Source organism: Durio zibethinus, chromosome 18 (assembly GCF_047325235.1).
Source record: "Durio zibethinus cultivar Kanyao isolate XHJ-2024 chromosome 18, ASM4732523v1, whole genome shotgun sequence".
Classification (NCBI taxonomy): Eukaryota; Viridiplantae; Streptophyta; class Magnoliopsida; order Malvales; family Malvaceae; genus Durio; species Durio zibethinus.
The window spans coordinates 12,513,171-12,584,176 of NC_143179.1; the positions used below are offsets into that span (position 1 = coordinate 12,513,171).

Genomic DNA, 71,006 nt, shown 5'->3' on the forward strand with positions numbered 1-71,006 from the left:
ACTGATGGAATGACAGCAGTGATGGCTTTATCGGCATTGCCTTGGCTAGAGTAAACTTGCTAGAAATTTTTGGGACACAAGATATTAAAAGCTTGCATAGAGAAGGTTCATTGATGCAAGTCAAGCAACAGGAATGTTATAATGGCAGACAATGAAAGATCAACAATGTCTTTGAAAACAACTTCTGGATTCAAGCAACATAGTTGAAGAAAGAATATTAACAGACATAAATATATACTATCATTCAGAAAACTTTTGTTATCTCTAAATGGTGCTGTACAATCTCTCCTTCCTTCATCTCACTCTGTCTCCCTCCAAAGAGCACCCTGGATGGATCAAAAAAATGTAAAACTAGAGTCCTTTTTAAAGAAGATACAGTTTTGACTAATGGATTGAATCGGTAACCTTCTTTTCTACAAGGTCTGAAGGATTTTTATATCAATGTTTAATCTAAAGATCTAGTAGAAAAACTGTAGTCAAACAAAAATCTTTTACTTGTGAATTACTAATCTAATAGCTATTAGGTTAGCTTATCATCCGCAGCATTTAGCGACACTTTCTTCTTGCAACTTCTGCCATAGGCAAAGCAACTCTCTGGGGCTTTGGTAGTGTGCAACAACATATCCATCCTTGCATCCTTCATTGTAGACTCGCTTTTCATTTATGTAATACACCTTCAAACCTTCCCTTTTCATATCTGCTATCCAGATCCCCATTGCTACATCCTCCAGCTTAAACATCTGTAGTGACAAGAATGACCAATTTTATATCGACAAAAATTTTGTAAATAGTAATATAAGAATGGCAGAACACAAAGGTGACCGTAGAGAGAAAAGCGAAGTGGAATACGAGTACAATATAAAAAGCTAGCATGTGGTAAGGGAAGGGTGAAAATAAAGCAGAAGGTTTAATTGATCCAATGAAACCATTGCGATAGTAATGAGTGAATATTGGTAGGAGATTTACCCGTAAATGGCCTTCCTTGTGCTTTGTATTTACTGCTTTAGCTATGTCATTGGACACCACATAACCAGGGCCATGTGCCCAAGGAGGGTAAGTTCTTCCAGGATATTCCTTCAGATAGCAGACAGAAAAGCAGTTAGAGACAACAAATAAAGTCAATTAGCCAAGCAATAAACATTTTCATGCATACCCGGAAACTATGATCCCCATGCCACTGCTATTGTAATTAGTGCTTATCTAATTGAGCTTGTTAATCCCTTCAAACCCGTTTGAACAAAATGAATAGATCTGCAGACAAAATTACCTCAGGTCTGATATACCATTTACTGTCAGCATTCCGATGAGGCTGAGCATCATAGTTTATAAGACCATATAACAACCCATGGCTCACATTTTCTTTACTTATAGAAGCTAACACTTCATCGACACGAACAAAGGCATCATCATCTGTCTTCATAACATACTTGGCTGAAACAGCATCTGTCTGTTAAAAACGCAAAATAAGCCAAGAAGGTAAAACTATCAGAAAAAAAAATGTGAGACTGTAAGAACTTACCCCAAAAATGCAGATTGCTACAGTCTTCCAAGTAATAAGACCATAATAGTCAACAAAAGGCATCAGTTGAATGTCTCCATATGTCTTTATCTCACTCCAGAGTTCCTCATTCACTACCTGGTTCTTATGCTGCAGTATATAGTGCAAACATTTAGTATATCTTTCCAGTTTTCCGCACTTTCATGTACATTAAGGGCCAGATCAACATCAAAATTATTCCATGAAGGACAATATTTTCACCAAATGATAATGAAATGAAAGTATGGTACTCACTAGACCAACGAAAAAGCGCACTGCAACAGCTCCTGACTTCACTGCTGGGTACTGCATCCATGTTCTGCGTACAGCCATCCTACGCTTGAAGTTGTTTGCTGTAGAAAATACACCAATAAAGAGGTCTAATGACTGGTCTAGTTGGAGAGGAACCACTCTCAGGGCATCCAAATCATTAATGTGCTCTATGTCCTCAGATGTAGGTAAACCACTGGCCAGGACAGATGTTAACTTTATATCTCCAGATATCCTTACTTCAGTCACAAGCCATGGCTCTAGACCCTATAACATCCTCATAAAAGTTCAATTAATTCATGGGAAAATGCAAAAAAAAAAAAAAATTTAAACATCACAATATAAAACGAAAATTGAGTTAGAACTAAGAAAGAAAAGAGAAATTACTTCACGGTAAGCAAATGATGTTATATGCTTTCCATCAACAGTCATCTGAAATCCTTCTTCACCCACCCGAAGTGTCATAACAGACAAATAGCCTAGTTTAAATGGAAAGTATTGTCTGCTTCTAGTTTTGTTTTCTGTCATGGATGACCATAGAGAAATGACTGAGGATTCATTGGTTGCAAATCTCCGGCTATCAACTTTACCCACCTTATCACTGCATTGCTTCAAATCATCCACTGCATATCATGCAAAAGAATACTGTAAATAGATATAGCCAGCCAATGTCTCCTTATAAAGATTCAAAAGTTGCATAAGCATATAACTATTGAAATTTGCATTTAGCCTTTGTTACACTTGAATAGAGGGCAGAAGGGATCAAATTTGTATGTTTTTACATAACAACATTATTGCTCTAAATGGCTTAAAGCTTTGCCTAGCCAGACTATTGGGCAGAGTCTATAAAACGAGTAGGCAAATTACCTCTCTTATTTCCTACAACTGCAGAGGGGCAGCGCTCTTCTTCACCCCAATCATTAGCAGCAGTCCATGTGTTTTGGACAATTACAGGATCCTCAGTATCCTTATCACCTTGGAGGCGAACATTGTAATGTAAAACGATTGGAGGATCTGGCTCCCCTGGAACTGGTTCCCCGGTTAAATCAATTCTGAAGCTTCCCAAAAGACCATCTGGAATGCCAATTATAGTAATTGCAGAACCTTGAATAAGTCCACATGGAATTCTCAGTTTATAGCTTTTATCTCCGAAATCTGCAGCATTCATTTTGTTTAAGAAATAGGGACATTGTTTCTCCTTTACATTCTGATCAACTGTACTTTCATTAGCGTCACTTTGTTGCTTCTTCACCACAGTATCCAAAAGATTTTCCCATGCAACCCTAGCATCTCTAACCGCCTCTAACGCATTAGGCAAGCCTTTAGTATAGTTCACTAGATGCTTCATCTGATTCCATGTCAATAAAGAACTTTGAACTTCATGAGAGAAATTCCTCTCAAGAAAGAGTCCTGAGACCAACCTGTCTGCGAAAACTACATGATTAACAGCTTCTGGATTTTGAACCGCTTCAGAAACAATAGGTTGAATCCATTTAAGAGGCGGCTCAGTCGCGTTATCGGTTATACTAAGTTGAAGGGAATTCTTCCCAAAAGGGTTTTTGATCATCACAGTATATCTCAATATCAGCATCACAAGGAAAGACCCCAGTAATAAACTTCCCAACCATTTCTTCATTTTTTTCTGAACCACTTTGTCATGTAACTGAACTTTCTGTCATTTAATGCAATCACATAAAAATGCTGATATGGAAACAGAATTAAGGAAATTCAATTGAAACTCTTTCCTTTCCTAATAAGAATGACCTTAGTTGTAACTCTTAAGAACAGAATCATTCAATTTAACAAGATAAAAGTAATTTAAGCCACAATTTCCAAAGATTCTTATAAAATCTAAGCCAAACCAACCACAGAAAGCAAACCAAGCAAAAAAAAAAGAAGAAGTCATTCAAGACAAAGGAGATAAGTCAAAGAAGCAGGCAAAAGAAATTGACTAATGCATTAGCCAACACTAAAAATAATACATAAACAAAACTAACATGAACCTATCCGCAAAAATCAAACTTCAGAACAGATGATCATACTGCAAACAGAACAGGAAAGAAAGAAAGAAATTAAGATCACATGCAAGTAAGAAAAATCATTGAAACATAAGCTACCAAGATTGATATATATATATATATATATATATATATATATATATATATACTTAGTTGCAAACCTGGATTCTTGATGGGTTTTTTGTCTTACTTATGGAACCTTGGTCAGTTTGGTAGGTTTTGACAGAAGAAAGAAAGAAAATGAGAAAAAGTTGGCTAGTGCAATGAAGAATAAAGGAAAGAAGACGAAGTCTAAGGGGAAAGATTCGTGGAAAACAAAGAGGAATTGAAAATATGAATATGAAACAAAGAGAAAAAGAAAAAAGAAAAAGAAAAAAAAAAAGAAAAGGACGGTTCTGTAATGTTGGTGGAGCTTTGAATTTTTGAACTTGAATTATACGCCAAAATATGAGGCAGTTAGATACATGGAAACTATTGCTGTTGGCTAGTCTTTGTTTTGTTTAGTGTTTAGACTCCAAGCAACTATGGTCCAATAAAACAACTGCAGCCAACAATCTAATCTATGTTCTCCTAAATTACTGTTTTCTCCTCTCTATTTTCCTACAATTATTATTATTTATCGGCAAACCCAAGTTCTATCATGGCCCAAATGGGTCAGGTAGATTCCTCAACGTGTTGTTCCTTTTTAAGCATACCCCAATACCTTAACTGCTAAGATTTATCAATTATGGAGCTTTTTTTTATTATTATTATCTTGGTGTGAAATTTTTTCCCTATCTAGTTTATATTGGGTTTTTGGTACAATGTATCACGTATACTAATATATAATTTTTTTAAAAAATATATGTATTATGAACATGTACTAATATAAGCATATTTTTGAAAAAAAATCAATATAGTAACTCATTTTAATTATGATTAGATTGATTATTTTTAGTTAAGTTTTAAAATTTGTTTGAATACTGCACTTAAGCATTTGACTTAATGTAAGTGTATACATCTCACTCTTTTTCAAATAAAAATTTTTTTTTTTTATAATTTTTATAGTTGGATGATAAAAAAAAAATAACTACAAGGTTGTACAGATTATAGAGCACTCTGATCGTTCATATAAAGCTTAGGTCTATAGTTTGAATTTTGATTCTTGAAGAGAGATCATTGCTGGTGTGCCGAAGACCCGAAGATTTGGGTGGTCTTGTAATGAGCAGCATCCATGGAAATCAGCAGAATATACATGGTTTGTCAGCATACTTGAATGGAGTCTATTATTGGGATCATCTTGATGTTATTGTTTCGTTCGATATGGAAAAGGAGGTGTTTCAAATGATACCATTGCCACCAGATATTGGCAGATGACATAATCCAACAATCTGTTGTTGCATTCGGTGATTCTCTAGCATTCATTACAGTTCATATCAATTCTGTCTTTGAGCAAAACATGGAGCAAAAAGTTGACAAGTTAACCCAGACTTTATTTTGAACATGTGATTGGATTCTGGAAAGATCATTTTGTTCTGGAATGGGATGGACAGTTGATGTTATTCAACCCTACAAAAAAAAAAGGATTAAAATGATTTTTGTTGATGGAGTTGCAGATGTCAGACTTTCAATTTGTTAAGTTTACAGAAAGCATAGTTTCAATTAAGGGAGAGGTGACTGAAATTATAGTTAATCCCAACATCGCTCGAACATAATTTTGATTTTATTTGTAGATTCCTATTACAGTTAGTGAAAGTTGATTTTCATTTCAGATTCACAGTGTAATTTTTTTTATATTCATGTTTATTTGTTTTTCTTTCTTAATATATATGGTTTTTTTATAAAACTATCATTAATCTGTTCAAAATTCGATTTTGATAAAATAATTGATCGAAATGATATAATTTAATTAATCGATAAAATACTGAATTAATTTTGAGTTAAAAAAATTTTAATTTTTAATTAATTTGGTTCGGATTAACCAAATTCGTATCAATTGTAAAGATCAAAGATCCATTAATCTTCATAATTTCGATTTTGTTTTTTAATCTCCATAGTAATTGGATTGGTCATGATCCAAATCCCGCGAGCAAACCATCATCCTTACTTGCACTAGTGGTAACATTACCAGTCTTTAATCAATTGTTTGCTAGTTAATTAGGTTAGGTCGAAAACCAATTGACATATTTAATGGTTATCCAATGGTGAGGTAAGAGCTGATGATTGAAGTCAAGTCAAAGTCCATGACATATTAACTAACAGCTTTAGGCCATTGCCTGGAAATGGCATATTTGTTCCTATACCTTCATAAGTTGATATTTCACTGTCTTTTTCATCATTATGGAAAAAGAAATTATTATATGTAATATCTAATAATTTGAACTGCTAACAAAAGACTAGATCTGCTAATTTTAACAATTCATCAGCAGCCTTCTCTCAGTTAGTTGATTCATTTGTAGCCAAATGGCAGCTTCCCCTTGGATCACTTTTGTCAATAGTTAAGACAGCGTAGGACAACGAGAGATTTTAAGCAAAAATTTGATGATATTGTGATGCCGAGAATTGATGATTGGGATGTTGAAGAATAATTGTAAATAAAAAATACTCATAAAGAAAACAATTTATAATAATTTAAATAATAATAGAATATGGTTATTATTAAAAGAATAGAAGTTCACCAACAAGACTAGATATTAGGAGATATAGCAACACCATTCTAAGAATTCTAATGAGGGATACATAACTATAGAAGCTTATCACTCTAGAAAATTCACCTAAGAGATATAAAACTTGAGAACAATCTAAATGTTGCTTAAGGATAAAACAAACTCTATTATGTTTTTTACAAAGAATAACAGAAAATAAATAGGTGTGGAATATCTATCCAAGCATGTGAGTTTCAAAGATTGCCCTTTTTTTAATTGCTAAATTGATGGGATTGCCTTCAATATTGTCTTACTAAAATGGTACCTAAAATCATTGGGATTTGCATGTGAATATAATAATTTATAGTGTAAACATAATAATTTGTAGTGTATACATAATTATCTGCCCATTTACTCTTGTAAACTACAGTCTTGCATATTGATGAAGTGCTTAATATTTGGTGTCTAGGTTCATCTATGAATCTGACCATAATCCTATCTTTCTTCGTGCTCTTCTTTTTCAACTAGTGTGAACACAACCTTTATATTTCAATCCATCTTATTTTTATATTTGTTTAGTGGATTTGGAATAAAGATAGACCCATCTTATTTTTGGATAAGTCTTTTTTTAGTCTTAGCTCAAATTATAAGATGTGTTAGCACTCAGGTGTCAATCTCCTCTGGTTGAGAAAGACTTATCCTTAAATCTGAATTAGTCTTTTTGTCATGGTAGGATGACAAATCAATAATACTGAAGGTGAAAGATACTTCATAAGTGTCGAAAAGCTCTATCTTATAGGTATTTTCTCTAATGCATAAGAGAATTCTAAATGGACCCTCTGCCTTAGGTTGTAATTTATCAAACTTCTCTGGAAGGAGTTCGCTTTTCATAAGTTAATCCACACGAAATCATCTTCTTTGAACTTTATATGTCTTCAATGCTTGTTTGTTGCCCTTTTATATTTCTTATTTTGCTGTAAAATTCTAGCTCTGACTTGTTCATGCAATCGTTTGATACTTTTAGCCATTTCTTTTGCATTTTCACTAAATTGTTGATTAGTAGGGAAATGAACTAAATCTAAAAGGTTGATTGGATTCTTACCATACACCACCTTAAAGGGGCTCCAACTAATGGTTTGGTTTAGTGAGTGATTTTAGGTAAACTCTACTTGAAGTAAAACAAGATTCCAATGCTTGATATTCTTTACCATATAACTTCTTAAAAAGTTGCCCAAATTGTGATTGGTTACTTTTGTTTGACTATCTGCTTAAGGATTATGAGAAGAACTATACTTGAGATTGGTATCAAGCTTCCTCCAAAGGGTGCGCCAAAAATGACTAAGAAACTTAGAATCCTGATCAGACACCATGGATCTAAGAACTCTATGTAGTATCACAATTTTTTTGAAATACAGATAAAAAACATAAGAAGTATCTATAGGTTTGGTATAAAAAATGAAATGGGTTATCTTGAAAAACTGATCCGTAACCATCATGATGGAATTTTTGTTCCTTTGAGTTCTAGGTAGTCCTACTACAAAGTCCAAATTGACATCCTCCTAATGAGCATTAGGCATGAGTAGTGGAGTATATAATCTAGTATTTTGACTATGACTCTTGGCAATATGGCACACTCTACATCATTCAAGGTGTTTCATCACATCCCTCTCCATTCTCGACCAATAAAACCTGTCTTGCAAAAGAGTAAGTATCTTGTCATTTTTAAAGTATCCATCTAGTGCATCATTATGAGCCTTGTTGATTAAGTGCTGTCTCAAGGAACACAAGGGAATGCAAAGGCTATTAGCATTAAAGATATATCAATCATGCAACAAACACGAGTTGTGTGATCCTTACTTACACTATTTTTAAATTTGACCAAAGTAAGGGTCTACTTCATAGAGCTTTTGATCACATCAAATCCAATAACTTTAACAACCATAGTCCCCAATAAGAAGTGCTTTCAACTCAAAGCATATGTTACCACATTTTGAGTTCTCGATTTATGCTTGATAGTAAAATTGTAGGCTTAAAGGAACTTCACCCAAGCTACATGCCTTTGGTTAAGTTTGTGCTGGCTATTGATAAACTTTAAGACCTCATGGTTTGAATATAGGATAAATTGCTTGGCAAAGAAATATTGACTCCAATGGAATAAAGCTTTGTATATGACGTAGAACTCATTGTCATAGGTTGAATACTTTTTCTTGGCTTCATTAAACTTCTCATTGAAAAATGCTATAAGTTTTTCTTCTTGGCTTAAAATAGCACATATTCTAGAATTGGATGCATCACATTTCACTTTAAACACTTGATTGAAATTTGGTAGGCATAGGATGAGAGCTTCGGTGATCCTATTTTTAATGAGCTTAAAGCTATGTTGGGCTTCTTTGGTCCATTTAAAAGCTTCATCCTTCAAACATTAGTGATAAAAGCCACAATAAAGCTAAAACCCCAAATGAAGCCCCTATAAAAAGATGCAAGGCCATGGAAACTTCGGATATCATGTAAAGGTGCTAGTGTTGGCCAATTAGAAATTACCTCAACCTTGTTAGAACCCATCTTTATTCCTTCATTTGACACCACAAATCTTAGAAACACAAGGCTAGAAGTAAAAAAATTATACTTTTCAAGGTTAGCATAAATTTTTTATTCTATTAATATGTAAAATAGTTAGTGTAAATGATTCAAGCATTGGTCTTCATCTTTGCTATACATCGAAATATCATTAAAACATACCGCTACATATCTGCCAATGCAAGGTTTAAGGATATGATTCATAAATCTCATGAAAGTAGTACTAAGGATATTGGATAAACCAAAAGGCATTACCATCAATTTATAAAGACCATCTCTTATCTTGAAGGCTTTTTTTCACTCATATTCAAGTTTTATTTTGATTTGATGATAGCCACTGTGAGGTCTATCTTAGAAAAAATAATTGTTCCATGTAATTGGTCTAGCAAGTCATCTAAGCGTGAAATAGTAAAGCGATCATCAATCGTGATTTTGTTGATTGCTCTATTATCCACACATATATGCCATGTTCCATCATTCCTGGGCACCAAAAGGGTTGGGACTGCATAAGAGCTCATATTTTTTTGCATTATTTCTTTTCTCACCAATTCATCAACTTGGCATTGCAACTCTTTATACTCTTTAGGACTCATTCTATAGGCTACTTTATTAGGTAAAACAACTTTTGGGATAAAATCTATGTAGACTTGAATGTCTTTCATTAATGGTAAATCAACTGGTAACTCTTATTGAATAACATCTTAAAATTCTACCAATAATGATTATATTATTGTAAAGGGCTCCTCATTATCTTCATTTTTCTTAATCAGCACTAGTGCATACATAGTACCATCTATCTTAATTTTTTTTTTTTTGTAATTGGCCTCGGTAAACAAGTTGTTTCCTTCCCTTTTGGTTGGTTTTGACATTATTATGGGCTTGGTAGGGCCTAAGATGATTTTGCATCCATCTTTCATAAATGTGTAAGTTTTACGATAACCATAATAAATAACCCTCATATCATAATGCCAAGGTCTTTTGAATAGTAAATGGCAAGCATCTATAGGAGCTACATCACATCACACTTTGTCCTTGTATTATTTTTCTATGAAAAAAAGAACGAAATACCTCTTGCTAACTTTGATTTCATTATATTTTTGCAGTCAAGATAGCTTATACAGTTAAGGGTGATCCACTGTTTTAAAGCCTAATTTTTATATCATAAACGTAGAAATAACATTTTTAAAACTTTCACTATTGATTATAACATCACATACCTATCTATGGGCAGTACACCAAGTGTGGAACACGTTTTTATGAAACCAATCTTCTTCCTTAATAGATGTAGTACTCAAACTGCATTGTATAACTAAAGATGCTCTATAATTGCCATAGGTTAACTTTTCATCATCTTTGAGGTTATGATTCTCTTTAACCAATTTCTCTTCATTTTCTTTCAAGTTTTCCTGTACTAGAGTCACAATCTTCTTGTTTGAACATTCTAAGGTAATGTGTCCAAGCCCTTAATACTTAAAATACCTTTTAGTTTATGTACTAGACTAAGGCTTGCTTGTTGAGGTTTCATCTTTTTTTTAGGGTTGCTTTGGAATGGGCCTAGAAGAAACAACAATTTTGGATGAGCCACTTTTATTGATATAGCATTCTTAAAACCCAAATCTCAAGTTGCTACCATAGGCCTTCTTTTGTTGGTTCTCAATTTTAAGGGCAAGTTTGCATATATTGTTGAAAGTTCAATAGGGTTGTAGTTATACCATATTAGCTATTTCAATCTTCAACCCTCAAAGATATCATGCAATAATCTACTCTTCTTATTCTACTAATTTATATTTCAACATGAGCTTGTCAAACTCAGTCGTATACTCCTTCATTGAGAGATCTCTTTATGTCAAGTTATACAGCCTAAGAAAAATGTTTTGCCAGAAGTTATCTGAGAGATACTTTCTTTTCAACTCTTTTTTTATTTCCTCTCAAGTTGTAATTTTTCTTCTGCTTTCTTTTTCCCTTTGCTTCTTCAAATTTTCTCACCAAAAGGATGCATGCTTTCCAAGTTTAATAGCCATTAGCTTTACTTTACGATGTTCAAGGGCATCATGGTATTTAAAAATATGCTCCATTGTATGTAGCCAATCTAAAAACTCTTTAGACTATATTTTTTCCTCAAACTTAGGAATCTCTATCTTTGGATTGAATATGCTATGTTGAAGTTGGTTTTTATGTAGGTAGTCTTTGACTTGCCATGGGTGAGGTGGGGAGCTATTGTCAGAATCGCTATTATTTCATTGTATGGATTGGCCTCTCCTTTATCTTCTTTGTTCCTCATTCCTTGCTATTTTATCTCATCTCCCTCTTTTCACATACATAACTGTTGTTGTAGTTGAAGGATTTATTACCGCATCTCTTCTACAAAGGTATCCCTTAGGTCATCATTTGTAACTACTGCAATATTGGTGTTGGCTTCAACATCTTCTGCTGGTGCTTGACAATGATGACCTACCATAGCTCTAATACCAATTTGATGTCAGGAATTGATGGTTGAGATATTGAAGAGTAATTGCAAACAGACAAAGAAGATAACTCATATGAAATTGAATAATGACAGAATATGATTATTGGATTAAAGGGATAAATGTTCACCATCAAGACTAGACATTAAGGAATACAAAAACATCACCCTAAGAATTCTAATCAAGGATACAGAATTATAGAAACTCACCACTCTAAGAAATCTACCCAAGAGATACATAATTTGAGAGTAATGTAAAGATTGCTTAAAGATAAAACAAACTTTATTCTACCTTCTACAAAGAATAACAGAAGATAACTAGGCTTGAAACATCCCTCTAAGCATGGGAGCTTCAAAGACTGCCCTTTTTTTAATTGCTAAATTGATGACATTGCCTTCAATCTTATCTTGCAAAAATGGTACCTAAAATCATGAGATTTGCATGTGAACACAATTATCTGCCCATTTATTCTTACAAATTACAGTCTTGCACATTGATAGTGTGCTTAATATTTGGTGTCTAGGTTCATCCATAAATCTGATCATAATCTCATCCATCTTCATGTTCTTCTTTTCTAGCTAGTATGAACACAACCTCTATATTCTAGCTCACCTTTTTTTTGCATTTGTTTAGTGGATTTGGATCATAGAAAAGGCTCTCCTATTTTTGGATCAAAGATAAGCATTTGTTTAGTGTTGGCATTCCGGTGTCATATTGTCAGATTCCTTAGATAATTGTCCCAATGGATAAGATCCAAGTAAGCAAAACGAGTTGAATATTTTGATGCATTTAACTAGAAAGTTAGTCAAGAGATCACAAAGTATATTATAAGCCAAGCTTGTCTCTCTCAAAAGAAAGTGAAACTTCCTGACCCATGAACTAGTCTTATTTTATAGTGATTGGAGGAAAAATTTTCCAATCTGGCTCTTTCCATGTTGTTTCATTCATTTTGTCTATGAGACAATGACCCCCACCATCTACTATATCCAAGAAAATTTCTGTATCTGTGTCGTGATTGTATCATTTAAACTCAAACAATTTTTGCTAAAATTTTAAATCTATCACTTTTATGTCTTTTTTCATGATTAAAATGTTAGATCTACCCTCCACCAATTTTATTTGCTGTTGAGGGAATTAAGTTTAACTGCTAAAATCCCCCCCCCCCCCCCCCCCCAACAAACCAGTAGGAAACAACTATTCCTCAAGGGAGTGGTTGGAACTAACAGGCCTTGAAACTGACACTCAAAATGGCTTTCCTTGCTTCCTGTTGGCTTATCATCGAATCTATTGTCATCCCATACGGATATTTTCTGAAGTGGTTTTATTTGAGCTTCTATATTCATCCTGTTTTTCTTTTTGCCTGCCAGATTTTTCTATGGCTCAAATTTCTGAAAAGTTGTGTTGTATCTGTATTCATTTATCCTTTTAGAATCATTTGCTTTTTGGGTTCATATGTTTATAAATTTTTTAGATATTGTATGATCTATATCTTCTCTTTTATTAAAGTAACCAACTTGCAAGTAGTTGAAAAGGTTGGTTCCAACTTAGAATTGGAAGCTGTAGATAATATTAGTCGAAATCATCTTGTTACCTTTAGCATTTGTTCAAGCATACCACCAATTCCATGCAAGACTGAATTGGTTGAACTTCAGAGGGATGAATTTGAAGATGCTAATGGCTGTGAAGATAATGAAATTCTTCCTGAAAGAGAGAATCCAGATATGGAAGACTGGAGCTTTTATCTTCACAAAGACTTGAGTGCGGATGATTGTTCATCTTCCTTTCGCATCTCTTCTCCATCATTGGATGAAGCATATTTGAATGAATATTCATCCCTGTATAGTTCCTTGAGCTCACCATTCATGAAAGAATATTCATTCCCAGATGGCGGCTCTGGTTCTCCAGTTTTGGAGAGGGAAGTAATAACCACAGCAAGAGATGATGATGAATCAGAAGAATTTTACAAGAAATATTCTGAAACAATGGGATGGTTTGATGTGCTAAACTACGAGAGGACCAGGGGAATAAGTGAGTATTTTTTTTTTTTTACTATCTTTTTCAATCATGCCATCTGCAGAACTTGCACAGCTTAGGCCATGTCATATTTATGCAAAAATGGCAACCGAAATATTTACATGTTGAGGGTGGAAAAAACCCTTGGATCTTGAATCATCCTACTAAAAATTCTTACATGACATTAGTTTTTATAGTAAGAGTGGAAATAGAATGCATCTTAATCGCCAACAGTTGCATGACCTGTTGATAAAGTGCTGGATTCTTAGTTCCAGTAACCAAGATTCAAATTCTGATAGCCTCAAGTATCAAAAAGAATGCAGCTTAGCCAGATGCACTTCCTATAGTCATGGTTGGTTATTTCAGGTGCAATCTTGAACAAGGAAGTGGGAATTCCAAGTTCCTTGGAGAATATCAAGGCCAAGGATTTCTCAATCCCCTACATATCGTTGAGCAAAATGGATAAAAAGAAGCTCTTAAAAAGTTTACAGAGTGATTTTGAGCTTGTTTATGTGGCTCAATCATGCTTGACCTGGGGGGCCCTGCATCATCAATACAGAAAGGTAAAGTTTCTGACCTTCTCCAACTCCTTGTTTTCTGATAATGTGGCTGGGGATTTCCAAAACTTCCAAGTCTTGCTTGAAAGATTTTTGGAAGAAGAAAGGTATATTTATCAGGGAAACAGAGCTTGGAATTATGTTCAAGCAAGATTTGCTTACAAGAGCCTTCTTCAAGTTCCTAAAGTGACAGGTAATTCCTTTGATTCTTCACTTCCTCTCTTAATTTTAACTACTTTTAATGTGATTTTTTTTATACTTATTATATTAATATGAGATTATATAAAAATTTTATAAGAAAATAAAATAATACTATTTCAAATTTTAATAAAAATAAAATAATATCTGTAAATTATTAAAACTATTTATTTTTAATCAATTAAAATTCATCTTTATTACATAGAATGACTTTACCACAAAAGGTTCATTTCACTTTTTTGAATTTGTAAAAAAATCCACATCCTTTGTCTAATCAACTTTGTCAATTTGTCAGCCTCGGGGAATGTGCATTGAATCCCAACTTGAAGACATTTCCACTTGCCAAAAAAAAAAAGAAGAATCTACTTCCTAATATGATCTTAGAGAAATGTATTAAAAATCCTAATCAATGGTACTTGACAATAATAGCTTCACTGGATAGTTTTTCTGTTTATTAATTTAAAATTTTACCCTCGAATTTGATTTCTTAAAGGGTTTTTGGAGGAAGAAAAGCAAGGGATTAAAGGAGAAACAGTGGACGCAAAAGATGTGTTGAAGGCCATAGAGAAATGCATAGAGGCATTTGGAAAATTTGTAACAACTGACAAGAAAAAGCATTTGTGGAAATTAAAAAGTTCATTATGGTCTTTGCCCCCAGTGGAGGATCCAAGAGACTTGGAGCTACTAGCTGACCTGACCAAAAGACTCCAACAGGTAAAAAAATTCCAAGGACTGACCAATTCTCACGGTACCTACCAAGCTAAAGTACAATTAGCATACACTGTGGATGAAAATTTTAAAGTTTTAAACAGTATCAAATAATTAATATTACTCCACTGACGTGATGAAATAATAATACTTTTTTTTTTTGGCTGCAGAAGCAACTATGGTTGAAAGATTTACAAGGGAAACAAAGGTGCTGGTTTAAAAAGGCTGTGAACCCAGTGGAAGAGTCCCAGAAAGAGGCAGTGTTGTTTACAATGATAGAAATGAAGCTGTTATCAAGGGTATTGCAGATGTCAATTTTATCCTCTTCTCAACTCAAATGGTGCCAGCAAATGCTAAACAACATTGAATTCAAAAGAGGGAGGCTTTTCAGGACTGTCAGTGGTCCTCTTTTCCCATCTTCTTGATTTTCAGCTTCATGATAAAAAAAAAATTTCCAATTTTAGGGGTTCTCATTTAATCTAAAATCTGCTCCACATATAAAAGACAAGGCTGAGCTTTTGTGCATATGTTAAATATATAAATTAATCTAAGTACATGTATAAACAACAAAAGCCAAGAAGGCATCATGTAATAATGTCAGTTTTTTTTTTTTTTTTTTTTTTTAAATCAGTGCTTGTTTTCACACCACATTTGTAGGGTGGCTTTGAATGTAATCTAGCTGCAATTTGCTTCAGAATTTTTGCAAATTACATTCCTCTAACATAGTTTTTTAACTAATATAAAAAAAAATTAGTAAGTAGTTTGATAAAATGTTGAATTATTAATTTCAGAATCTGAACTATAAAAAAAAAATTCTAGATTTACTGAATCTTAGTTTTAATAATATGTAACTGTAGTTCTGCAGTGTAACATTTCACATAAACAATGTGTTGGACTCCCAAATCATAAAGAAATTTCTCTTAAGCAGCATTTCTCCTCATACCTCTAATTGTTTGTGAAGCCAACGGATGATTTTCACCATATGCTTTTCAAGCTTTTGTTGGTATGCAATCAAGATTTTCATTTTTGAAAAAATTCTTCTTTCACTTCTTTCTGATAACAAAGCTACTTTAATTACTGGCTTAATGATCATAAACTAATATAAAAACAAAGTTTGCCAAAGTACTCATATTTGAAATCCATTATAATTTTCTCTTTTTAATGTATATTTCCAAACAAAATTTTCTATCTCATTCCAAAAACAAGAAAAAAAAAAAAAAAACTTGTAAACCAATCAGGACGTGAACCCAATGATAAGGACGAGTTCCGATTCGATTCGAAATTGAGAAAGAAAAAATGGGTCCAAAGATCTCTCTTTTCCATGTCCCGATAAAACTTACCTATAAAAAAAATTATCACATAATCTCAAACTTTAAAGCACTGAGTTTAATTAAAACGATTATTATAAGGCAAATTGTACAAAACTTGTACTGAAAAGAAGTTTAAACTACTAAAAGCTAGAAACCCGTCAATATGGATTTAAGTAAATCAAAGAATCATTTACAGCCACATTTTACTTTTATATTCCCCTTTGTCTCCCACGTTTTAAATTCTTGGAAATTGACCCATCATCTTTGTGATTTTGTCCAAAGCATTGATTTTTTTGCCAGGAAAACCAAAACGGAAAGTCTCACACCCACAAATAAAAACTCTTAAAAAGCCCAAAGCCCAACCTTTTTTGTTCCCAAAATTCTCAGCCAATTTGAACCTCAAAAAACAACAAACATTTTTGCTCCAGGATTTCCCATATTTTGGGACCCACGTTAAATGCAACTCTCCTCGCAGTCTTTCCATGGTTTTCCCTTCATTTTCTAACGTAAAAAACTAATCTTTCCACTCTATAAGTTGCCAATAATCCTGTTGCATTCTTATTCATGTTCTTTCAGTAAAACTCTTATCTGTTTGTTGCTAAAGCCAGAAATTTTTTTCTTGGTTTCTGGGTCATTCCCTTTTCCCAAATTATCTTCTAATTGCTAAAGGGAAAACCTTTTCTTGGTCTTTTTGGTTTATCTTGAGACGTAGTTTCTAGCACAAATGGCTTCCATTGTTGGTTCTTCACCTTTTGTCTTTGAAAGAAAAGGAGAAAGTAGACCCCTTTTAGCTTTCACCACTTTTAGGCCAAGAAAGATTCAAATTTTGGCTGTTTTGAATGGTTCAATATGTGGAGTTTCTTTGTTCTACGATAAAGGGCAGCTTTGGAGGTTAAGCCTTTGAGAGTAGCTGGTTCTTTGGATGGTGTAGGTGGCGCTGGTCGTGGCTCAGGGGATGCACTTCAGGCTACAATTGAGAAGAGCAAGAAGGTTCTTGCCATGCAAAGAGACCTACTTCAACAGGTTTTTTTTTTTTTTTTTTTTGTCTTAGTTCTTGTTTTTCATCGGAAATCTTGGTTTTGGACTGTAAAGGTTATGCTTTTCATTGAAAATGTGTCTTTTGGAACATAAATTTTCTGTTTTTAATGTAAGTGATAGTTGTTTTATTTTCTGGATTGTGATTGTTTTTCTTTATTACTTTCTTGATGTGGACTTTGTGAGTGTTGTTGTTTGCAGAATGAAAAGATAAAGAAAAATGGGACAAGGGAATTGTGGCAATGAATCTTTCTGGTAGTAGAAACCTTTTAATTCTAGACCTACCTAACTTGCAACGAAACTCCATTGAATCAATAATCTAGCAACAAATGCTTAATACTCGGTACTAGCCGCTAATCTTTGTAGCTTTCATGGAGCATATGATAAGATTCTCGGATACTGGTATGTCATTGAAATCACATTGCTGATTAAGTTCCACCGTGGACTAGTTTCTTGTCAAATGAAATCTGATTTTCACTCTATCCCCTTTAGGTTTGCAAAGTTACATTCATAAAGTGAAATGCACTCATATGTAGTCTATGAACATCTATTTACTCAAAGCAGTTATATTTATGCAGAATAAATATATGTTTTCTTCCAGCATCGAACTTCTTAGATTTCTAGTACGGAAGTGTTAGGATACTTGGATATTTGTAAGTCTTTTTGCTCAAACCTAAACCAGCTTTAGGAACGAGGAAATTTTTTGTCTATTATTGTTCACTAAGATATTATGAGTCAAATCTTATCTTTCAAGGGATGTAATCGCTTTAGCTTGTTGTTTTGACTTGTGAGAATTTATCTTAATGGTGTTGATGGTTTTCTCTATCCACTGCAGATTGCAGAAAGGAGGAAATTAGTTTCATCCATAAAAAGTAGCGTTACTGACCAAGACCAAGATGAAGATTTTCATGAACAGAGGGATAATGTTTTTCCTAATGCAGATCTTGCTTCAAGCAGCTCTGACAGAATGGATGAAGGCAAAAATGGCAGAATACTTTCAAGCAGTCATGTTAATTCAACTATGAGGCACATATCAGAGATCCTACCTTCAGATGAAGTTGGAGAAGAACCCGAACTACACTTGCCTCGAGAAGAGGCTTCCTCCAATATAGGTCCTAACAAACAGTTAAAAACCACTGATTCTAAAGCATTTAAGTCTGATGTGCTTCCTTCTTATCTCTCAAGTTCCTCAGATGCTGCCCAACTTACAGTTGAAGAGAATGAAAATCTGACCGAAGGAGGTTTGGAAGAGGTTAATGATGAGGTAGATGATCCTCCAATTGAAGATGAAAATCCCCCAGCACCAGCCAGTGTAAATGTCATGAATGTTATATTAGTAGCTGCAGAATGTGCTCCATGGTCTAAAACAGGTAGTATACCATTGACAGATAATCTGGGATGACAGTCTCTCTTTTCTTTTCTTGATGGACAGGGGACATATACCTTGTCCTTTTGTATATAACTTGGAGACTGATGGAGATTTATCATAGGTGGCCTTGGAGATGTTGCCGGTTCTTTACCTAAGGCTTTGGCTAGACGTGGACACAGGGTTATGGTAAATACTTTTTTCTGCTTTTTATGTTAAACTAATGTCTTAGGATTGCAATATATAAAGTTAATCTATTTACTTCCAAGAGGCCTCATCAAATGAAGCGAATCACTTTTAATTTGTAGGTTTAGTTGGTATCTATTTTTTGTCTAGTTGCTTCAGTAACCATTCTTTTTACTCCATCAGTTTATGATCCTCTATACAGTTTGAATTTAGCATCCGACTATTTGCTTTACATTTGGTCCCAACAATGAACCTACAGATGCCTATGGCACTTTAGATGGTTTCACTACTAAATTCCTTTCTTTTTGCTTAGGTTGTGGCACCTCGGTATGCTGATTGTGCTGAACCTCATGATACAGGAGTTCGAAAGAAGTATAAAGTGGATGGTCATGTATGACGGTGCTGTTCATATCATTGTAAATTACTTAGCATTTGATTGTTAAACAACAAAGGCTAATTCCATAGCATAATCTTGATGATATTTTATTTCCAGGATATGGAAGTATCATACTTCCAAGCCTATATTGATGGTGTGGATTTTGTTTTCGTGGATAGTCCTGTTTTTCACCATATGCAGAATAACATATATGGAGGAAACCGACTGGTAGGATATCTTTTCTTTTGGTTTTGTTATGATTGGTTAATAATTCGGATAATCATTATTGTAATGAGGTCTTAATTTAGTGTGATTACAGAATACATGTGTTATGTTAATGACTTGCCAAATCTGGTACAAACCTGAGAGAAAAGGAAAAGATAGAGATCAACCATAAATGGCTTAATTTTAATGTTAATCTAAGGGTGTTTATAACTTATAAGTTTTCTAAAAACTCGTTTAACTTCTTTAACATCTTATATTAGTGTGATTGGGTTTTATGGTGCTATAAACATGTATTACTTGCTGCACATTAGTTTGAAACAGTATGTTTGCAATCTATATTTTGTATCAAAGCAGACTAATGTTACCAATTTGGAGATGCAATAAACTCAATAGCTTTTCTTGGATTATCCTAGTTAGCATTTTGAAGCTTGCATAACTTTAGTCTTGTGGTGCAGGATATTTTGAAGCGCATGGTATTGTTTTGCAAGGCAGCTGTTGAGGTACAATTTCTAAATTGCCTTAAAATTATGTAGAAATTGGCTTATCCATGGTTCAGTTTGGTAATTTCTGTAATTCCTATTTCATTTAATAACACATATATCTGCCCAGTCATTTCCTATTACCTGTAGTAGGATAGACATATGATTGAGAAAACAGATGGACCAAAGTTGATGGTAGAATGGAAAAGTAATTTAGTGTTACTCACTGCATCAGACATTCAATGTGGGAGTACAAATAAAACAATTAATTAAAAGATGGGCATTGTTGATCACATGAGGTTTTAAGTAGCCTCTAAATTCTTCTCATTAAGATAAACAACGGTGAATGTAGTGTGGAGTTTATCTATTGACCTTTCCATCAGAATGTTTCCAAAAAAGCTGCTAGAAACAGTTGCAGGAATATATAGATAGATCTGCTTTACAGCAGAATTATTCGTTCGCGATCATCTCTTATCGTTTGATCTCATATGTAGAGAGTTGTTTGTAAGGCTCTAGTCAAAGAAACATATTTTAGATGGGTGTGCCGTGGGAGAGGAAAGTCATGCTTCTTACTTCCCATGCTAGAATGGTCTTACATAGATTACTCTTGGTAAACTTTAAGGTTTCTTGTGGCCATTTTCTTCTTTTCCGGCATAGCCTCATGTTGGGTTGAATATAATTTGTTTGTATCATATTAGTGTTATAAAGTGAAGAAGTTGGTTTTTTCAGGTTCCTTGGCATGTTCCATGTGGGGGTGTCTGTTATGGAGATGGAAATCTGGTTTTCATTGCTAATGATTGGCATACTGCCTTGTTGCCAGTGTACTTAAAGGCATATTATCGGGACAAGGGTTTGATGCCCTTCGCTAGATCCGTTCTCATTATACATAATATTGCTCACCAGGTTTGTCCTCTCTGCCATGAGAATTCATTTGATGTGATCTTTTATAGTGAAAAAGGAATCAGGTCATCCATATTTTTGCTTGCTTCATTGAATAAAGAACTGGTCCAAGTGTATTCGCATTGTTATCTCAATTCTTTGCTTTGGTTTTTGCACACAGATAGAAATTTATTAAAAGCAATTTGTATTTTTGCATTGCCTACTTAAACAAAAGAGAATCTGCATAGAACTTTTCCCAAATCATGAATGATGGTTTACACGCCTTATCCACAATTTTCTCTTGAAGTTTAGTTTACATAAAGGACAAGCATGGACAACTATAATTTATTTTCTGCTTTATTGCATCTAAGTGCATGAATTAATATTCCAAAAGAGCTCCCCCTTTTGGAATAATTGGAGAGTGAGAATCCAAAAGCATTTGCTGAGGTTAAAAGATAATTTAGTAGTTTTCTGTTTCTTAAAATGTCCAAGTCAAGAATGTGTTTCTGCTTTAAAATTTTGGATATCATTTGGACAAGAAACTTTGAATGCTATTACCGATATGCTTTCATAGATTAATTATTTGAATTTATTGTAGCTTATTCTAACCAATAAACTGTATGCAGGGTCGGGGGCCTGTAGATGATTTCTACCATGTGGATCTACCAGAACACTACATGGACCTTTTCAAGTTATATGACCCCATTGGAGGTGATCACTTCAATATCTTTGCAGCAGGTCTAAAGACAGCTGACAGAGTGGTCACTGTTAGTCATGGATATGCTTGGGAGCTTAAAACTTCTGAAGGTGGTTGGGGCTTGCATGGGATCATAAATGAAAGTGACTGGAAATTGAGGGGAATAGTTAATGGAATTGATGCCACAGACTGGAATCCACAGTATGATGTTCACCTCAAATCAGATGGTTATACTAATTACTCCCTAGAAACACTGCAAACCGGCAAGGCTCAGTGCAAGGCAGCCTTACAAAAGGAGCTTGGGCTGCCTGTTCGTAAAGATATCCCAGTGATTGGTTTTATTGGGAGATTGGATCACCAAAAAGGTGTTGACTTAATTGCTGAGGCAATTCCGTGGATGATGGGCCAGGATGTGCAATTAATCATGTTAGGCACTGGCAGACCTGACTTGGAACAGATGCTTAGGCAGTTTGAAAACCAACATCGTGACAAAGTCAGGGGATGGGTTGGGTTTTCCGTGAAGACAGCTCATCGTATAACGGCAGGGGCTGATATTTTACTCATGCCATCAAGATTTGAACCCTGTGGACTGAATCAACTTTATGCCATGAGCTATGGGACAATTCCAGTTGTTCACGCTGTTGGTGGATTGAGGGACACTGTGCAGCCTTTCAATCCATATGAAGAGTCAGGGCTTGGTTGGACATTTGATAGTGCTGATGCAAATAAGTTGATACATGCATTAGGAAACTGCTTATTGACTTGTCGCCAGTATAACAAGAGTTGGGAAGGGCTCCAAAGACGGGGTATGATGCAAGACCTCAGCTGGGACAATGTTGCGCAGAAGTATGAGGAGGTCCTTCTTGCTGCCAAATACCAATGGTGAGCTGTTTGTTCTCAATGAGCCGTCTGTAATTTTGACCATTTATTGCTAGCTGAGTAAGTTGACATGGTGGAAATCCAGTTTCGAAGACGCTAAAATTGTTGATAAATAGCATTTAACATTTTACCCTTTTTCTTCTTTTCAATTTTATGTGTTCAAAGGTTAGTGGAAAGCTGAATATTCCAATTGCTAAAAGTGTTCTAATGATCCTTGTTGCTTTGATTCAAAACCTATTTAACATGAGGAATGTGTTGTTTTCCTCTTTCGTATATTAACTTGCAAAGGTGCAAGATCTTGAGTTGATGCATTCCCACAACTTATTCAGAGGCATTTGCAAAGGTAAACGGATTCCATTAACCCACCGTAGGCTGATGTATACAATTTTGGGGTTTTGAATGATGTTTGGCAGAACACCGTAGGCGTCAATATACACAACTTTGTTCTTGAGCAAGGCAGAGTTGAGATGATAATTTCCGGCAAAGACGGTTGTTCGCACACAGTGAATCACAAAGACAATAAACAATTATGAGTGGGACAAACAGAAAGTAGCTCTGGACGTATGACCAGCATCTTCTTTCCGCTGGTTTCTCTTTGGTAACCAAGAAATAATAATGACATTATTTATGGAAATTCGGATGCCAAGACTGAAAGTTGTGTTTTAGCTATACATGTAGGCACAATTATTTGTCATTGATCAAATGATGTGTTTAGTATACAAGATTATTACGATAAAATACGATGAAATAATATTATAAATTAAATTAAATTAAATATTATTATTTTTTTATATTTGATATATACAAAAATTAAGATAAGATAATTTATTTATTGATCAAAATTATTTTTCTCAAAGTTTATATAATTTAAATTATTAATATAATTTTTAAAAGTATAATAAGATATGTAAATTTAATCTTATGAATCAAAAATAATTTTCTCAAGAGAATTAAATCATCCTATACTAAGAGGATGATAACTCTTTTTGAAATTATATTTCTTTTAATTAAACACAAATCAAATATAATATAAAATAATTATTGTATTATCCTATTCATTATCTTATATACCAATATGACCAAAATATAAATTATTAAATCCACTCAAAAGGATTAGTGAAGTTGATAACAAGCATACCTAACAATTTTAAACACGACACAATGATATGACATGAAAATAATATAAAAAAAATTATGTATAGGTTTTGTATAATTATGTTTCGTGTCTTAATCATGTTGATATGATTAAAACTAGGGACGACAATCAAGCTCGTCCTCGACGGGTTTCGGTTCGACCCGACCCTATAGGATCGGGTTTTTTTTTTTTAATTTCGGGTCGAATTTGGGTATGCCTAAAACTTGATCCTATCCGACCCGATATTATTAAAAAATTATTTTTTAATTAATTAATTAATTATTTATTTATATATATATTTATATAATGATATTTTTAAATATTTATATTTAAAAAATAATATTTTATATTTTAAAAAATAATATTTTATTAATTTCGAGTCGGATTGTGTACGATTTACATAGCGTCGGGTCGGGTCGGGTTCGGTATTAAAAAATTCGGGTCGGTTTCGGGTTTAATAAGCATAAAATCGGGTCGGGTTCGGAGCGAGCAAAACCCACCCCGAACCCGACCCGATGCCATCCTTAATTAAAACATGATATTATTCGTGTTGTGTTCGTGTCAAATAATAATGAGACACCTAGGACATAGTATTGTTTATAACATTAAACAATTTTTAAATTTTATTTTAATTTATTTAAAAAATAAATTAATAATTTTATTAATCATATCATTTTAGTATTTAAATAGATTATAAATATTCAAATTTTAAGTAGTTTTTTTATTTAAATGTTAATTTAAATGATTTTTTTGTTTAAATGAATGAGTTAATTGTGTTTAATCGTATTATTCGTATATAATTATGTTAATTGTGTCGGATTATGTCGTATTATTTGGATAATTAATCATGTCTAATAGTATTATTTATATATAATCATGTTAATCATATTATGTGATATCATGTTATTTGAATATAAATTAATTTTAAAAATATTAATCGTGCTGTATAATATCACATGTAACACATATAATAAATATATCATATTCGTTTTTAAATTATTTATATCATATCCTTATCAAGATTATTCATGTCACATCTAAAATCTTGGTCAACAAAGATTACGATAACACGAATTATCCAGCCGAAGAATTTTTCTCATCCAGTAGGGTTTGATTCTCGTGAAACGTACTCTAGAAAAAAATCTTGAATGGGTAAGGTTAGATGTAAAATCTTTTACTCATACAATTCTAGAGAGCCTTGCTCAAAGTAGCCTCACCCTTCGGAGTAAAGATCTGCAAAACACCAAGTCAACGATAATTTTCTTCAGCACACCATCGTCAATGCAGGGCCCAAGCAATCATCTTATCATTTTTTTTGTTGGGCAAACATTGTGTTCCCAGAGATAAACAATAATACACATGCTTCCAACATTTATATTGAAAAAACAAATGTAACATATAATTCTTTTATTAATTTCGGGGTTCCAAGATGACAGGAATATGACACGCATGATTCATCAGACAAAACAATGACAGCACCCCACAAAGTCCAAAGAGAAATATAAGATTGACCCACAATCATCTGAAATTGGTGGCACCAGCCAACATACGAATATATCTATAATCATAGACTCAGCAAGGGGTATATTTTCTTAATATTGAAACTCGGGTGGGAGCTATATGTATTGGAAACTCTTCTTTTGCGGTTAAACTGCAAAAAACGAGCAACTCGACGAGAGCCCTGCAAAACCCTTAGAGAGGCAACCTTCAACTGCACACGGAGACTTGGAAGAACCCATTGGACTACCGTGTTTAACAACTTCCATGCATTCATCAGATGAATTCTGGGGAGGATTATCTTCCCTATTAACTGATCTGTGCTCAATCAACCTACTTCTCTTAGAACTCAATGTGCAATTCACGCGTGGAGAGTTTGAAAAGAGAGAATTGGACTCCATTTTTTCATCACCACATTCAGTTAGCTTCCTCTTCAACCCAGGAAATTCTCTTAATCCTGCCACATGATATCATTATGATAACATCAATTATCCATTGCAGACCATATAAGTAGGAAACTTATCTACAACATCAATTCCCCATGAAAACTAATATTACCAGGCAAAGAGTCCTCATATGCACGCGACTGGGACTCTGAATCACCACAGCTACAGAAAACATTTGAAACTTTATTGGAACCTGAAATTCTGCAATGGGAAGCAAGCCGGGAAAAGGGGGGGGGGGGGGTTCTGAGACAACTAGGCATAGTGTTAAACAAAATAAAATTATTACTCTTAAATCATTCTGCAAGATCAGGATCATGAATGAACCAATAACACACAGCATGATTACTGGTCAATAAAAATGAATATGGCCAAGCGAATCATACAAGAGTTATTCAGTAAAATACAAAAATGAAAAGAAAATAAGTGGAAGTAAAAACATTACAATAGGAATTTGAAATTGTAGCCCAAAATAAACTGAGTAATAAAGAAATAGCCATCAAAATTTTCATGATCATGCAAAGTCTGAAGTTACAGAAACCAAACCTGTACATATGCTCCACAAAGTCATCAATTATAACAGGCCAAGCACCTGGAAAATAACCAAACAACTAAGATACACGCGGAAAAACACATGAGAGAGCCCATAAGACAGATCTGGGGAAACTCAATACCTTCAGGATCATACCCTTCCAGATTTTCATGTACACACCTACTAAAAGCTAAAACTTGCTGCCAAGTATCCTCAGAAATATTATGTCGCTGATTTTTCTGAAAGTAAATCAAATGCATTAGTTGCCTTAATCAAGATATTAACAGTAGAGGCCATAAGCAGGTATACTTCCAACTTGAACTAATAGTACAGTAACAGAATAAATGACCAACCCATGAGATGACTATCATCCATATTCACATACTTGGCATGCCCAGGCCACAGGGTGACATGCCCTGTATAAGGATTTTCAAAGGCATGTATAAGGCAACTAAACTAAAAAAGTTAGAATACTTCTTACATGTGAACAATTGAAACTGGTGCAACAGATAAGTGACCCCATATATGATAGAAATAAAATCTTCTACTAATTATGGTAAATAATAAATCATTTACAATTTAAGTCTACCTTAACAAACTATATCATAATTCTAATGAAAGGTCAATGCAAAAATTAAAGCAGTCTTAGACATTGGAATAATAACCAAGACTTTCGCAAGATGCCTCAGAGACAAGCAAAAGTGTTAGCAGCTTAGTATCAGTTATACTCATACCTCAACAAATTCACACCATTGGTTAAGCAATCGAAACCTGCCAGCTAAGACTAATCTCCATGCAGCAACCGCCCTGCTTACAGCTATCAATCATGCCAAAAAAGAAGAGATTTAAATACAAGACCAAAGAAATTCATCATAATTTATAGCTTATATATCCTCAATATTTATACCAAGGATATCAAATAAAAGCATTTGCATTTAACTAAGTAGTATGAGACAACTTACTAATATTCTTTTGACCATCTTCTCGGCATATAAAGAAAACAAAATCATAAAAGCGTGAGAATTCAGAAAAGTCTACCTACAAGAAACAACAGCAGTCAAATTTCAGTATGGAAAACATGATATCAGAACATAAAGTCAATATACCAACAATAAAGAACTGTAAAGATATTTCATACTAGATTCTAAAATTCTACTTAAATCTGTCCCCCAAAAAATTTAATGTAGAAGAATCTCACCACCAAGTCTAGTTGTAACATGAGCTTGAGAACTTCATCAAAGATTGCATTCCTGTCAAAGGAAACATAATAAAATGTTGAATAAATGCAACAATCACTAGTGTGCAACTGAATTATGACCGAATAACCAAAAATAGAAGATTGGATACAGAATCTTTTCTGCCATTCACCTCCCTTTGAGAAAAATAGACCTAGGTCTTGTGCCATAATATCTTTTTCACTCAAGTATTTACACCTAATCATAAATGATACAGTAGTAGTCTACACGGATGTAGAATGTATAACACAGTCTAGGAGGGCAATTACAACTCAAGCAACTCAGGTTCAAGCTGGAGTCCTCAAAATTCAACCTTAAGATGGGATTGGCATATTCCAACTGTTGCAGTTAAATGAAATGTATCTTAGACAAGAACTGCCAAGAATGATACAAAGTTCATATGGCATCCCTTAAATATCAAACTGGTTCATTCATGTCAACAATTGTCAAGTGTTCTAAGATTCATATACCAATTCTTTAATCTTCCTAACAGCTAACCAAACTTGATAAACTTCTATATACAGATTCAAGATATGTGTACTACCTTGTGTGCAACCTTGAATCCATCATTTTTAAGAGCTGATTCAACGCGTCCCTTGAGAACTTAGCTCTTTGTGATTCCTCATCTTGTTGGTAGCCTTCTTCACCACAAACATATGCATTTCCTATTCTAAGTTCTGCAAGAAAGTTCAAAAGTTAACTAAATGACGGCAGCCCTTTTCAAGCTTCAAACCCAAAATATACCAAACCAAATAATTTTTTTTTTTTTAAGTAACATCCCAGTCACAGCAAAATAATTCTAAACAGTTGAACTTCTAAAAATTTAAGCATATCAGAAAAGACCAAGACTTTGAACATTTTAACCAAATCAGATTACACTCCATATTTTCTTCTTGTTTTATTATTTCTTTTTGGGTACCCAATTAAACTTCAACTGAACCAAATTTTGAACTAAAAAAAAGCACTTTCAACTCTCTTCCCCCACAATTATTAAACAACAAAATCAAACCCAAAAACCCTTATCTAATATCCAGTCTTTTCACCCATTAATTCACCTAAAATGGAGAAGTTTTAAAAACTCTTCTTTTGTACATCAACCCAAAATGTTTAAATTTGTTTTTTTTAAAGGAAAGAATAAAGAAGTAAAATCGCAAAATCAAATAAAGAAAAGCGAAAGAAGATTACCACAGAATCGCCTGTAAATCTCGAAGATATCAAACCGATTCGGACCCAGAGAGTTCATCGGATTCTCAACTGTTTACGGAGCTCCGGCGAGTTTTTTTATTTATTTATTGGTGAGTTTCAAAGAAAAAAACACAAATAAAAAATCGAAATTTCTCTTTTCCAGTGTCTCCTCTCTTTCTCCTTATTTTTCCAAAATCAAATTTTTAAGTTTTTCTTCCCTTCGGATTTTGTTTTCAGATTAAAAAAAAAAAAAAAAAAGACAGATAGAAAGGAAGGGAAAACGGAAGTTCTGGTTTTTCGGTGAAATTATCAGAGGATTGAACCGGATCTTGGAATAGCATGTGACGCAGCGAACATTCTGTATCTTACTCTCGTCAATTACCCACCGCCCGATTTTTTTAATATATGTAATATAAAAGAAAAGCGAAAAGGTTTTCCTTTTTTAAATAAAATTGAAAAAAAAAAAAAAATCAACTTACTAGTGACCTATTTTATTGCCCAAAACATATATTCCCTCGACACCAAGTGTTTATCGTGTATTAATTTTTATAGAAAAAAAAAACTTTTATTTTAATGTATTTAATGTTAAATTTTAAAATTTTTTTATAAAATTAAAATTTCATGATTTTTAATGTGAAAAAATAAAAAAATAATTTTAAAATATAAAAAAAGAATTTTACATGTTAAAAAAAAGGACATAATTTTGAAATATCCTAAAATAAAAAAATAAATAAATAATGAAATAGACGGAATATATTTTATCCATCTTGAATTTTTGTATATATTAAAATATAAATAAAATAAATTTTAATTTGATGTGCAACTTAGTTAAGTTTTTTTAATTATATAAGAGAAATTATCTTATTTGTTGTGAAAATTTTAGAATATTAAAATAACACATACCCTTTAATCTCACTTATAAAATTTTAAAAACAAATTTATTTATCTTTTAATTAAAAAATATATAACAATTTTTTAATTTTGCTTATAAAATTAAAAAAATATATTATTTTTTTATTTTTCATATAATTTAACTTACCAAAGCTTTAGACAACATCCAAGACAATAAGTGATCATCTTTTAAGAGATAAATCCTATTTACACCTCATTTATTATTCTATACACCACAAATTCAAAACTTAAATTTCTATTCCTATTAAATACAACCTAACCCTCACTTTCTATTTTTCATGTCTATCATTTCTTTAATTTTTTTCTCTTACTTTCTGAAATTGATTTTTTGAAAATAAATATCTGAGAGGTTTTGAAGTTATCGAAAATGGATATATGAGAAACTTTAAGAATTCTTGAATATTCATTTTTGAAAAATCTAAAAAGTTCTTAGATATTCATTTTTAAGAATACTCAAGCTTATTGGATATCTATCTCTAAGTTTTTAAGTCTTTTTAGATATTTATTTTCGAGAAACTCGATTTCACTTTTAAGTATTGAAAAACTGAATCATATGCTTATGAATCTATTTACTTGATCATATATATTAATAAAATTGAAATAGATATTTCTCAACAAGTATGACATAAATTTGTTCTTTCTTTTAAGCTTCCAAAAAATTGAAAACATCATTTTTTGGTTTTGCATAGACAAATGGGTGTTTTTAATTTTCTGGTCTCAAGACAAAAATACTTTTATGCCCATACATGCTTAAGAATTAACATGTTTTTTTCATTGACACATATGATCAAATAAGAATGAGTACATCGATGATTCATGTGTATGCATGCATGCTAGTTAGAGTTTGAACACTCTACAAAATATTGACATTGACAATACTATCAACAGATTAGCAAATTTGACAATAAAAACCTTTAATCGTTCAATCACTAATTCTTACTACCAAATTTGCTAGTCTGTTGACGTCATTATCAGTGACATATTTGATTTTTTCTTGTCAGATATTGATAAAGAGATTGATTTATTTTAATTTTTTTTATTTTAAAATTAAAATGTATTTATTTTATTTAAATTAAAATTAAATGTTATCAAGAGTTTATGATTAAATATAAATTTAAACAAACATTTATATATTTAAAAAAATATATTTTTAACAATATAAAGAAATTCATTTATGAGAATGCAATATGATTATCGAAAATTTATTCATTTTTTATAATCATAATTTTTTTTTTTGGAAATGGATTACCAAAAACATAATATAACTTTCTAAAATCCATTTCCAAGATATACGAAAAGTGGTTTTAGAATATATAAATTATTGAGGATATTTTTATGATTTATTAAATGTTAAAATTGGTATTACTATGTGGGTTTTTTTTTTAAATATTTTTGGAGGTGCATAGAGAAAACTTTATGATGTATTTAGAAGACTCCCTTTTAAGACGTGATTGTAAACCTACCCTCTTTTTTTAAAGATATATATATATATATATATATATATATATATAATAAACCTACCTTAATTAGACAAGTAATTTACATCCATAAAATTTTCTTGTTACCAAGAAAAAATATTGGTAAATATTATATTTCAAAAAAAAAAAAAAAACCATGGAAAGGAGAAATGTTTCGATGATGCTTTTTTGTCATCATGCCTAGAGAAGCTTTTTTTTTTTTTTCAATTACATTTTTATAAAACAATGTTTCAATCTAAATTTAAGATTTTATATAAATCTCACTCATATTTTTTAAACCATTAAATCGTTTTTTATGATACAATTATTATCGACCTAAATTTTTTTTAAGTTAATCAAGATAATTAAAAATTGTCTAATTTTAACTATTTACAGCTACTATGATACATGAATAATGTTACAAATTAATTTTTTTTTTCAAATCACATGCATAAATAGACAAAAAAAAAAAATGCTCCACTTGTGAAATAAAGATGGAGTGGTTTAGAAAGTACTTACTTATCTACCTTGCTTTCTCCACTTTACCACTACACTGTAAATAATGGAGATAGCAAAGCAAATTGAACATGAATTACCATCTAGTGAGATTCAAATAGTAAATAAAGTAAATACAAAAGCCAATTAGAAATGGAAAAATACTTATTTGCCTCATCCAATACAAGAAAAAGAATAAGTTATGATTCTTTTAACAAAAAAAATTGTGTACTTCATTTAAATGATATGAGACAGCTAATAAATTTAGAACTCATTTCTTTAGTTTTCATTTAAAATTTCTAGAAAAACTTTAAAGCAAGAAAATTTAAATTACAATAAGATTGATCATGATTGTTTCATTTTTATTACGAGTCAATATCTATGAAGACAATGTCCCATCTCTTTGAAAACAAAACCTCTATATATTCGTTTACACTAATTGTAATTAAAGAATTCTCATAGAAGATTATGCAACAACTTCTATGGTAAGTTAAAAATGTAGATTTTGAATTTGAAATTTAATTCAAATTTTTTTATCAATAATTTAATTGGTTCATACGATTATTTTAAAGAAGTAATATCTATAAGATGTAAAATTTAAATCTTAATATCTATAATCCTTCTTCTTTTTAAAATTGCAACCTCTTTTACGAACAAATTTTAAGATTGTATATATTTGCATTAAAATTTTTCAAGCCAAATTCATATTTTGTTGAATTAAAAGGAGGAATTAGGTTCACAAAAAAAAAAAAAAAGAATTAGGTAAGCAAACTTCAAGCTTATAAAGCATGTTGTTACATCTACCAACTCTTTTTGCTTTTTTTTTTTCTTCTTTTTGAATGAAAGAAATAAGGTATTTGTAAAAATAAAAAAGAGTTGATATGAATGCTAAATCCTTTAAAATTTTATGTCACTTCATCAAATGGTGTAGATTTTCTTATTTCCACTTCGTCGTCTATATATACTCATAAAAATAGTAGCCTAGCTATAAAGATTAAAGATCTTCAAAACCAAGTATTCAAAGGGGAATTACAACATTTTGATGTATCCCAAGTTAAATGAACCCTTGACTTACCTACTTAAAAAAAAAAAAAAAAGTGGGTTAGATGCATGCAATCTTCAAGTCTAAATCTTATAATCAAAGAATGAAGGCAAAAACTTAGTAAAAAAGAGTTTAACAATAATTTCAATAAAGAAGAGGAGGTCAAGGTAAAAAATCTTGGGGTCATGACCCATACCTTTGTCTCGGGTTATAATAGTTTGTCAATTTGCTTTTGTAAAATAAAAGGTTTAGACTAATAGTACCAGAAAAGGTTTGCACTAGAAAATGTTTACATATCCATCCTCATTCCTTATGAGTTATGTCCTTTTTTAATTGCTTGATTTATGACAATAGATTTTTTTAGATATTAATCTTGGAATTAAAACCAAAATTTAGACTTTAGAATGAATAATCCTACTACAATAATAATAGATTTGCTTTGATACCATGTTAGTTTTGCTACAAAAAAGCTTGTTTTTATTAAAGAAGTAGATAATGTATATATAAGTATGTAATTGCTTCGTACTTAAATATATGGGATTCAATTAAGTATTAGGGATTTAACAATATAAATAAAAAGAAATAAATAATAAATAATTATGTAAATTTAATTTTTATCGTGAAGTGTTCTTTATAATCTAACAAAATAACCCTAATAAGGTAATAATAAATCGAATTGGATTTGGTTTGATTATTTCAATTAATGCATAATAATTTAGATTTTTAAAAATAAATTTTAATTCAAATCCAAAATTTTTTGAAATAGAATTGATTTTAATTGAATTCTATTGATTGAATTCATTGGTTCTTTAAAATTATTTTTTGTTATTATTTTCATATTATTTTTAATATATTCAAACAATTTTAAATATAAAACATTTATTTTATTTTACAAAAAATTAAAATTTGTATAAAAATTAATAAAAATATAATTTCATTCCATTAAAATAGTTTTATTTTTTTACTTCATAATCCAAAAATCAATCTAAACCTAATTAAAATATCTAATTCAAATCGAATAAAAAAATCAATTTAAACCAAATTTAAAACGAAATTCAAATATGTTTTCAATTTTTTCCACAACTGCATCTGAAAATAGTGTTATCCTATTAGATTTTGCAAATCTATCAAAAACAGTTACAATTTCAATTTCTTTTTGTTTTCTTTATTCCACGAGAGGTTTATAATAAAAAAAAAAAGAAAAAAAAAAGTCCGGGCCCATTATATAGCTTGCTTTTAGTTTCCATGCGTTATCTGACGTGTCATCTGCTTTGCCACGTCACCAGATCTTCCCCTGTATTTTCGGATGAAACAGAAACTTCTAGCAGCTCTTTAACGGAATCTCGTATGACAGTCATTAATATCCTCGTATCTACGTTCTTCCCGAACATTCCAGAGCCACATCAATCAAATCCTGTGTAAAAATCCTCTCTTTCCTTCCTATTTTAATTTCATAATAAAGTTTTTTTTTTCTTCTTTGTTTTTCCAATTTCCTTACATTCACATGGCGGATATTCCTACCCAAACCCAAGAGACTTCTCGGGTTGTCTACGTCGTGATCCACCTCGGCGGCGGCGAGGAGAATAAACCAGGACCTGTCCCGGCTTAGAAAGCTTCCATCGAAGTGATGCCAAGGATAAAAGTGAAAGGGAATGGCATTTGTTTGGAAGAATTTAAAGTTGATGAAGAAGCTGGGGAGATACCTTGCAAGCACGTGTTCATTCGGGTTGTGTTGAAAAGTGGCTGCTGATCCACGGGTCATGGCCTGTTTGTCGGTTTTTGATGCCCTGTGAGGAGGCGGAAAGCAGAGGCGGTGGCAGTGGTCATGGGAGTTTGGAAGGTGGGGAGATTGGTTTGGGATTTGTACAATCGGTTTTAGCTTTGGCTAGCATGATGGTTATGGCCGGTTCGGGTCGGGTTTCCGAACAGTCAGGTTCGGGTCAAGGTGATGATAATGACTTCAGCCCAAGACATGGATTGCAACTAAAACGAATCAGTTTTTCATTTTCTTTAAAAGAAAAATTTGTATATTTTCATTTTTACCCCTTAGAAGAAGGGACTAAAGTGAATAGAGATCACTGGGAATTTCCTTTCCTATTCTTTTCCTTTACTTTTTCCTCCACTTTCCTTCTTTAAAAAACATAGTGTTAATGGTGAATTTGGTAGGCAGGTGGTGTCTTGGGGTTGGTTTTTGTTGCCAAACAAACGTGAGCCACTAAACAAAGCTTCTTGTTTTAGCTTTTCCTATATGATTTTGGGCGAAGTAGCATTGTTTGTGAAGCAATCACCATCATCCCCTGTCCTTATAGCTAAAGGATAAAGGGAAAAATGAACATGGCCCCCTTTAAGTTTTTTGTTCTGGCAAAAACTGTGGCCAAAATCTCATGGATGCCGGCCAGACAGAGATGGGTTTAAGATCTCTCAAAAATTGAGAAATTTTTGTTATTGTTTAATGTTATTCGGATTTAAGTTTTAATCAATTAAATTAAAAATCTATTTGAACTCTGATGATTTAAATTAGGAGTACGAAATATGTTTATTTCAAAATATGAAAAGCCATCACTTACTTCTCCAACTGAGATGATAAAATCAAATCCCCAGTTTTGGTTTCTAGAGTGTTGCCTAATTCTAAAGTAAAACAAAAAAAATATGACTTGGGCAGGGAAATGCAAAAGGGGAAAGGGGTTGTCTGTAGTGTTCAGCACATCTTTCTTTTTTTCCTTTACCCGGATAAATATTAATAAATAAAATAAATAAATAATTTTTTTTTAAATGATACATGTAATTTTTATTTAGATAATTAAATCAATAAAGAAATAATAATTATTATTATTGTATAGATAAAAGTGGAAAAGAAAGAAATGATTCACTAGGAAATTTTTTTTCAATTATAATCTTTTATTGTCTGTGATTTTAAAGCATTTTTAGATTATGATATATTTGTCATCTTGTCTAGCCTCACAATTACTGTTATATTAATATTTTTTAATTAAATAAAATAAAAAGATATTTTATAAATATGCATTGATAGATTTTGAGTTAGTCCATCATCTTATAAATCTAAAAAATATATCTATTCATATTTAACTATTCATTAAAATCAAATCATCAAAAAATTATAAAAAAATTTTTATTGAAAAAAATACGTGAAACTTACTTGAAAAAAGAGATAGTTTTGATAAAATTACAATATAGTTTTGATAAAATTACAAGTTCTGTTTAAATTTTTTTATTAGATTTTTAGTATTATATATTAAAAATATAGACATAATAATCTTTTTATAAAAAAAATATTTTTTAACTTTTCTTTCCCTAACTTTTTCTCCAAATTAGGGTATTAAAAAAAATTGGATTTATAAGGGAAACCAAAAGTTATTTGGTTTCTACCTTATTCCCTTTCCTTAAATTAAAAATTTATCTAAACAAGAGATGAAAAATTTTGTTTTTTTACATTCATTTACTTTATTTTACTTTCCTTCCTCTCCCCTCAATCCAAATAGACTGTTATTGTTCTGTCAGCTTGAAAATAAAGCAACAGAAAAGAGAAACTACCAACCTAAAGCACAAACTAAATACAACAGCCATTGAAAAAAGTAAGATCATGTAACAAATCTCTGCTCTAGATAGTTTCTGCCTCATGCAATTCCTTGAGCACTACTTCTCATCTGATCCTAGGCTTTTGCCCCCAAATCACAAGGTGAATATGGAGAAACAGAAAGTTTTAGCAAACATAAATAACATAGCATGAAGTTTTAGCAAAGGAGAAAAACATGACAACCGAAGACTCCTCAATTTGTGCAGAGTTACCGCAGGTGGAAAGAGTTCAGATCTATTGAACATACTTGGAAATCTTGCAATCATTTGAGGACTGATCATAGAACAATAGATACTTACAAAAAATCTGGTTTCTATTTATTGGCATCGACAGTATAAACACTTAAGTTGTGAATAAAACAGATCAAAGAACATCAAACAAAGACATTCCAAAAGACCCTGTAATTAACCCCTAAAGTATACCTTACTCCTTTTATCCTGATTAATATGAAGGGTCTACTAGTATGAGGAAAAACATTTAACACTTGTACTTAATCTTATGCAGAATCAAGAACTTTCAAATAATTTTAGTTGAATACTTACCTTAAGTATTTAACATTCTACATCTAAAAAAAAAAAAAAAATTATCAATCTTCTTCTTCTCATATTTAAACACCACCACTAATCAAATAGTTCAACATAATGCATAATAGTCAGATACCCATAATAAAGTTTCTAACTTCAAAAATCACTATAATCAATAAAAAAGAAATTCTAGAAACTATAACTACATAAAATAAGTTAAGAACCCAACATATAAGCTTTAAGAAGTAAATTACCATAAATAGTGATTAAAATAAATGAAAGGATTGTTACATTCTCCACTATAACCAACTGTATATAATCCTTACAACTTATTGCCATGAGTGCTTATTTAAAGACAACATAGTTCTGATTAAACTAACCAGAGAAGGCACTTCTCTCTGCATTATGACTACTTTCTTTATTGCTTTAATTCGTGTCTCTATCATATCCCAAATCCTTTTTCTTGATCTTTCTTTGCTTCTTTGGCCCTGGAACCTCCAATCTGCCAACAGAACATCCACACCTTGCTCGACAAACGAGCACTGCTCTTCCATTAACCGGAGCCATCTTCTTTAGCTCAGCTTCCAATTCCTTATGATGATCACGTGGCAATTCAAAAAGTCCCTTTTTAACAACATCTTTAACCAAAGTGCTGGAATTCTTGACACACTCCTCAGTTTCCAACTGAATATCAAACTCGGCCGCCTTCCTATGCCTTTTACAGTAAAGATTCCCGCATTTCCTAGTTGTACACAGAAGCAAAACCCAAGCAGCTATTGCAGCAGAAGTAAAACCAAGTCCTATAGATCCATATATCATTGGAGCTCTCATCATTTCCTTTTTAACTAAATAAAAGGCAGCTCCAAGAAATTCAATCAATTTCAAAGATATACACTTTATAGTTGGAAACAACAAGAATCCACAAGCAGCAGTTACAACAATTAAGATGACAGCATCAATGGCAGCAGATCTTGATCTTTCACAAGATGGAATTTTTAAACAACTTGGTGCATTGAATACCTTTTGTTTCTTGTAAAAATTGTTCCTTGGTGCTGATGATTTGAAGTTCAACACAAAATCATTTGAATTCGCAGAATTGGCCATGATTGTAGCTGAAGAAGACTGGTCAACCGAGTTGCAGACTGAGATTGAGCTACGGAAATAGACCATTTCAAATCAAACCCAGAATTTTAAATCCAAAAAGAAAGAGAACCCGATAAAGAAAAATTGAAACTCTATCAATTTTCCTTCCATCCAAACTCCAAATCCGGATCAAACCCACCTCATAAAAACTCGAAAAGGAAACAACTTTATTATTTCCACCTCAAGATCAGGTGATTGTATCAGTATCCAAATGATTAAATTCCTTCAACTCAAAAGGAACCCAATAAAGGCCGGCTATTGAGAGAGAGAAAAGGACAACGCAAGAGTCTTTTTTAACATTTTGGCATTGTTTTTTCCTTTATCACAAAAAATTTGAGCTAACATAAGAGCTCTGGCTTGTTTGTGTAATTGTGTGTTATATGTATTTGTTGCAAGGAGGGTCGGACACGTTCAAAGACAAAAACAAGAATGGAATTCTTTCTTATTTTCTGTTGGTATTTTGATTATTACAATGGGCTTTTTTGAAGACTTGAGTTTTCATGATTTTGTGGGGGCATTCTATGGGCTTGGGTCCACCATCTCTTTTGTCGTTTTTTTTTTCCTCATTTTTTTGATTAAAAATAGTTTCAAGTCTTTTTACACAAATTTCTCCCTTTTTTAAATGAATTCAAACAAAAAATTTTCATCAAGATCGAAACTCAAAAATTTAGATTTTCGTTAATCATTGTTGTCCTTTAGTTAGGTTGAACATAACAATCTTCTTCCTCCATATTTGTGATAACTAATAAAAGAAAACATCTGATTTTAAAAATATCAATTTATCAAAATTCAAGCAAGGGAAAAAAATAATAGAAAGAAATCAAACTTAAACTAAAATAATTATGTTTTCTTTAAAAAATAAAAAAAGAAAATTTGAATATGGATGATTGATCTTTGAATTTATCTAATTTTGACTTGATTCTATGAAATTGATTTTATTTATTCAAAAAATCAAATTTTAAATCAAATCAAATTTTTTAAAGAAATAGGTCAAAGTAGAAGTAGAGACATAAAACCCACCTCAATTTGATCCGAAATATTTATCAAAACACCTCATTATATATAATATATTTTTTTTACTTTTACACTATGTTTGTATTGAGGGATGAAAAAGGAAAGGAAAATAATTGAAACAAAAAAATTATTATTTTTTTGTTTGGATACATTTTTAATTTAAAAAAGAGAAAAAAATATGAAAACTCAATAACCTTTAATTTTTTTTTATAATTATCTCTTTTTTAATATCTTAATTTTAATAAAAAAACTAATGAAAGAAAAGCTGAAAAAATTTTATTTTTATAAAAAAATTATTATATTCATATTTTTATTATAACATTAGATTTGATTATATAATTGATATTACTTACAAAAATAATTTTTTATGAGTATTTTATATAACATCACAATTTATAAATATTTTATGATTTTTTTAATTCTTAATAACAAAATAAATCAAATTATTGTCAAAATAAATTAAAAGATTAAATTAAATATAAAATTAATAGTAAATCAATAACTAATTAATACATCTTACCTTATTAAACATGTTTAATTTTGTTTAAAAAAATTTATTTATACAAGTTAGATAGTATAAAAATATATTTATATATTATATGTTATTTTATAAAAAAAATATTATAATAAATTATTTCCTTTTTTTTTTTATTCAAACAATAATTATTAAAGTTTTTTTTATTAATTTTAATTATTTGAATAAGAGATACATATACCTTTTTTTAAAAAAAAAAACACTTTTTTTTCTTTCTTTTGATTTCATTTCATTTTCTTTATTTATATGTATTCCAACATAGAATAATTAAGTTAACGTAGTTACTCTTTTTCTCATTTCTTTCTCTCTTCCGCCTCCTCCACCTCGAGTCCCTCAAGACATGTCATTTGAAACTCAAACTCGTTAGTGCTGGGAATGAGCTTTTAGGTCCAAAAGTGATGGCCATTGGGAAACTACAACTCTTTTCTTTTGGGCTTTAATCCCAAATGTTATGGAAATAGGCTGAGCACAAGATCTTGGGCCCTTTTAAAAAACTGGGTCTAAAATTATCAAATGGGTTATCCACTAGCAAATAAATCAAAACAAATGGAATTATCATTAGTGGCTAACAAAATATTGATCACAACGACACAAGAGCCCACAAAAAAAAAAGATTTTTTCTGCAAAATTAATGAAGAAATTATATAAATAAATCTAGCATTTTTATAAAAAAGACTTCAAATTAAAATGTTGCATCAACGTACTTTTTTATTCACTAATTAATAAGTGTTATAATTAGTCATCCTTATTTCTAAATTTTTTTTTAATATATACATTTTTGAATAAACAAATTTATTTTTCAAAAGAAAGTAAAACCTGTTATAAAGCAACTAGCTACAACAACAAACAAAGTTCAAGCCAAACATAGAATTGTCCAAGCATTACATAAGTAGGGATACAACACGATAGAATATAAACAAATTTTATTATATAAATAATTTATTCATTTAATTATTAAATTTTAAAATATTATTCATGATTATTTGATAAATTTACTAAATGAATATAAACGAATGAGAATTAAATTTATTCATTAATTATTTATGGAATATTCTATTCATTTACATTTGGAACATAAATAAATTGAACATAAAAAAATTTTAATAGGTTCGTAATTTATTTATTTAATTAATAAATTCGAAAATGTTAAATGTTATTTATGATAGTTTTTAAAATTAATAAATAAATATAATTAAACAAAAATCAAACTTATTTACTAATGGTTAATTGAATATTAATAAAAACCAATACTAGAAATTCATCGTGTAGCTTATTATGCGGACAAGAAAAAAATACTAACAAAATAAAATATTGTAAAAAAGTTGAACAAAAAAAATATAAAAATTCATATAAAATTATTATTTTAAAAAATCTATATCCACGTGTCAACTAGCCTGTACACCTAGAAAACAGATTTGGAAAAGTAAGTCCATTTGAGCTACGGGTTAAGGGCTTTAAATTATTTTTTTATTAGTCCTAAATTCCTAATTTTCTATTTTTCTTTACCAAATCAAAATTCACACGAGTAAAGGCTAGAAAAGATATGCTCTATTTTTTGTCGAATCACACGTGTCAATTCTAGAGCTAACCTCCACCCAATCGGGAAACTAGTCAGCCACTAGAAAAAAAAAATTCTTCATTTGCATTTTAAAAAAAAGTTTATTTATAAATAAAATGAAGAAAAAGGGTTCACAAGTGGAAAATTTTGGACATGTGTGAGCACACTAGAAGAGGGATTTTTTTCACTTTACTTTTTTGGAAATGGGTCCACATAAGAATATGATGCTGATGTAATAAACTATTGATCTTTGAATTCGTTGGTGGAGCCCATCAAATCGAAAGGTGACGTGGATTTTTATTTCTGTGGGTTAAATATTTTTTCAAAAAAAATTTTGCCCTTTATTTTCTACCCTTACTCTGACGACGGGATTCTAAACACCCGTCAAAAAAATCGGAGAAGGCTTGAAAAAGGTTGGCTTCATGCTTTATTTTACTTTATTTTTTTATTTAGAGAACAAGGGTGAGAATCAAATTTTTTTCGTAAACAGAATTATGTATTGACCGATAAAGAAAATTTTTTTTATTACATTAAAATGATAAAATCTTAATATAAATAAAAAAAATTTTAATTCAAAATTTAATTTTTAATATTTATTTAAACGTCGTTAATTATTAAATTAAAAACTAATAGACCATTAAATAAAATATTTAAAAATAATAAAAAAATCAAATCTTTTACTTAATTTTTAACCTGAAATAACAATAACATTTTAAAATGCATTTTTAATCACTTATGTTTTATTTTTATTGGTCGTTACTTGTTTATCACATATATTAAATATTTTTATTTTTGAAAAATATTGTTAAAAAATGTGAAGATTTTTTGAAATTTAGAAATTTTAAATATTAAATTTCTAAAGTATTTTCTAGCCAAAAAAAAATCGAAAGTATTTTATATAAACATGAAAAATGGATATGAAATAGATAATGGAACTTTAATTGTGGAAAATTCTGTTCATTTTAAAATAGACATGAAATGAAAGGCCTCTTTGGTGTTCCCTTCTCTCTTTTGCTCCTCGTTACACTCCATTTTCTCCCATTTCTTCAAACATTTTCTATCTCTAAAACCCAAAAAAGACAATAAATCCAGCAATCAACTACAGAAATCACGATTTTTCACATATGCATTTTTTTTCCCTTTGGATATTTGTTTCCCAAATCAAGACTCGAGAAAACTAACGATTCCAATTCTATATACAGTTACAAGTCTCCATCGGACCAAAGATTACTCACCCAATAGTTAATCCAGATTTTCACAAAATGTCCAACGCCGAACTCATTGACTTCTACGCCGCCACCTTAAGAAGAAAAGAAAACAAAGAGCTAAACTTTTTTGACCTAAGAATTTCAACACATTCTTGTTGCGCGTTTGGGTCAAAAGAAATCAGACTTTGAGCTCTTTTTCATGCTTCCGGACTTCCGATTCAAATAGATGAAGGAGAGAAGATGTAACAACATTTATTTATTTATTTTTGTCATTGATAGACAACGAAACTGAAGGATTTTTCAGCTTTCAGGCCATAGCTTTTCGGTTGAAAAAGCATTTCAATAATTACTAAATACTTTGTGTAATATTAATTTTTACAAAGTTTTTTAAAAAATTAATTTAATATATTTAATATTAAATTTTAAAATTTTTTATAAAATTGAAATTTAATGGTTTTTAATATAAAAAAATCATAAAAAATAAGAGTTTTAAATATTAAAAAAATTAATTTTGAAACATGTAAAAAAAAGATAGATAAAAAAAAAATGAAACGATAGGACTACTTTGTAATTAGGAGAGCATTAAATAAAATGTAATGAAAAAAAAATGTAAAAGGCAAATCCAGCAGCATTATCTAGGTCAATAAACTTCCATGAGAGCTCATGATTGTGTAAATTACGATTTTTAATTAGTATATGGCGTTGCATACAGCTTGGTGGTGTTAATTATTCCATACAAATTCAGTCCAACTTCATTAGCCACCGGGTCATATTCATTCGCCATCCCTCTTTATAACCAACTCTCAAAGCAGGCCAACTGAGGAGAACAGAAGAGGAGTTTCCTGTCATATCCTTTGAAGGCAGCGTGTTTAGCTGAAATAGAAACTGAATTTTCTTTTTGTTTTTGGGTTCATTTTTTTTCCCCAATGCAGTATGAGCAGTTTTTTTTTTTTTTTTTTGCTTTCATTTAAATGGTTTGCAGGTTATGTACATAATATATATGAAATGGTGATAGGTAGGACAAGTTTCTGTACCATAAATCCCAGTTGTATTTAAATAAAATTGGAAACTGAAGTCAATCTTCTTATTCTCTTACAAATATTTTTGGTAATGTTTGCTCAATCTACCTTAAACTGCCATGATAGGCATCTCTGTACTTTCTTTAAAAATCTAGATTCTCATGCATGAATGAAAGCAGATTCTCTGATTCTCATAAAATGATATAGAACCCAGTGTCACTGCCACTATGCTATTTTCTCTGCAGTTGGAAAGAAAGATACACAGCCTTCCAGTACAAGCATGCATCAATGTCAACAGATTGGATGAAGGTTGTTAGTTGTCTATTTGTGTGTAAAAATCCAGCAGTATAGTTAAACCGAATTGATTGAAGCCAAAGCAGCAGCCAGCAAGTATAATAATCTGCTAAAGCTTCAGTTTGGTTGGGGTTTGGTTGAGGTGGAGTTCAAGGTAGAATAGAAATAGGGTGCGACTTGGAAAACAAAAAAGTCCATGTAGGCCCTTGTTCGGCAGATAGACTTGAATTCTTATAAGCAAAGGCCAAGCACCTTTCCATTTCCTTAACCATAGAATCCAAACAAGTAGCACCAAAAGGTGGGGAGTTGATCATAAAGTTTTCCTTTCTTTTCTTCTCCCCTCTAATCAGTAATATCATACTTAGTGCAGATAAAGCAAAACCAAAATAAAAAACCAGAACAAATACTATATTATAAGTAGTGAAATTTGAACTCAAACTAATTGAATATCACTTTTTAAAGATAGCTCAAAAAATCAACTAGCTAAGGTTCAGGTTCATATATACATTGGAGGTCTATAAGGGAGCCAGGGGGCATGAACCCCATAATTTTTTAAAATATTTTTATACATGTATTATTTTTATTAATAATTTTGATTTTTTTTAAATAAATTAATTTGATTATCTCAAATTTAATTTTATTGTATTCATATATATTATTATTATTTATTCTATATATCTATTGGATATATAGTAACAAAAGTTATTTATATGTAAACGTTACAACTTTTTAATTTGAGTTTACCTATATTATAAGTGATTTTCAATTTAAAAGAAATAAGTTTGTTATCACTATATTTTCACAAACATATAAATTTAATTTAATTTATTAGTTTAATTATTAGGAATTATAATTTAATTATGTTATAATAGTTAATTATTTAATTAATTATATAAATATAATACTTAATTATAATTATAATTTTATAAAAGTAAGATGGGGGAGCCAATCACAGAAAAGCCTCTGTCTGGAAAGACAATGAGAACCCCAAGCCCCCCAACCCCAACTGCTGGGAAACCAATGTTGGGATGGGCCTAGATAAACATCCTATAAAAGAATAGATCCTTTCTTAAGGGCTGATAAATGAGCTCTTTTCAAAGTGTTAAGCCTTGTCTTGATCCTAATTAAAAGTTCTTACCAAATTAAATTTGTCTAATTTTGGCCAAAAATCCTAGCTTCCTCAACCCCAAGCAACAAACATAATCCTTTCTTAACTTCATTGAAACATCCAAATCTCACAGTCTATCAAATCTTTTCTTTTTTTTTTAATCTTTTTTTTTACGATTGGATTCGAATGCAAAATCTTTAATTTTAAAACTATACTAAATTAATAGCTTATTGACGATCAAATCGTTCCTTTCTATCCTCTGTGATTCTGATAAACTAAAAATCTAACTTGCCAACTTACTTTATTCTGCTTTATTTTAATTAAAGCTCAAATTAATAACTACTATTTAAATTACTAAATTTGAACCTCTTTACAAAGTACCGCAAATTAATCACTGAGCTTTGGGATCATAAAGTATACCCTATGCTATAATATTATTCTTTGTCTGCTACTTTCCATGTCAAGAAGAAGATCACTTCTCTAAGTTATCCAAACTAGAACAAGTGCTTGATGACTAACCTTTAGCTTAAGTTTTTTTAGAGTTATCACAAAAATCTTAACATGATTTAATTACAATCATAAAATTTTAATTCATAATAAATAAGTTTTATTTAAAATATTTTAATTAGATAACTTCAAATGCAATTAAAATTTTGTGATTGTAATTAAATCACGTCAAGATTTCATGATAACTCTACAAAATTAAATTCAAGGAAATAATACTACAAAGATTAACTTTCACAATCTCATTTCTTATTACCTTTAATTGATAATTCAACCATCAGATGAAATAGCTTTCTATATTTTGTTCCAATTAATCTTTTTTTCTTCTCCTAACTTTTCTTTATTCAAAGTTTTTCTTTTTTAAATTTCGGTTATTCATTTTTCAAATGGAATGTAGAGAGAATATGTTCTTGGTTCAAAGTATCATTGATAGTATTAGCTAACCAAAAAATGATAATAATTAAAGAAAGAGAAGTCCATTAAAAAACAACCATTTATAATATACTTAAGTGGAGATTGAAAGCTATACTTTGCCTAAAAAGCAAGACTTCCACAAAGCCAACTTGGCTGCCTACCCATCCCTCGGTGGGATGAAACCTAACCTAATTATTCATATCATGTACTTATACTTCACTCTTTTTATTTGTTAGATAAAAAAATACAAAAAAAAAAGAAGCCCTAACTGAACTTTTGACCGTGTGATTTGTTAGTAAAATATAAAACTTTTAATTTTAATTTTAATCATATAATTTATTGATAACATATTAAATTTTTAATTTCGCTAATCAAAATTCAATTCATTAAAGTCTCAAATATATAAAAAAAATTTCACTTATAGAACTCATGTCTTCATAAAGTTCAACTTAGAATCAATTAATTTAGAATAATTTTAAGAAGCTAAGTTATGGATATTGTATGATTACTTCAAACAAGATTCATCCTTAGTGAAAAGAAAAAAAAAAAAATAATGGCCAATGAAAGTTATGGATATTGTTTGATGACTTCAAATTAGATAATTACAAACACATGTAAGAAAATGCAAAGTTGCCTAGTTGGTTAGTAGAGGGAAATAATTAGCAAAGGTATAATATGGTTTTATTGATTAAAACTTGACTTGCTGCATGCCTTATCATCTTGATTATGACGAGATTATTAATTTTTTTTTGTAAACAAAATCTGAATTTAAAAATAAATAAAGAATTGTATGTGTTAAAATTTAAATTTTAGATCAATAAAAAGCCATTTTTTTAGAGTGGTTATATGAACAAACGAAACTAAATCTCAAGTTTATGAGATTACTAATTTATATTAGGCTACTTCCATTTCTAAAATTCTTTAGGAGTCTTGACCTATCCTATCAAATGTGATGAGATGTTTGGTCCTTTATAGGAAGTTAATTTTGTTTAATGTAATTGTTTTTATTCATTCTTTAATTTCTTTTAAGGAAACATAAGAACATGGATAAATGGGTAATGAAATTTATTCTCTTTTGGTTTTTATTAAATTTGACAATCTAAGACATGACACAATATAAACATAATATAAAAATTAGATACGAAAGTAATATAATTTAAAATTTTAGTAATAATTATATATAATTTAATAAAACAAAAAATATATTTTATATTTTTGTATTGATACGAATTATGACATGTAATTTTTATGTAAAATATGATACGAATACCCAAAATTTAATGTTTACATGACATAAATATATAAATTATTTGATCTAATTTTTATTTTTACCTTATGTTTCTATAGTAAATTAAAGTTTGATTGAGAGCAAAATTGGAAAAATGGTTTCAATATTTGTGGTACAATGGGAATCCAGTTGCCCAAAAGACACTATTTTAACCAAGCAATGGGCAAACAAAACCATGCTGGCCACCTCCATGCAAGAACAAATCTCTGTTTAAGGGTTTTAAGTAATACCACTTATTTCATGTTATCCCCCCCCCCCTCCAAAAAAAAAATTATTTTCAAGGTGATTTTGGAAAAATGACTAACCTTTAGAATTAGATTCCTTCATATCCTAGATCAGACTTTGATAAGAATAAAACCATAAAATTTAAAAAGTTATACATAATTACTCATGATTTATTTTATTGTTTATTTGAACAAAACCATGATTTTTTTCCTTTTTTTAAAAGCTTTTTTCCTTTTATTTTTCCTTCTCCTAAAACAATCTATTCTTTTTTTCTCTCTAAAATTCAACAATTTATTTTTTGTTCATTTTTTTCAAAAATTAATAATAAAAACTAAGTTATTATCATCCTCTCCTTCCCATCTCTGCAACTCCACCTATGGTCAACCTTGCCACCTCCCCAATCTCAGAATTTCTTATGGTCAGAAAGATTGAGGCCACTGTTTCACATACCCAGCACCTGATCACAGCAATCAACAAATAAAAAATAAAAGGAACAGGGCAGAGGCTTTGATAGAGTGTTGCCTGATACCCAAATTCTAAAACACCCAAAACACTCCTGTTTGCATCTAATTCCAAGTGGGATAAAATTTATATGAAGTTTTTTAAGTAAATATTGTGTAATTTTTTTTTTAAAAATAATTTAATAAAAAATTTAATAAAAAATTTAAACCAGTAGATTTATAAAGTTTGAAAGATTAATAATATGTAAAAAAATTATTGATAATATTATTTATAATTTAAATTTAATCAATATTTATTTAATAATAAAAATTTTATTAATATTTTTATTAAAAATATCTATCTAAAAATATATATAAAAAATTTTTCAAAATTTTTCAAAATTTGTGCACATAATCTATATAATAAAAAATTTTAATTTATCAATTTTAATTTTTATTTAATCATTTCTAATAAAAAATTTGACGAATTTCACAAAAAAAAAATTATCTACATCTTTCCCCTATCCATCCATCAAAACCCCAAAACCCAATATCTCTATGAAAAGTTGGTAAAAAACTTGTGCTAAGAAAATAATACTTGCAATTTACTTACACTCGCGTTAAAAAAGGGTCCTCTCTTTTCTATGGGCTATACACATTGTACCCACAAAACACACGACAAAAAAAAAAAAATCCCATTTTTTAGGTTTTGGAAAGAGAAAAATAAAATGTTCATGTTTTAGTGAGAGAAAAATAAACTGTTGAAGAAGAAAAAAAACAAAAAAAAAAAGAGATTTTGAAAATAAATGCAAAAAATCATGGTTTTGGGTACATAAATAATAGAATTAATTATTAAATAATTAAATATTAATTTTTAAATTTTATAAATTATTTTTAATTCGTCTTTAAAGCACATGATATATTTGTGAAATTTACATATTTTTTGTGATGCACTCAGGACATAAAACAATTTAGGAGATTTGTATATGAAAAATTTCAAGTTTTTAGCATGATGAAAGCTTTACGTCAATATGTCTGAGATATGTTTGAAAAATTTGAGTTCATATTAAAACAACTTAAAAAATATTTAATTGAATGATTTTTGTATATATTTTATATTTAAAAAAGTGAATTCAAATCTTCAAAAGTATTAAAAATTGCGTCAAAGTTGTTCCTACTTGACCAAATTAATACACAAAAAGCAATTATGATAAGTTTCAATCTCAAACTTTTTCTCTTAACCAATCGCAAAATACACTGTAAGTGATCTGTCAATAATAAAAATTTATTTTTTTCCTTTTAATTTGTTTCTTCTACATTAAAGAAATCTTCTAAAAGAAACCAATTCTATTAAATATAATATTTCAATTAGCTGTAAGAATCTGTTAAACCCTGTATCAGAACATATACCATTCTGCCAGAGGCCATTGTCTGCAAAGTCTATACCCACCAAAAATTATTGCAAAAAAAAAAAGTAATGAAAGTTGTCAGTGGAAAGATTCTCCCACGCACCTTGACATCATCCAAAGTGGGTTCTCCAAAGCAGTAAAAAAAAAAAACAAAAAAACAAAACAAAAACAAAAAACCACACTGAAGCCTCGTTTTCTTGCTGAAAAACAAAGGCAGTTTTCATTTTCCCAAGTCTAAAGCCAAAGCCTTTTAAAATAAAAAACCAAAAATCAGGATTTTGAAAACAATGGTCCTTTGTAGACTTCACTATTTACGTACTCACTCTATATATATTGAAGAAAAAACATGCTTTAAAGTCCTTTCACTGGATCTGCAGAAGCCGAAGCCTAGCAGTTTCCTAGAAACTCTCAACAAAAGCCTGTTAAACTATCTTTTCTTTTCTTCATGTTTTTATAAAATCTGAGAACTACCCATTTTCCAGGATTGTTCAAGAAATAATGGGTCGGTCTTGGTTTCTCAAACTACTTCTTTCAATGCTTTTGGTTCTCTCCTTCTCTCAAGGTATCACTTTGTTTTTTGGGTTTTTGTTTTCTAGGAATCTGTTTTCTTTTGATGTTTTTTCTTTGATTCTTTTTGTTTGTTTTTTAGTCTTATACTTTCTTTTTTGTTCCTAGTATTTGGTAGAAAAGTGATGGAGACGGTTGAGTTCGAAGAATCCACAGCTCAATTCGAGGTTGGTTTTTCTCTTTTCTTTAATTATTTACAATTTTTAGGAGCTAAAATTGGTTTTTTAAAATCTTTTGGCTAGCAGGGAATTGCAGATACATCAAGGGAGATGATTGAAATAATGGATTATAAAGATCCAGGGCCAAATACTAACCCCAAAACTGGTTACATACTTGGCCCTCCTCCGCAAGGCTAGTTGAGACTTGAGAGCAATCTAAAAGTACTCCAGCAGGGTTATCTTTTTCCTTACCTTAATTATGTTTCAATGGAGCAGATGCAAATATGGTTTGAGAAGTTAGGACTTCGCTATTTCGAGTTGTGTCATGTTTTTCTTTTCTTATAAAAACTATGGGTTTTCCCTTTCTTGTTAATGTGTCATGTAAGAAACTGCTTATGCTCTCTGTATATGAGCAATAGACATGAAAATGACAGTTTGTTCTTTTATTAGATCAGTTACTCTTGTCAAGAAATTTCTTTTTATATATATATATATATTTATACAGGTACGCATGTTGAATTCTTAATTATAAGGGTATATAAGTGACATGAATCCTATAACCCCATCAACTGTAATTGTAATTTTCAGTTCTGGCTGAAGAGTTAAGGAAATTGGCATAAAAAGAGACTTTACGTAAAAGATTATGGCTACACTTTGCCTACTATGGATTGCTTTCAAATGTAATGCTACCAGATAAATTTGGCTCAGAAATGTATGGAGTAAATGACAAAATATCACAATTTCCAAAACCCCAAAAAAATTTGTTCACTAGACAATAAAAAATGATTTGACTTTATGGTAAAGTGGCCTGTTACAAGGCATGCATTCTGAAAAATGTTGGGATAATAGCTTCTTGAACTATCCCTCATGTGCATGCCACCTTGAGGGGTAAAGTGATTTATTTATCATTAGTGGGTCATGACTTGTTTTACTGAGGATTTCTCAGGCAAGTTGCTACAAGGAAAGGAAAGGAAGGAGACATCGTCTTAATTTGGTTTATGTTGTATCTTTGTACAAAGGAAAATTGGTATGATCTTTGTACTAATTAAGCCTTATCAGTCATGAATCAATATGATTCTCATGCACTTGCTGTTGTTACATAGTCTTATTTTATCATGTAATCAAGGAGGAGAGAGATGGGAAGGGGGTTGGTTTCATTTCAGACCAGAACTGAAATGCTCTGATCTGTTTATACTCAAGTAAAGCTAAATCCCTTTCTGCTTTCCATAAAACAAACTTGAAGTAGTCTTTGAAAAGCAAAACAGAAATCCCAGATCGAAAAGTCAACTGACATTGCATTACAAACACTCTAGAACAATCAAACGAGTTGAAGGGAATATTCTTTTAGATTTTGTGCAAAGGCAGAAGAATTAATTATGTTGATGACAGTCTGGCTATCATCTGCTTCAATAAATGTTGGGGACATGTGAAAAAATAGTGTTAGAACAAATAAGAACATATGGGTCAGGACTCAAAAAGAAACTTTTTCTCAACTTTAATTTCACAGAAATTCTCTGCTGGACTGTCTGTGTAAAGTTGTACATCAAAATCTAAGGTTGATAGAAACCATACCTATTGCACATGTATTATGCCCATGTTTATACTGTTCCACTATTCAAAATTGGTAACGAAAATACAGAATCAAGTTAATGGCAATTCTAGTTCTCCAAGGAATTTGAGCTAAAAACTAATCTGATAAGAATATGAATTGCACCATCTTCCTCAAATAAACTGAAAAATGACAGCTAAACCTCTTTTAACCATTGAAAATATATTGTACCTTGAAAACAGATTCGTTTTTCATCAAAAAGGAAAAAAAAAGTTAAGATTGTAACTTAAAATCCCAAATTAACCCTGTTGAATTTAGTTTCCTAATGTTCGACATGCTTTCAAGCCTCTCTATGAACAAAATACAGCTTGCCCATGCAATGAAGAATGGCAACAAAAGCTATGAAACCAATACTCATGACAAGCACAACATTTGGAGAGATCTTGAGGCCTGGAACATCTTCTGTTTACAAATTCTTTTTGGTTGGGTGTAAGTGCTACTCAGACCAAGCTACTCAGTTTACAAATTCTCCACTACCCATTTTTATACAACCCTAACGAAAAATATTAGAATCAACTTTATCCAGAATACGTTTTCTAGTTCCTTTTTATAAAGTTGAAGCTTTAAATGGTAAATAAATAAAGAAAAATAATCAAATTAAAGAAGATTGGAAACTTCTCCTTATGTTTCAAAACAATGCCAATAACAGCAGCTCTATGGTTGAGACTGTTAGGAGACATACTTCCTATCCTAGTCATATATTGAGGCTATCCTTAGGAAGCATCAAAAACTCTCTCTGAAAACATATTGCTATGGACTGGTCACATGAAATAAAAAGAAAAAAAAAACCAGTTAAAATGGCTGACTTTTACGAAGTACCTAAGGCAGGTAAAATGCTTGGGGGAATGCAAATGCTATGGTAAAGGGAAAACAATCAGGACCAAAACCAAAAGCAAGGCTTGTACCAGGTAACGAAATGTCAATATTTACTTTTAAGGTAAAAATCTGGTTCTACCATCAATAACGATGCTCTAATGCCTAAAAAAGAAGGGAAAGTGAGAGAAGTCGGAGTTTAACTCAACCCCAACTCTCTAACAATTAAGTTAGTAAAGACTGAGAATAGAGAAAGAAGGTAGAAAAAGTGAGTCTAGTAGTAATGGACTTTCGCATTAAAAAGAGTTGATTGATAATGCGGTTTCCAAATGATGTTGCTTGTATAAGATTTACTTGAGATAGGTTGAGGGGTTAGAAATTGGTTTTATTTTTACAACTTATGGCTAGTTGAGGTAGTATGTTGAAATATTATTAAGGTTTGAGAAGTTATGGTTGTTAAGAATTCCAAAAAAGATATTAGAGCTCAGGATACCTTGGTTTCCATTCCAAAAAACAAGAATTTTCTGCCAATATCCTACAGTGAGCTTGAAAAGATGGCACTCTCACAAGATTTCTTGATAAAAAATGACAAAATCTCACATGACAAGTAGAATGATCCTCTTCAAGTATATACAAGTAAGACACAACTTTGAAATTGGTGGGAAGTTAATCTATTCTAAAGATCATAAAAATATATGAAATACAAATATTCTCTCTAAATGGTTGCCACCCACAGACAAGAATAATAAATTACAAACTATCTTTATCTTCTAGCTACAACTCAAAGCAACCAATAAAAAACTACATAGACTAGAATAAACATAGGTTAGCACCAAATTTTGCCAAGCATCAACCAAATTTCCAACCTTAAGAATCTTTCACCATAATACCTCAACCGGCAATGAATTGTTCAAAAAACCAACTTTTAATCTCTAATGTTTCTCAAGTAAACCTTATACAAGCAGCAGAATTAATAAGATAACCGCATTCATAAACAACTTCTTTAGCAACACTGCCAAGTTTATTAGACCTTTGCTCCTTTTGCTCGACCTATACTAGGTTAGGGTTGGGAATGGGAGGCTAGTATTGTGGGAAAAAAATTATAACAACGGCATTATGATAAGTTTTCTATCACTATATCTAGGGTAAGTTTATCTACCTAAAGAAGAACTTCCTTTTCACTACTACCAGACTCTCTCCTACTACCTCATCGTACTCTCAAGTTTCACCCTTTACTGACATTAATCATCAAAGTTAGGCCAGAGTTTCTCTCACTATACCTTCTCTTTCATGTCAGTAATTAAGCACCATGTTTGATGCTAGAGCCAGGCTTTTAGCTCAACATTTTCAAGCTAAATATGATAGCCCATTTGCCTTTGTTCAAAGAATTAGAACGTGTTAGTTTCCTTTGGAGGCAGCAAAATTTCCAATTTAAAAACAATTACACAGCATACTAATTAAGTAAAATTAGCAACCACCCAGTTCCCAATTCCTTTAAAACAAGCAACAAATTCAGAACCAACGAACAACAGATGTTTCAAATCTCCAACATACCCAACAAAGCAAATTATTCAAAATATTAAAGACAAAGAGCTGATCACCCCACCAAGAAACAAAATTAAAATTATTCTCTTTGCAACAGAGAAACATAAAAGATAAAAACTTTAAAAGGAACACAGCAAAGAAGTCAATGGACAAGGCAAGATCAGATTCAGGCAGTGTTAGATTTGGTAGAAAAAGAATATAACTTTCAACAAAACAAGAAAAACCCAGATAGAAAAAATGGTTTTGAAGAGTCTCAGTAGAGATCATGATAAGCAAGGATTGTAGAGTTGATAAGCAACAGAAAAAAAAAAAAAAAAGAACTGAATAACATCAAATAAAAAAAGTAAATCAGTAAGCGAGTAAAAGGGTATCTTCGATATTCAACGGCGGATTTGTTGCTTTGGAGGGTTGAATCTGTGAGAAAGAAAAAGACTGGAGCTTTGTAAACGGGAGTTACGGTTGGTAAAAAAATATATGTGATGGCATTTCTGTAATTTCAGTATAACCCTTATAGTAAATAGAAAATACAAATATAATTTTGTATAGAAAATTTTTCTAATTTTTTTGAAATATATGATTTCTTGATTTCCTATCAATTCATGTGAAAATGCTTCATATAATAATTCAGTCAAGTTTGAAATTTCATACTACTTATTTTGGTTTTGATTTTGTATGTTCTTTAAAAAAATTTAATATTAATTGTATTTATTTGAAGATATTAATTGTGATATATAATTTATGTAATATAAAAATAATATAAAATTTTAATGTAAATTATATATAAATTTTTAAAAATAAAAAATATAATTTATAATTAATACTTATATTTGAATTATAATTTAATAAATTTTTTGTTTTATTTATATTGAACCTAAAATAAATATGAAAATGGGTAGGTAAATATTGTTTTCTTGGTTCCTAAATAGGCATTTTAATTTCTTAATGAATAAAAGGCTCCCATTTTGAATTGTAAAGCAGGAGTTGTTGGCTGCCTAACAGTTGATATACTGCACTGTATTATCAATGTTAATCAGTGATAAAATTTTCATGTTGAGAGGGCTGGGCCTGGCCCAAACCATAGAACGATTGACGAGGGCCAGGATAGGGGTTGACTAAAGGAATCTCCGTGGAACCATCGTATTTCACTCACCAAATTTTCCCTTCTTTTACGTCAAAAGGCAAGCGCAACGTGCCCGACAAGATTGTTCAAATTGACAAGTAATGGTAATATTCCTTTCATGTTCCATCCCAATGTGGACTCGATATTTACAACTACCAATAACATATTTGCTTGCAATCACCACGAAATTGAATTGACTCTTCCAGCCAAAAAAAATTCATAAAAAGTACATAAGTATATTAATAAACTTATTTATTAAACTTAACAAAATTATAAATAATATTTTAAAATTCAATAATAAAACAAATATATTACAAATATGATAAAATATTCATATTTAATTTGTTTATTTTCTTAAAGATATTCCCACGAAGTAGAAATGTAAAATCAAATAATATCTGTCTATCTTATTAAAGTTTATGTTTAATATATTATTTATATATATTTTTTATACATTATGAATAAATTAGATAATAATAATTTATTTATAAGATTAATAAATGATAATATTTTATTAATAAATAAAAATTTTAAAAATATTAATAATATATTAAATATAAATTATTATTTATATTATTATTATTATTATTGTTTATTTTGTTAATTACCACTTATCTTATTTGACCAGCCGCCTATTGTTCCCTTCCGAGAAACTTCGTTCTCCAAAAAGAATAAAACAAAACGTCGTTCGACAAAGTCCACTGAAGCAAGACAACGGCAGGTTCCATGCAAGGACGAGGCATATCCAGGTAACTAAAGACAAGAAGAGGTAGGCCATGCTGACCACGTTTTCTGGCTACCCCCAATAAGCAGGAGAAGAGAAATTTCTTCTTTGACAAAACAAGAAATGACGCATTCTTTTCTTAATTTCTTCCGTCTTCTATAAATATATATATATATATATTTTCTCATTTTTCTTCCTAGGTGGTCTTGGCTGCACCACCCAGGCAACTTCCCTCTCAACCGCCTTTGAAAACTGACCTGGTTTTGGTGCCTTAAAATACCCCAAACCCAAACCTCACCATTCCATCAATCGATGTAGACTATTCTTTCTTGTTCCTATTGAATATCATTCTCTTAACCCGGCTAACAAGTTTTAGTTTTGCAGTTTTAGCTTTTGACTGCTTATATTGCTATACTTTAATGGATACATCATCAGGAAACTCAAACTACATCCAGTTTCTCTTGGTTGATATGATCATGTTGTCTCATAGTTTGACATTTTATAATAGCATCAAAAGTTTTTTCTCAAGATATTGGTCTTTCCCACAATCCCAGCATGAACATGGCAGCTCAAAGACATCAGGTTGGGTGAATAACCAGAATGTTGATCATTCAAGCAAGGAAGTTTCATCTACTCAGAAGAAAGAAGATGGTGGGAGAGTGTACAGAAAAGATGTGGAGGAGCTGATGGGAAAGCTGGGACTTTTTTGCAGCCAAGAAAGTAAAAAGCTCAATGAATCATTTGGTTCTGATGAGCTTTCCAGGCTGTTTGAGGAAGAACCAAGCTTGGAAGAGGTGAAACAAGCTTTTGAAGTTTTTGATGAGAATAAAGATGGGTTTATTGATGCAGAGGAGTTGCAGAGAGTTCTCCGTATTTTAGGATTGAAGGAAGGTCTCGAAAACTGCAACAAAATGATCAAAACCTTTGATGAAGATGGAGATGGCAGAATAGATTTTCAGGAATTTGTAAAATTTATGGAGAACAGTTTTTGCTGAATCAGCCCTTTGTCTTCTTTTTTTTAAATTTTATAATATAAAGTCTCATAATATTCAAAATATATCTATTATTTTGAGTTTTGACCTCTATTTCTTGTTGTGGTTTTGATATATTTGATTTTTCTTTTAATTTTTTTGTTGTAATTGTGATTATGTCTATTATTATCAGAAATTAGCATTACCAGCATCAGTTTCTATTATAACAGGGGAAGAATAAGATAATCTAATTGAAGAAAAAGCATGGTTCCATGGTTCAATATGATCGAAAGTATAAGCTTGAATGTGATCATCAACCCCTTCCTAAAACTGAGATCTAAACTGCAAATCCAACCAAAACAATAACAGTTATGAGAATTAATCTTGAAGACAATCAAAAAGGAAAATCAAATTGGGAAACAAATATTAAAACTCACATCTATTTCAATCTTCTTCAAAGAGGAACAAATTTCTCAAGAATGCAAGAACTACAATGAGGTCACACTCTTTCTCATATGGACCAAACCAAAAAAAAAACCTTAAGATATTGGGAAATCTTTGCATCCATAACTGTTCACCTTGTGTTCTCTAGCAACAAACTTCCATTCCAAAGGGAAAAGCATGAGACTTCAATTATACAAATTGTAGGAAATATCTGCCTATAATGGGAGGATAAATTCCTATATTAAATAACCAACGTAATCTGCCAACAAGAGAGTTATTCTTTTTACTTGGTTTGAACAAAGATATTGCCATGGGAGTTAATGTTTATTATTATTATTATTGTTTTTTTTAACCATGAATATAAATTGCCATGCTTCCCCATTTCTTTTAAGATGGCAACCGGCCATAGCAAAAGGAGAGGAAGAAAAAAAATGGCATTATGCCATTTTCTATTTGTGGATAAAAAATTGAAAATTTCTCTTCTTATCTCAATATTTAGCTTGGAATTCAGTCATACTGAAAATGATAAATATGTTCATCCAAATCAATAATGAAATAAGTCTCATTCATATGTTTCATATGTGGGATTGTGTGATGAGTCACGTAAAAAACAAGCGAGGAAAGGAGAGAGATTGGTAAAGCAAAGGAATAAGATGTTCTTTGCAAACTCATTGAGAAATGTTATGCTTTGATATTTAAGGATTTATACTGTAGATAGTAGACGGATTTTAAATGCGTGATCTTATCTTGAACCAATAAATCAAGTCACCGTTGCTTCTGCAACATTTCTGCAACAATGCTTTCGTTGTTTTTTTGTAAATCAAGTAAGTTTTTTGCATTATTTTTTATATATGATCTTGTTCATATATTATTTTATTATCCATCACCAATCAAATTCAATAAAAACAAAATGAAGAATACAAAGAAATAAATACCTAAAGAAACCAAGAATTAAAACTTGGTTGATTTGGATAAAAAAAGAAAACCCCTTACAGAAATTTGCTCCAATGATAGCATAATGTTCTTCGGGCGATGCCAGGAGTAAAATAGCAGGTACTGACAGGACCTGAATCTGTGTTGAAATGGCAACCTGAATGCAGTCTACAACACAAAACTCAATCCTGAAGTGATGGAGTTTCAAGGCTTGGTAATGGTTTAAAGTGTTGCTTATGAAAGTACATTCAGATCGTTGATCACTTCGTAAGCTACTGTAATGGGAATGTCAATTTCAGGGCTGAACTTCATCTTTTGGACAAAATGCTGGTTTGAATAGAAAGTTTGGCTGGCAAGAAGGAGAGAACGTGATGGAGAATTGCATCTGGTAATCTGGTAATCCACTAATCCAATCTTGTTCTTCAGACATGGTGGTGGTCAAGACCAAAAAGAGCATTGACTTTTGGAGTTTGCTGGTATGTACTTCAATGGAACTTTCACTCTTACAAATTTCATTGCTCTGTTAAAAATCATTTGTTAAAACTGTTTTCATATCCATTTTTAAAAAAATTTTTGTGTGATTTTAGGCCCACTACCTAACTGAACGGGATTATAAACAATAGATAAGAGGCTTGGGCAAACACTAGATGATTGTCGGCAAACTATTTTTCCAATGATCCATGGCAAAGCTGGGCCTATAAGGCTTATACTTGACCAGACTAACTAAACGCACTTCTAACTCAACTTTCAGGCCTTCTTATGGTTCCCAAGACCCAAACAAACCATTCATGTTTGCTATTTGATGGGATGTCAAATTTGCATTTTCAATATCGAATTTTTGTTATCATACTTTTATTTCATCGAATTTCGTAATTTTTTTTGGAAAAAATACAAGAATTGATGAAATTCTATCACTTGCGTTACCAGAATATTTCGTGAAATATATTTTTCCAAAAAATAATAAAATTAAACTTATAATGATACAATTCAAGAAAATTGAAGTAAACGATAAAAGGTTTAACCATATAGCAAATTTAGCCGTAACTCCCTATTTGATAATGATTTATATGCTAGTTATGATAAGGACTTAATCAAATTGAGTCGAAAAGCTCAAACTTGATTGAATCTTATTTTTTTAATTTATACTTAATCTAAAATAAAAATTAAATTATTTGAATTTAATCAATTAAATTTATAATTTAATAAAAACAAAGTTAATTATTAATTAATTTGAAGTTTAATTATTTAAATTCAAAACTCGAATTCACTCGAAATAAAAAAGAAAGTTATTTCGAGAACAAATATTTTGTATGAAATTTAGATATAATAAATAATGATATTTTCAAGCAACCAGAGATGGAATCCATTTGTCAACCTTAAATGAAGAGTCATAATGAAAGGGGTCCATTAGCAAAGTTTTCCATAACTTTGATTACTGATAAGATATCATATCAATCACCCACTTTAGCCAACCTGTCTCACACCCATTTCAAAAAAACACCACTGTCTTTGCTCCCTCAATATCTATAGAGAGGTCCTACTCTTCTCTTTTTTCTAGTTATTATCACACTTCACTCAGAAATTAGTCATTGATGGATATCAAAGCTGGAAAGAAGGCGGAAAATGCGCTTGCTTTCTACTAATTTTTTTTTTTATAAAAAATATTCAATCACAAAAATATGGAAATTGCTTAATTTTTGTGTGGTTGTTGATGACATTGTCTAAATGTTACCTGTATCATTTTTTTATCACTACCTGTCTGGGTTTGAATCTCCGTATTATTGTATAAGTTATTAAAAAACAAATGCAAAATTTTTTTTATTAATACATTTTCCCATATATTCTACTTAATCAATTAGATAAGATCTAAAAATTCTTGAAGGATAAAGAAATGATCTGATTACAAAATCATTGGTGGATAATGGACTAACGACCTTGATTTGAAAGAAGGCAATTAATGAAATTTAGTACACTTTTTGTCACAACAATCACATATTACGGTAAATGTCATAAATCTTACATCGAAAGGGGATGCAAATGGTTGTGAGTTTATAGGCTCTGAGTCTTTTCATTTTAATTGAATTGTCTTTTCGGTTGGAATCGTGGGTCGATAACACAGTTAGGTTTGCTTTTTTTTCGTAGAGAGAAATATATGCCCAAAAAAAAACGATTTTAATTTAGCGGAAAGATATCAAATTCCCATATTTTTAGAGAATTGTTGCATTGTGAAAGGAAAAATATGAGAATGAGGGAATGGAATATCTGGCCATTGTTAAAACTCGTTTGGTAGCGCATGCAAATGGGAAAAAGGTTCTTTTTTGGTGCCATTTTGACATTGAATCCATATTAGCTCTGAATGGCTTTACACGTTTTTGCTCCACAATGGGCTTTTTTTTTTTTTTTTTTCTAGTCTAAATTGCCTAATTATGAGGCATGCAGCAAGGAATCAAGTTGGCACCTGAATCTAATAGTCTTCAATTTGATAAGCAAGAGAAAGATTAACATGAACACAAATAATGATGTAGAAAGGCAACTTCCCCGGCGATTTTCTTGCTAATTTCATCACATTTTACATGCAAATGTTGTGCCTCATCGCCATCTTCGTGGATTGCTTTCAGTAATAGAATGTAACCATCTTTTTTATTTTATAGTAACCTTTCACATGCACTTCACAATTAAATTTGTAAATCCTACCAACAATCTGTTAATTGAGTGTTTAAGGACGTATTGTAAGGTTTGATTTTGAGTTTAAGCAACTTCAATCCCTACTTTCAATAAAAAAAAAATTAAAATTTATTTTTTTTCCATGTTCAAAAAAGTTAGAAGGAAAAAAAAAATTCAAACCATACTTAAGTTGCTATTAAATTTTTAATAAAAAATTTTGAGCAAAAGAAGATTATAAAACATGAACTTGATTAACTATAAGAGTTTACGAAACATCGTTCTTACAAGAGCATATGCCTTTCTATTTCAACACCTTCCTTCACTTCGAAGTGTATAATGTGTCGGTGCTTTCTTTTTCAGTTTCCATCAAAATCAACCACAAATATAAAATTTTCAATTGAATGTTATCAAAGAGCTTTGAAAAAGAAAACGCAAGACTTAGTTTAATTAATTCGTACAATAATTTTAAGAAATAATATATAATAATTTTAAAATTTAAAATTTAATATTGATATATCTTTTTATTTTAAAATTATGATTTTTTTTTATAACAAAAAACCTTTTTGAAAATGCAAAACGAAGTCATGTTTTCTTGTCCAACTGTCTAGTACATGAAATCATTTTAAAGCATGTAATTATAAGGGTGATTAACATATGTTGATTTTCCTTCATAAAGGGAGCATCTATCAGTTTTTGTGTACCTTGAATGTCTTCATATCACTTCTAACAAAAGAAAAATCTATGCCCTTTTCAAGTCGTAAAGCCAAATTATTATATAGGGCATATATATTCCAAAATTAAAAAATTTAGATATGAATCTCCATTAATCAAATCAAAAGAAAAAAAATGTGTGTTCTTAGTTAAAGGTATATGAGGTCATGGAAAAAGGAAAGGGACAATGGATTAAGCATTCAAGCTGGATATGTTGGAGGGGGAAAAGGAGCAGCAAAATGCAACAAGCATAGGAAGGAAAGACCATTTCCATCAAATAATAACTCAAAAAGTGTACTTTTTGTCTTTTGTGCAGCACATGCCAGAACCCAAAATAATAGTGATGATGATGATACATACATAACTGATTAACAAAAGTTAAGATCTCTCCATCATCACAAATTGCTGAATCTTCTTATAACATTTCAATAATTGATCAAAAGTAGACAATAACAAAACATTCTTCAGCTAAAAAGAGGATTTTCAGTGGCTTTTCACAAGCAAGAAAAGTGCCTTTTGGCTTGAAAAAAAACGAAACCTTCTACTTCATAATTTGATAGTAAGATTCCCTTTTAGACAGAATCTCACTCATGAATATGCCTCTAAATACGGTCTCTCTCTCTCTCTCTCTCTCCCTTCCCACAGCAGTTACTTCCAGGCTTCAATTCAAAGCCAACAGAACTGCAAAAACTCATAATTATAACCACACAGGAAAGGGCCATTGAAAAATCAATGTTGACCCAAGATTCACCCCTCGTGCTAATATTTTCTAGTACTATAAATTCTTTTTTTTTTTCAACTCACATCAGACATTTTTTTACTGTAATATCATATTTGTTAAAGGGTAGTTAAAACCTAAACTGGCCTCCAGTGTAAGTCTGTCCAAAGGACCAACCGGCTGGAGCAACATTGTAAGAGATGACACTGCGGCCATCACTGGTTGTGACAAGAAAAGAGAGTTTTTGTCCATTAAGGTAAGAATTGCTTTGCCAGTTCTGGCCCCAGTTTCTTGACATTGGCTGCCATCTGGTCCTCGAACCTTTAATGGCTACAGAATGAACGTCCCCAGCACCTCCAACATTGGTGATAAGTACTAAATTGAAGTAGGAATGTCCATTAATTGTGAACCTGATACCCCCATTTCTCCTGCACCTCACCCTGGGAAAACAAAATTTTTTTTGTAATATGAAAGAAAATGTCGAAACATGTTGGTGAAATTAGCCAGTTATGTTTACCTTCTGTAAATTACAGGAACAATACCAGCTCTGTATTGGGCAATGTGTTGAAAAATTGGCTGAGAGAGATCAAAGTGATGATTAGGAGGGTCACACCAGCCTCCTGGAGGACAGAAGTTTGTGGCTGTGACCACAATGGAACCAGGCAGGCACCATTGTGGGTCATTGACACACCTGAGCGCATAGCATGCACCACAGCTCAAGCCATTGTCAAACAATGCAGTGCTCAATGCTGCTGTGTTAACACCATAACCTTGGCTGTATAGGTTTCCATAGCCACAAGCTCCACCTGGAGCAAAACCCAAAATTAAAATTGCATTAAGTAGATACCAAGAACAACATGTCAGACCCAACAAACATACAACAATAAGAAAAAAATGTGATATTTGGATTGTGGAATGTACCCATTGTTCCAGAAGCATCACCACCTCCATAGAAAGTGGCATGAGCATTGATCCAGGGTCCAAGGTATCGATGATGGGCATGATTATTACTTGGAAAACCATGAACAAAGTTGAGAACTGAGAGTAATACAACTACAAGAAACCCCAAATGCCCCATTGCCCTGCATATGAAAAAAATACTCCATAAACAAAAAATTTGTACTAAATTCTAAAACTAATAAAGAAAACAAGCATATTTAAGGACTGCAAAGGCCTTTTTTTTTTTTTTTTTTTTTCATTATGCTGTTATATAGTAAAAAAAGGAAAACTGGAAGAGGAAAGAAAAAGAAGATTAGGACTAGTAAATGAACCTTGAAAGGAGTTGTTTGTGGAAATGAAGTGGAGGAGTTTGAAGGGAATAAATAGAGGGCAGTCAACATCACAACTGACAACCTGACAACCACTGAGCTGTTGGAACCAAGCAACTGCAATAGTGGTTTTTAGGGACTCTTGATTTTGTGGAATCAAATGCAGTATTCATTCATCGCTTTATGCTTAGATTAAGTATCCGTATGAATTCAATTGCATATTTGGTGCGATGCGATTGGATTTATTATATTATAAGTTGAATTTAAATATTAATTTTAATAAAATTTATTTAATATAAATTTTTTAATAAAATTATTTGTTTTAATTGTAATTATAATAATTTTTTTAATGAACGATAAAATTAATTATAATGAAATTAAAAATAATAATAAAAATTATTATAATTACAATTAAAAAAAATATTAAAAAATTTATATTGAATAAATTTAATTGAAATAAAACGATGAATCCAATTGTACCACACTAAAAATCCGGTTAAATCCAAAGGAACACTAAAAAAAAAGCGGTTTTCAAGGCTCAAACCGCGTGGTTTTGAGGGGCTATCCATTGGGGGGCAAACAAGCCATAGATTTTTTAAGTGGGGTTTAAATGAATTTGGCTCAGTTTGAAATCCTTAAGATCACAAGCATAGTATGTTAACAATATTGGATGCATGAGGAAGACAAAAACATAATTGGCTTCATCTAAGAGTGAAAAACTTTGCTACTGTGAAGATTTTTTTTTGGGCCATTAACTGTGCATTGTGAACTTTTTTGACTTGGGGAAGCAGAGATTCAAATCTCGCTCAAAGTGCAACTAAAGGAACTTCTTGAGTTCTTGGGGAATTTTGTAAAAGGGGGATGTGATTATCAATTAAATTATACCATCATGAACTTTTGAAGTTAAAACATGTCTTTCTATGACCATGACGACTTGGTTTAGAGATAGAGATGTCTTAAAATGTTAAGGTGTTTGGTTTAAATTTTGCTGTGAGTGAATTTGATTTAATTTTATGTTGTATTTATTTAATTGTATTTTAATTTTTAATTGATTATTTATTTAATTATTCAATAATTCATGCATCATTCGTGATTATGATTATAATTTATAAATTGGGCCAAATTTAAATATCTAGGAATCAAATGTTATAGCAGCAAAGCACGTAAAGGGGAAGAATGGTAAAAGCAGAAAAATCAGAAGAAACCATAGAAACAAACAAAGAAGTCATGCATGTCAAAACCTGTGGATGGGAATTCTGATTAACCTTAGCTTAAGGGACTATGATTGGTTAGTAAAAAGAATATTTACATCTGGACATCTCCAAAAGCTGCAGAAGTTCTAACTATGAATTTGGGTTATCTCTGGTCACTGTTATTTCAGCATTCACTATTGCCTAGAATTGGTAGCAAAGTCCAAAAGAAAGATAAATTCATCACAGGGGATGGACAGCCAAGCTACTCAGGCTTTGCTTAGCATTGTCACTTTCCCAATTAATAAAGCCTGGCCAGGGACGGATCCAGTTGTTTAGATAGTGTTTATAGATAATTTCAAAGATTAAAAATAAAATTTTAAAAAAAAAATTTCTTGAACATTTTAAAATATTTTTTTAAACATATTTTTCATCTATAAAATTGATAAATGCGTCAATAATCTTTTACATATTATAAATAATTATCTAAAAAAAAAATTTGAATTTGTCACTGAATATGACATAGGATGAATAATTTTGTTTCGATTCAGGATAGATAGAGCAGCTTTTAGGCATATTGGGGACAGATTGTCTTCCCTTGTTTATACTCCTCTCTGTCTACCTTGAACATAGTTTTTCTTGAACAAACCGGTGGTTTTTTCTTCTTTTTGTTTCTTTACCTTTAAAATGACAAGGAAAGTTGATTTTATGCCAAAAGCATGGTAAATCGTACTCAAATTTTAATGATGATTCCATTATATATATCAGTGAACCTAGTAATGAGTAAAAAAGATATACCACTTGGACCAGGCTTGTATACGGAAGCTAGATTTGATTAAAAAAAAAGGAATGAAGCATTAATTTTTTTAGGCGGTAAGTTCCCACAAAAATGGCAATGATAGTTGAATTAGAGCCTAACAAGACTTGGACTGAACCAATGTGAGAGACTAGACAGACAGCTTGCAAATAATGGATGAACCATCTTTCAAAAAATAGGAAGCCTCTAGCAAAATAAATAAATAAGGTCACAGCTTGAAAATAAAGGTAGGATTATAGGATATGAAATTTAAATTTTATATATCATTTTAAAAAAATAATTATATGAGTTAACTAAATTAATCTTTCAATTCGAAAAAATAACCTTTTAAGTTAAAACAAGATTGAATAAGAGTTTTATGCTTTGTATCTTAAAATGCCAACAAAAGATTTTAATCATTTAGAAGAGGGTCACTATGCATTAATTAACTTTTATGAGATAGGAGACAATATCAATGAGAAAACCTATCATATCCACTGTGGGTTCAATCTGTCTAATGTTTACGCTTTGATTCAGATTGAGCATCATCATTCTTCAGCTCAGTAATTGAACTATAAGCTTCCCATGCCAAGTTGAAATAGTGAACAAAACAATTAATTATATTGTGTTTGGTAGGAAGGAAAGGGAGTGGAAAGGAAAATTAAGATGAAATAATGAATACAACAGTCAAACCTGCAGAACCCACCCCCCCCCCCCCCCCCAACCTTCCTTTTCCTTCATTGCCATGCTTGCATGTATAAATAAGCAGACAAATGTTTTAAGCATTCATTTATAAGCAAGGACAAAGAGGATTATACAAAAGTTTTCTTCTTCATCTGTATGGAATTAAGATGGAATTTACCTTGAGTTTGTTGTTGGATCCATGAAAAATAGTTGTACGTATAGCAACGGACAATGACAGTGCCTCATAAACAATTAACATTGATGCATGGCAGCACAAGGGGGGCATGAAATAGACATGGATGGAAGCTTTTAAGTACATGGTACACATAGATGCATGTGCTTATTGATTTCTCTTTTGGTAGGCATGTGGAACCAAATGATGACTCGAGTTCATATCGATAACGACTTAAGCTAATAATTAATGCATGACATCTCCACAACCATGTTATCATGAACAAAATTTAGGACTATGATATTAACAACAATTATTCATCTCTTCAATTAAATTCAACGATTTTTTGAACGAGTTTTCTGAATCATGAAGGAAAATTAAATTGGGAGTAATCAAGATTGATGTTGCAGTGTTTCATGGACCCATGCACGTCATATGCATTTGCTCAACCTTAGTTAATTTTAGGCCAGACAGAAGAGTACATCATATCAGTTATGGCTAACCCCATGTCCAATGCCAGTCTATACTCCTAATATATTGTGATAAAACTTGATGATCAAGAGGTCCCCTCTTCCCCTATGTATCAAAAAATAGACATGACTACTAAGAATAGCCACGGTCCTACGGGGATGTCACAATTGTTCTATTTGAGTATGTGTAGAATATCTGCAATATGAATTCAATATGTTACATATCAACAATTTGAATTGGGCAGTCATGCTTTTTTTCAAGATGTTTTGATGCTTATTTTAAGCTCGCAGAAGTAAGTTGTGATGTGAGGCAAGAAATAGAAAATCAAGTTCAGTCTTTTTTTTTTTTTTAATATATACAAAGCAGGCCAGCAGTCTGGAGAGAGGGGAAAGGATTGTAGTAGGTGCAGGAATTTGAACCTTAGACGTGCATGTTAGATGTCATCTCTTAAAAGTGACTCCTATATGTTAGTTTTCATCTCTTAAAAGCGAATGCATGAATCAATTTAGTTAAGTTTTAAGTTCAGTTAAGTTCAGTTTTCGCAACAGAAAAATTTTGTGTTTTTCCTTGCCTTTGAAGTTTGATGATTGTTTAAAATTAATGTTTGCTGGTAGTTGATCAGTGAGTGAAGATCAAGCTGGCTAACAAATTGTGTGGTAAATATATTCAGGATCTCATCACTTAAGGCTATGCCTTAAATGCTTGAGGTAGTTGATCAGTAAGTGCAGAAAGAAGAAAATGAGGCTAAACATCGTGTGGTAAAATGTTCAGACATGAGGATCTTACATAAGGTTTATGTCCTTTTTGCATGTGGTCTGGTCACCAGCCAACATCAAAAGAAGCAGAAATTTCTGCACGAATGAGATGTGTGACATATTGCAGATGGAGAGCTAATTCAACAGGGTGAGTAAAAGAAAATTTCTTCCCTGCAAACTCACAAAGTGGACCATGCATTTATGCATTAAGAAAAAGTGACAATCACCCAATAGATAAAACATAGTTGAATTGACTCAAAAGGAAATTGGGTCTCCCTACACAAAACTGAAACAATAGAAAGGGAGACTGAATTTTGATTAATTGAACCTCTATGAGAGTCCATCTTTGTACTGAAAACTCCCAAATGAAACTCAGATGCTGAATTTAGTAGTAGATTCCAGTCCATTTCTTTTGTTTTTCTTCTGATTTTTAAATAACCTAATGCTGCACATTATCATAATTGTTGTGATCAAACTATCTTAAAACTTAAACAAAAGAAAAGAAGAAGTGGATCTACCATCAAACCAAGGCTTAGAGAGAAGAGAAGAAATGGATCCCAAAGCAGACATGATGTTTCCTATCAGGTTTTTAAAAGTTGCCGACATCATGAAGCAAAGTAAGATCAATGTTAACTGGCACTTACACTGTCGGTGCCTGAATTAAACTAAAATCTGAAGTTTGACGGGATTTTTTTTTTCTTTTGTTGGTTCTAGGCCTGCTCTTTGCCCTAGATTTTCTGGGGCAAAATAGTGAGTCACTTTCCTTCTGGCGCATCGGTATTCTCTCTACTCTTAGCCAAGAAAAAAACTAGTAGTGGCTGAATATAGGCTTTTGTTTTATAACGCCAAACCATGTGACTCGTCAATATGCAGAGATTGATTGTACAAATATGGAAGCATATGACAGTTGCCAAACACATGCTAATCACATGCCTACAGAGAAATTGACCTCTAGGCCTCCCACTTGCCGTAAAATTGTAGGCCAACAGAGAAGAGTGAGTGATCTTCCAAGATCCCTTTTTTTTTTTTTTTTTTCCTAATAATACCATTACAGAAGTCATCCATTTGACTTATTTTCTGAAAAAGAGAATTTAGTGCAAAGTTTGTTAGTAAAATACTAAATTTTTAATTTTAGTTTCAAATACCAAAAAAGATTGAAAATAAAATTATTTTTCTGTCTGCATTCCAGAGTTTCAAAACCAAAATTGACTGGCCGTTCAACAAGTCAGCTTGAAAATGAAGGACATTTTCCTGGTGAGGAATATTGGAGACGGGCTTGAATCAAAGCTGAAAATGGTGCTGCACCAGTCGAAAGGCATCAGTCATGGCGGCTGATTATATATACTTTTTCCTTCCATTGTGCAGATGAAATGAGACACTCAACATCGAGCGTCTCAAAGCACCAAATTCAGTCGATTTTGCAAGCTATCTCTCAGAGAATGGCTGATGATCATCCAGATGTACCATGTTCTTACTCGGCTAGATTTCGATATGTAATGTTCGAACAAGTACTGTTGTCATTAGATATGTAAAACCTTAAATGACAGTATACCAAAGAAAAGGAAAACGGTGGGGACTGAATATGGTTGGACTTGGAGCAAGGGACCAACATCATTTCAAAATCAAGAGTAACAAAGTATCAATTAACAGAGGGGTGTCCAAAGGCAAAAATTGCTGCGGGACAATATAGCATGAAGGCAGGTCTTTTTAAGTTTTACATTAATTTACCAATTCATTTTGAATGTAGGCTCCTTTTACATCAGTGATATGGTGATGGTTTCAGAAAGATAAAAGACCCAAAAAAAAAAAAAAAAAATTCAGAGCAACAAAACTTGTAACTTCAATCATAAAGGCCCAGAGATCTGAGCATGAAGAGATCCAGTTGGCAAATCTTTACCAGAAATAAATGATGGAAAGACCAGCGGCTCATTTGAATTCACAAGGGGAAAAGGCACATATCATTGACCATAATAAGGAGGCTGACCCGGCACTGGTGCACCACCTGGTCTAACATTAACCCCTGGCTGCGGCATTCTCATGGAAGACACACCGGGTTGTGAATAGGGTGATGAACCAGCTGGTGTTGCAGCGTTGACATATGTAGGAATTAAGGATGCTTGATATGTTTGACTAGGAAAAGTCCCAGGAACTGATCCATAAGGTGGTCTAGCCTGTAAATTTGGATCCCAAGCTGGAACTTGTCCAGCAGGGGGTTGAGCCTGCATTGCAGCTGAAGCTGCATTGTCAGTACCAGGGTACAATGGTGCACTCTGAGGATTGTGCCAAACATTTGGAGAGGCAGCCATACCAGGAACTTGTGTTGCAAGCAGACTTGGGTCTGAGATTGTGTAATCTCTACTTTTATCACTGTAAGCCTGTGGCAAAAGATGAAATAATCAGAGAATCACACTGCGTGTTTGTCAAGACAAATAATAGAAGTAATTTAGCAGGCAAGGGTGGTAATAAAGTGTCAAGAAGCATACATTTTAAGGACCAAATCTTTTTTCGATCAAGAACGGATCCCCTTATCTTCTAACCCCCTTATCTTCTAAGTACGTCTTTAATTTATTTTTCTTTATTTTTTTCTCATGAACATTAACTCAAAAGCACATAGTTATACCTTTACATTGAGATCAGTATGACGAGAGTATGATAGATGAAGCTTACAATAGCCACCATCATATATGCAGTGTCCCTCTAAGGATTCTTTGGCGACAGCTGCGGTTGTAACATCTGAACATAACAACTTCTACATCAGTAAAGTCTATCAAAATACATCTCTAACAAATTAGAACTTGAATTGCAAAAAAGTTAATTTTTCATGCTGTAAGATAGATGTCCAACAGTCCTCAACCTTGAGACTTTCAACTTGTGGGTCTCAAGATCAAATCTTTGGGAAGAGCAGGTGCAGAAAGAAACAAATATCCCACAATCCTCAGAAATGGAACAAATTTCAAATGAAAAGAAACAAAGCCAAGCCAAGAGCTTTGCAGCAAATTTAAAATTCCACATAATATAGACACACACTTTCACATGAAAACAAGAAAAAGGAACAAATATTTGCATCAAATTTAAAATTCCACATTAAATTAGATCTGCTTTGCTTTTACTTGTGGTGGTCACTGCCACCAGGAACATCAAAGAACTCAACTTAGAGCAGCTTCTGTGTGTAGAAAACTTTACAAGACCACAGATAAAAGCAACTATATCTCCACAAACCGGTTTTTATTCATAAAGAACAAAATATATGTCATATTTCTTCAAATCAAAGAACAGTTTAAAAAAAATTTAAAATTGCATTCAACAAAACAATGGAGCACTTCAGTGAGGTAGATGCCTTCTGCATCTCTTGTCTATGGGAAAAAAGAGACAGGGCACCAAAAACTGTGCATCTTAACAAAGTCCCCTCCCTAAGAGGTCGCAAAGCACTTGCAATGTCTGGCCTTCCATTAGGGCCTAGGTCCTCCCTTGACAACGAAATAAAATTAATGAAAATATAACAAAGTACCCTATGGAGGTGAATTTCTAGAAGCAAGGAGAGAAATGACGAAAGAAAAGAACCAAACTAAATTCTCCAAGTCAATCCTTGCATGGAAGGATAAAGGGGTACCGATAGATAAGGGATGAATTACCAAAGACGTACTTAAAACAATTAAAAATCCATGAGATGAAAGCATACAAAGCATACCAGGATATTGAATTAGTGCCTGAGTTCCACCATTTTTCTCAAATATTGCAATCTTTTGGACTGTGCCAAATGCAGAGAATACCTACAATAATCAATAAGTATAACAACTTTCAAGCAATGAACTGGTATTTTTCATGTCAACGGAGTTGCAATACAATGTCTTACCGTGTAAAGAACATCAACTGTCACAGCATACTGCATATTTTCAATTGAAGCAAGTAGCACATTACTCTGAGGTTCTTGCTTTTTTCCATCTGGACCAACTACCGGCTGGAAATAACAGCATATTAGTGAACACCCAACAATAAAAACAGGTGAAATATTTGTAAATGAAAACGCTACCTGCATAAGTCCCTCCATCGCAGTAGGATTTACAGGAAGGTATGGATTGGTAT

The 71,006-nt window shown here is 31.4% G+C and overlaps 7 protein-coding genes, 1 long non-coding RNA gene and 2 pseudogenes across 14 annotated transcripts in view; 5 read left to right on the plus strand and 5 right to left on the minus strand.

Annotated features, from left to right (window-relative positions):
• Positions 1–203: 203 nt before the first annotated feature.
• On the minus strand, positions 204–4,285 carry LOC111299624 (beta-1,3-galactosyltransferase GALT1-like). Of its 3 annotated transcripts, XR_016329889.1 has the most exons (9): positions 3,987–4,285; positions 2,675–3,479; positions 2,195–2,430; positions 1,793–2,074; positions 1,520–1,648; positions 1,355–1,447; positions 1,154–1,251; positions 967–1,074; positions 709–740 (listed from the first exon to the last, which is right to left on the minus strand). XR_016329889.1 is itself a non-coding variant. In XM_022894924.2 (8 exons), exons 2-8 carry the CDS (start codon positions 3,441–3,443, stop codon positions 534–536), a joined length of 1,911 nt encoding a protein of 636 aa, XP_022750659.2. In that variant the 5' UTR covers positions 3,444–3,479; positions 3,987–4,285; the 3' UTR covers positions 204–533. The 3 variants fall into 3 exon arrangements, 1 of the variants encoding a protein (XP_022750659.2); XM_022894924.2 differs by lacking the exon at positions 1,154–1,251 and having other exon boundaries at positions 204–740; positions 1,268–1,447; XR_002691324.2 differs by having other exon boundaries at positions 1,154–1,447.
• Positions 4,286–12,529: 8,244 nt separating this feature from the next.
• Positions 12,530–15,492, plus strand: LOC111300561 (uncharacterized). The gene is made up of 4 exons (XM_022896194.2): positions 12,530–13,519; positions 13,871–14,254; positions 14,753–14,973; positions 15,138–15,492. The coding sequence occupies exons 1-4, from the start codon at positions 12,739–12,741 to the stop codon at positions 15,390–15,392; spliced, it is 1,641 nt and encodes a 546-aa protein (XP_022751929.2). The 5' UTR covers positions 12,530–12,738; the 3' UTR covers positions 15,393–15,492.
• Positions 15,493–16,697: 1,205 nt separating this feature from the next.
• Positions 16,698–22,672, plus strand: LOC111300562 (granule-bound starch synthase 2, chloroplastic/amyloplastic-like). The gene is given in 9 exon segments (XM_022896195.2): positions 16,698–17,167; positions 17,170–17,300; positions 18,148–18,682; positions 18,803–18,867; positions 19,178–19,255; positions 19,358–19,468; positions 19,921–19,965; positions 20,674–20,847; positions 21,450–22,672. Coding segments are annotated over 9 exon segments (2,262 nt in total). The 5' UTR covers positions 16,698–17,001; the 3' UTR covers positions 22,407–22,672.
• Positions 22,673–24,905: 2,233 nt separating this feature from the next.
• LOC111299626 (defective in cullin neddylation protein AAR3-like) lies at positions 24,906–28,813 on the minus strand. 2 transcript variants are annotated; one of them, XM_089747608.1, is made up of 9 exons: positions 28,427–28,813; positions 27,786–27,918; positions 27,205–27,256; positions 26,969–27,044; positions 26,741–26,823; positions 26,149–26,245; positions 26,021–26,066; positions 25,590–25,639; positions 24,906–25,488 (listed from the first exon to the last, which is right to left on the minus strand). In XM_089747608.1, exons 1-9 carry the CDS (start codon positions 28,482–28,484, stop codon positions 25,181–25,183), a joined length of 903 nt encoding a protein of 300 aa, XP_089603734.1. In that variant the 5' UTR covers positions 28,485–28,813; the 3' UTR covers positions 24,906–25,180. The 2 variants fall into 2 exon arrangements, with proteins under 2 accessions (XP_089603734.1, XP_022750661.2); XM_022894926.2 differs by having other exon boundaries at positions 25,590–25,678; positions 28,427–28,811.
• A 4,633-nt stretch (positions 28,814–33,446) lies between these two features.
• Positions 33,447–34,427, plus strand: LOC149513740 (E3 ubiquitin-protein ligase RING1-like; annotated as a pseudogene).
• Positions 34,428–36,701: 2,274 nt separating this feature from the next.
• Positions 36,702–38,004, minus strand: LOC111300563 (uncharacterized). The gene has a single exon (XM_022896196.2). It carries the CDS (start codon positions 37,619–37,621, stop codon positions 36,878–36,880), a length of 744 nt encoding a protein of 247 aa, XP_022751931.1. The 5' UTR covers positions 37,622–38,004; the 3' UTR covers positions 36,702–36,877.
• Positions 38,005–48,895: 10,891 nt separating this feature from the next.
• LOC149513741 (uncharacterized) lies at positions 48,896–49,789 on the plus strand. 2 transcript variants are annotated; one of them, XR_016329520.1, is made up of 3 exons: positions 48,896–49,172; positions 49,286–49,344; positions 49,420–49,789. It is a non-coding gene; the product is annotated as an uncharacterized LOC149513741 (long non-coding RNA). The 2 variants fall into 2 exon arrangements; XR_016329521.1 differs by having other exon boundaries at positions 48,954–49,172; positions 49,423–49,789.
• A 5,627-nt stretch (positions 49,790–55,416) lies between these two features.
• On the plus strand, positions 55,417–56,231 carry LOC111300564 (putative calcium-binding protein CML46 pseudogene; annotated as a pseudogene).
• Positions 56,232–61,261: 5,030 nt separating this feature from the next.
• Positions 61,262–62,769, minus strand: LOC111299628 (expansin-A10-like). Its single transcript, XM_022894933.2, has 3 exons — positions 62,509–62,769; positions 62,105–62,393; positions 61,262–62,027 (listed from the first exon to the last, which is right to left on the minus strand). The coding sequence occupies exons 1-3, from the start codon at positions 62,663–62,665 to the stop codon at positions 61,718–61,720; spliced, it is 756 nt and encodes a 251-aa protein (XP_022750668.1). The 5' UTR covers positions 62,666–62,769; the 3' UTR covers positions 61,262–61,717.
• A 5,841-nt stretch (positions 62,770–68,610) lies between these two features.
• Positions 68,611–71,006, minus strand: part of LOC111299627 (polypyrimidine tract-binding protein homolog 1-like) — a 6,118-nt gene continuing 3,722 nt past the window's right edge. For 2 of the 3 annotated variants that reach the window (XM_022894928.2, XM_089747609.1), the window contains 5 exons: positions 70,954–71,006; positions 70,777–70,881; positions 70,612–70,693; positions 69,544–69,656; positions 68,611–69,298 (listed from right to left, as the gene is read on the minus strand). The exon at positions 70,954–71,006 is cut by the window's right edge and continues 5 nt beyond it. In XM_022894928.2, coding sequence (XP_022750663.1) covers positions 68,882–69,298; positions 69,544–69,656; positions 70,612–70,693; positions 70,777–70,881; positions 70,954–71,006 — 770 coding nt within the window. In that variant the 3' untranslated portion in view covers positions 68,611–68,881. The remainder of the gene's footprint in view (positions 69,299–69,543; positions 69,657–70,611; positions 70,694–70,776; positions 70,882–70,953) is intronic. The other variant, XM_022894929.2, reaches the window with a different exon arrangement.

What these genes read in the sequence shown, in the direction of transcription:
- LOC111300561 (XM_022896194.2), top strand. Translation starts at nt 12,739, where the DNA reads ATGGCTTTCCTTGCTTCCTGTTGGCTTATCATCGAATCTATTGTCATC. An exon ending in CGAGAGGACCAGGGGAATAA is followed by an intron (nt 13,520 to 13,870) that starts GTGAGTATTTTT and finishes TGGTTATTTCAG; the next exon opens with GTGCAATCTTGAACAAGGAA. An exon ending in TGACCAAAAGACTCCAACAG is followed by an intron (nt 14,974 to 15,137) that starts GTAAAAAAATTC and finishes TTTTGGCTGCAG; the next exon opens with AAGCAACTATGGTTGAAAGA.
- LOC111299624 (XM_022894924.2), bottom strand. Translation starts at nt 3,443, where the DNA reads ATGAAGAAATGGTTGGGAAGTTTATTACTGGGGTCTTTCCTTGTGATG. An exon ending in TAGCAATCTGCATTTTTGGG is followed by an intron (nt 1,448 to 1,519) that starts GTAAGTTCTTAC and finishes CGTTTTTAACAG; the next exon opens with ACAGATGCTGTTTCAGCCAA. An exon ending in ACAAGGAAGGCCATTTACGG is followed by an intron (nt 741 to 966) that starts GTAAATCTCCTA and finishes TTGTCACTACAG; the next exon opens with ATGTTTAAGCTGGAGGATGT.
- LOC111300563 (XM_022896196.2), bottom strand. Translation starts at nt 37,621, where the DNA reads ATGGTCTATTTCCGTAGCTCAATCTCAGTCTGCAACTCGGTTGACCAG.
- LOC111299628 (XM_022894933.2), bottom strand. Translation starts at nt 62,665, where the DNA reads ATGGGGCATTTGGGGTTTCTTGTAGTTGTATTACTCTCAGTTCTCAAC. An exon ending in TGATGCTTCTGGAACAATGG is followed by an intron (nt 62,394 to 62,508) that starts GTACATTCCACA and finishes GTTTTGCTCCAG; the next exon opens with GTGGAGCTTGTGGCTATGGA. An exon ending in GTTCCTGTAATTTACAGAAG is followed by an intron (nt 62,028 to 62,104) that starts GTAAACATAACT and finishes TTGTTTTCCCAG; the next exon opens with GGTGAGGTGCAGGAGAAATG.
- LOC111299626 (XM_022894926.2), bottom strand. Translation starts at nt 28,484, where the DNA reads ATGAACTCTCTGGGTCCGAATCGGTTTGATATCTTCGAGATTTACAGG. An exon ending in GATTTACAGGCGATTCTGTG is followed by an intron (nt 27,919 to 28,426) that starts GTAATCTTCTTT and finishes ACTTTCTTGCAG; the next exon opens with AACTTAGAATAGGAAATGCA. An exon ending in TTTGTGGAGCATATGTACAG is followed by an intron (nt 25,679 to 26,020) that starts GTTTGGTTTCTG and finishes TTCCCATTGCAG; the next exon opens with AATTTCAGGTTCCAATAAAG.